The sequence below is a fragment of the Jaculus jaculus genome, chromosome 2, assembly GCF_020740685.1.
Source record: "Jaculus jaculus isolate mJacJac1 chromosome 2, mJacJac1.mat.Y.cur, whole genome shotgun sequence".
NCBI lineage: Eukaryota > Metazoa > Chordata > Mammalia > Rodentia > Dipodidae > Jaculus > Jaculus jaculus.
This window is the reverse complement of record NC_059103.1, coordinates 164,278,404-164,350,492: the sequence shown is the minus strand read 5'-3', so window position 1 is coordinate 164,350,492 and position 72,089 is coordinate 164,278,404. Positions and strand designations below refer to the sequence as shown.

Below are 72,089 nucleotides of genomic sequence, written 5' to 3'. Positions count from 1 at the left end.
AAAATCTCTTTCTCTCCTAGGAAACATGGAGGTACACTTCTTTTTCTCTTTTCTTTCTTTTTTCTTTTTTTTCAGTACTGGGGATTGAACCCAGGTCTCTGCACAAGTTAGGCAAACACTCTACCACTAAGCTATGTTCCAATCTTCTTATATATTTTGTCTTATTTTTAGACCTAGTCTCAATAAGTTGTCCATGTAGACCTTGAATTTGTAATCTTCCCCAGTTTCCAAAGAACTGGGATAACAGAACTGTACTACCTGGTAGGTCCAGCACACGGAGGATGTTTCTATCCTTTTCTGCCAACTACTGGAGGTAGCTGGCTGATAAGCTCTTAAGAAAGGATGCTCCTCAGAGGGGACTAAACCCAGGTGTCTGTTTACTCAAATGCACCCTGGGCCTGGAAAGAAGAGGGGAGCTTCAGCAGACCAGAGTTAGGAGATAGGAAATCAGCCAGTCTGGCAAAGGGAAACAGAGAACTGTCTCTTGGAACAGCAATTGTCTGGGCTCATGGAAAAGAGCAATCTCTGATATCAGTAAGAGACTGTGGGCCAAAATGAGAATGAGTGGAAGAGAGATGGAGATAGACTGTCAATGTTCGTCTCTTGCCACAACAGGTGAGCATTTACTGCTGCAGGTGAAAGCATGAGGAACTGTAAGGGTGCATGTATGTGCACATGCACATATACACACACACATGCACATGCATGCACACAAATATGCGTGTGTGCAAATAGCCATTGCAGTGGGATGAATGAAATTGACACATTTATCCCTGAAGCCTGTGTGGGGGAGTGACACCCTATATCAGGACTATGGGATGTAGGTCACATAGAATACCTCCAGCTATAGGCTTCTTCCTCTGGACCATTTTCATGTTCTCAGGAAGCCCCCAATCTCTCCTGTCAGAGAATAACGAGAGAAGCTGGGAAGATGAGGAGTGCAAACCAGCCTCAAGACTAGAGATTTTTAAACCCAGCCAGGCAAAGTCTATAGTATTTTGAAAGACAGTCTCCTTTATTATCTACAAAAACAAAAATGGGGGCTGGGGAGAAGTGGTTAAGGCACTGCCTGCAAAACCTAACAACACAAGTTTGATTTCCCAGTACCCACGTAAAGCCAGATGCACAAAGTGATGCATGCATCTGGAGTTCGTTGGCAGTAGCTAGAGGCCCTGGAATGTCTATTCTCTCTCGTTCTCTTTCCCAGCTTGCAAATAAAAAAAAATATTCAAAAGTGAAAAGTGCCAGTTTCCTTTCCCTGCTAATAACAAGGATAAGACCGTAGTATATAGCGCATGGGCTAGGGACCTCCTACTCCCACCTGACACTTGCAAGCTGTGTCACATTGAGCAAGCACTGAACCTTTCTGAAATTTGGCTTGCTCACATATTACTGCTCATCAGAGGGTTGCTTTGAGAATATGAAAGTACCATGTATACCTGAGTATAAGTTTTTCCCCTAAAGAAATACCTCATATTTGAGTTCTTGCAAACTCTCCACTACACAGAACATCATACACCTTCTAAGAGCCAGTTTATGATCTCTCAGCCATACTTCATTCCAAGCTAATTTACTGCAGTTGTCACTATAGCCACAGCTGGCTTCACACTGGCTTAACTTTACAGCATCCACTTTCATTTGCAACTGACTCTTGCCCCATCCCAGGACCTCCCTATACTTGTTGTGATGGGAGAGATGGACTCACTCAGTACTGCCACTGAGCATTCCAGAATATGGGGCCACAATAATTATGGAGTAAATACTGGAGGCCTAGTGAAGACAGATAAAGTCTTCCTCCTTCCCCAGCTTATCCCCAAAGCAGTTACTTAGGAAGCCTCTTAAAGAATGACTCAGTATAATGACCTCTTCTGTGCCATTGGTACTGTGTGAGGTTGCTGGCATAGAATGCCAGAGTAGATGGCTTAAATACCACAATGCTATAGTTACAAGTTGAAGATAAAGATGGCAATGAGGTTGGTTTCTTCTGAGGCTTCTCTCCTTGGCTTGTAGATGGCTGTCATTTCCTTCCTGTGTCTTCATGCAAGCATTCCTCTCAATATGTGTGTCCTGTCTCCTATCCGTATAGGGACACCTGTCATGGTGGACTAGGGACCCCTTCACAGACCCTGTCTCCAAATTAAGTCACCTTCTGAGGTCCTGGAAGTTCGTTCAATAGGAATTTGAAGTGGATGCAGTTCTATTGATGGCAGATGACGACAGGTGGACAGCTCAGTAATGCCCCTCTCTGTGGGTGTTCCTTCTTGCTCACCTTATTTCATGTTCCTTTGCTCTGTCCCTGCAGTGACAACCTCTGTTATGGTGGTGGCACAAAAGCCTTCATGTAGTAGAGAGTCTAGATTGAGAAATTCTTCCCATTATTTTATTTGAGTAGAGTATTATTTGTGAAAGATAAAATGCATTTAAACAATGTTCAGTTGGTAGAGTTTGGGGTTTTCAGAGGGGTCAGCTTAGAGGTGGAGTTTTAAAGGAGGCAAATTTAATACAGGTTTAGTCACAATTCCTAGAGATATATCTTCACAGTAGCAGCCCTTGAAATGCATCCTTAAAAATGGAATTTATAAGGGTCACTTCAAAAAGCAATCATAATGAGATTTTTGTTGTATTTTATTTTTTTCCTGGTATGTGCAATGTGGTGTGTGTGGTACATGCACGCGCATGTGCCCTTGGGGCACCCCATATGCTTGCCTCCATTGGCGGTCGCTCCTCTGCCGTGGCCGGAGTAGAATGCAGGGTGTCCTGTTCCATCACTCTTCTGCCTGGTCTTTTTGTGAGCCAGTGTCTCTTTTCACTGTCTCAAGGGCTTGTGGGGCTCTCAGGTTTCTCAGTGTCTGCTTTCCTGAGGAAGTTGGGTTATAGGTATGAATGGGTATCCCTAGCCATTTTACATGGGATCTGGAGATTTGAACTTGGTTAGTCTCAGCCCCTCTTAGGGCCTCATGATTGTGCAGAAAGTGAACTTAACCTCTGAGTCATCTCCTTAGCCTGAGATGATTTTTTAGATCCCACAAAGATACACTTAGAAGAGACTCTTAAGATTCTACTAAGCCATGCATGGTGGTGAATGCATTTAGTTCCAGCACTCAGGAGGCAGAGGTAGGAGGATCACTGAGAGTTCAAGGCCAGCCTGAGACTACATAGTGAATTCCAGGTTATCCTGGGATAGAGTAAGACCGTACCTCAAAAAGGGGAGGGAGAGATGGCTTAACAGTTAAGGTGCTTGCCTGCAAAGCCAAAGGACCCAGGTTTGATTCCCCAGGACCTACGTAAGCCAGATGCATGCGTCTGGAGTTCTGAAGGCCCTGGTGTGCCCTCCCTCTCCCTCTCCCTCTTGTTCTTTATTTCTCTCTTATTCAAATGAGTAAAATTAATTACCTAATTAATTTTAAAATTCTAAATCATGCTAGTGATTATCTGGGGTCTTGGATACATTTTCTTTTTTAAAATATTTATTTATTTATTTGAGAGAAAGAGGGAGAGAGAGAGAGAGAGAGAGAAAGAAAGAAAGAATGGGCGCCAGGGCCTCCAGTCACTGCAAACAAACTCCAGATGCTTGTGTCTTATGTGGGTCCTGGAGAGTGGAACTGGGATCCTTTGGCTTTGCAGGCAAACGCCTTAACTGCTAAGCCATCTCTCCAGCCCCTTGGATACATTTTCATTATCAAAATATGTGTGCATGTGTCTGAAAATAACTTTGCTGAAAACGAAGTCTGTGTGCTTTTAGAAACTGTCTTGTGTGACCAGAAAGGGATATCAGTCCTGCCAAAGGCTATGATGACCAGGGGACATGGGAGTCTATGAGAGATTGAAGAGGCCACAAAATATTTCCATAGCCCTGGATCTTGGAACCAGATCACTAAAGAAAAGCTAGGCACTTGTCTGTCTGATGTGTAGCTCTAAATGTCATGTTGTTGTTTCAGTCAAAACCTTTTGTTGGTTTTCTTGTGCTGCATATCCAGGAGCTAGTGGTACCTGAAGGGTGTGGCCAGCAGGAGTGTCAGCACCTGCCAGCCCCTTTGTCTTTTCCCTTCTGAAATGTTGGCTCACTCCTCTCTGCTCTTCACTGTTAAGAAGCTACCGTAAGTATTTTGCGTGTTTGTCTTGCTTTTCTGTCAGAGTGGCCAGCACACTGGGCACAGGTTACGCCTTGCTCTGTTCCCCAGTGATGTCCTTGCTCTCTGTCGCCGCCACTGTCACACGGAAGCCATGTGCTGGTGGCTCTGCAGCATGGGCGGATAAAGTAGTTAAATTAGGATCGCACAGTTAGAGCTGGCGATTCCTTTTGCCCAAGAGATGGCGTTCTACAGGAGACTGTGCTCTTCTTCCAGGCAGCGGCAGACTGTTTACAAGGCTCATGTCTGAGCCACGCGGTGAAAGGACCTGACGACCTGCAGTGGTGGAGGAAGCGGTGTTACTCTATGTTGGTCAAAACAATCTGGAGCTTATATGGCCACTTTGAACAAGTAGAATCACTTGTCTCTGCTCTTCTTGATGAGAGAATTATGTATTTATTTATTCATCTCATTGACTGATTGTGGTACTGGGAGTGAAGCCCAGGGCCTTGCACATGCCAGGCAATTGCTCTACCACTAAGCACGTCCCTCACCCTGAGGGCTGGATCTTAATCAGGCAACTGGTTATTTCATTATTATTATCATAAATCTAACTTTCACCTGTGGTCTTTGGTACCTAGCCCCTCAGCAAGCTGGTCAGGAGAGACGGGATGCATTCCTTGACTACAGGACTCCTAAGAGCACTGAGGGCAGAGAGGTTACCATTTGGATAACTCTTCCAACTGGGGAAGGAAAGCTTCTGACCGATGCACTGTGACCAAGTCTATGTGTCATGTCTGGGTCTCTGATTAACCAGCAGGTGAGTCTAGAGCTAATGGGAGATACACAAAACAGCAAGAAAAAAAAAAAAAGACTTCTTTTTATAACTAACCAGGTGGCTGGAAAACAAGTGGTCTGGTTAACAAATTTGAATTCTGATTGCTATTACAAACAACAATGCAACTAAAAACTATATACCCATCAAATTCACTAGCTATGCAATCCTAGATATAGTCATGAACTCTTTTGGTTTCTATTTCTTTGGATCAAAATAGAGATGATAGTACTTCCCCAACCTCACCAGATATTTGTGAGGGTTAAAAATAATTTTAAGACAAACATGAAAGATGGTTAGAGCACGTTGTCTGGCATGTGATAAGTACTCTGGGGGTATATATTATTGTATATATTACAGCATCTCTTTAAATAGCATTTGGCCATGGGTATTTTAAGCCTTTCTTTATAGAAAAACAGATTCTTCTGCTTAGAACACTGGGCACATCATAGCATATCTCTGACAAGTTCCTAGAGCTTCTTCTCTCACTACTGTCTATGAACAAGAAAAATAAACAGTAAGTCAGAAGGAGCTTAGGGAATGAATCAATCAACTGAAGTAGGCTGATAAGTTATTAAGTAAGTTCTGGGAATAAAGCTCAGTGTCAAAGTACTGGCCTTATATGTTAAGACCCTCATTTATTCTCTTACAACAAAGAAAGAAAGGGAATAAAGGAATAATATAATAAAGGAAGAAAGGGGGAGGAGGGGAGGAAGAAGAGAGAAAGGAAAGTAGAAAGGGAAGGAGGAAAGGAATAAGAGAGAAAGGCAAGTAGAGAGGGAAGAAGGAAAGGAAGAAGGGAGGAAGGCAGGTAGAGAAGAAAGGGAGAGAGGGAAGAAGGGAGAAAAGGAGAAAAGGATGGAGAGAGAAGGAAAAAACCAAAGGATTCTGCAAAAAATAGGCAGAATTATTATTGTGGTGTTGCTCTCTTATGACCTTGGTGATAACTATTCAGAGAGGCCAGGAAAAAGCATCTCACACTTTAGGTAAGCAGAACTCTTGTCTCCATTACCCTCAGCAAACACGTATCATTGCTGAGATGGAAGCTATAAAGAACTGCTCTAGAGTTTCTCAGTAAGACCTAAACAATACCCTGAAGGGCAGCAAGACAGTGACACTTTCTTCCTTCAGACCCTCAGACCTCTGTCCTGAGCCACCTCACTTCTCTCCCTAGAAGGAGGTTATGAATTTCTTGAGAATCTTTTCACATACATTCTGTATGTAATTGAGAAAAGGCCATTTTCCCTCTTTTATACAAGTGATAGCACAACAAATAGGTTGTTCTACACAATTATTGCACTCAGCAATGGATCTTGATAATCATTTTAATAATGCATAATCTGGCCCTGGTGTGCATATCTTTAATTCCAGCACTCATAAGGCAGAGGTAGGAGGATCGCTGTAATTTGGAGGCCAACCTAAGACTACATAGTGAATTATAGGTCAGCCTGGGCTAGAGCAAGACCCTACCTCAAAAAAGAACAAATAATAATAATACATGAGGGCTAGAGAGATGGCTTGGCCGTTAAGCGCTTGCCTGTCAAGCCTAAGGACCCCGGTTCGAGGCTCGATTCCCCAGGACCCACGCACATGTCTGGAGTTCCTTTGCAATGGCTGGAAGCCCTGGTGCGCCCATTCTCACTCTCTCTCTCTCTCTCTGCCTCTTTCTCTCTCTGTCACTCTCAAATAAATAAATAAAAATAAACAAAAAAAATTAAAAAAAATAATACATGAGTATGTCCTCATTCTTCCATATACATAATACCACAATGGGTTTTATAAATCCCTCTATTGATGGATCTCTAGGTTGTTCCCAGTCTTTTGCTATTACAAATAATGATGCAATAAGTAACTATATGCCCATCACATATCTTATCTGTAGAGATAGAATTTAAAATTTGTTTCAGTGTTTTAGAATCTTTTGCAGATGGGACTCACAGGTAGAAGTGCTATGCCTAAGGCACCAGGCAAAGGTCTTCACCACCTCCTTGCTGTCTGGGTGGCTAATGGCTCACAGTGTACTGTCTTCTAGAGTCCCACCTTACCTAGAAGATTGGTCTACATGGCCCCCAGTGATCCTGACTGTCCCAGAAGTACAAACTAGGACCAACACTGTAGTGTGCACTCCAGATTCCCCAGTGGGATCACCTGATACCACATCCTCTCTTGCCTTGTTCCCCTGCTTCTGCCTTACATAATCTCGTTTATGATAGGACTCCCTCATTCCTGCAACCTCTGTTTTAGCCTCTGCTTGGAGTGTCTTACCTAAGATAGTTTCCAGATTAATAGATAGATAGATAGAGAGAGAGAGAGACAAAGAGACCCAAGAAAAATTATAAAGAAATTCAGAGAATTGAATGACCTTCTGAGTTTTGGATAGTAAAGCTTTATGTGGTATAACACATATTTCTCAAAGCATCTCTGGTCTTCACAAACAAATGCCACTTCACATAAGAAATAATGGTAGATTCAACTATTTCTTCTATACTTCAAATTTCTGTCACTGTTTCAGTAGAAGATGTCAACTCAGTTAATTTTCTTTCATGCTTCAAGTACCATAAATCAATAGTTGGATTCTTCATAATCTGTGGAGAAGAAGTGGAAATTTTTATTCCTAAACCAACTCCATAATCAAATGCAGTTGCCCAGGACAAGGAGTTTTTAGTTCTGGGAAAATGGTAGAAATGATGGTTCTTTCTAAGTTGTTTCCCAGTCTTGATATCCTTCAAGGAGAAATGTGGGTAAATGTTTTCTCAGGTTTTTTGGTGGGGACAGGAGAGGACTGGATGCCTCAATTCCTTAGCAATTCATAGAATTTTAGCATGCGCAGTCTGCTGGAATTTATCAGTTTCTCTTTCCTAGGTCTCAAAAGTTGAAGGAAAAATACCCCCCATTTTTTTTTGAGGTGCTGAGGACTCAATCTGAGCATGTTAGGCAAGCAGACTATCACTGAGCTACATCCCCAGCCCTCCCCACCTTGAAACAGGCTGATAAGCTTGATTAGCTGTCCAGACTGGCCTTGAACTTTGAATCCTCATGCCTCTGCCTCACAACTAGCTGGAATTACAGGCGTGTGCAGCACCCTTGGCTGACAATCTCTTCCTTAATAGCTGGTAAATTTACATGCTGGATTCTGCTGATTGAGTGGAATGAGTCAGATAAACAGGTTATAAGAATGATTTTACTTTCCTAACTGTGCTGTTTACAAAGTATGTTTGGCCTTTGTCTACAGCTGTTGTCACAGAGGTCCTCAAACCTGCCAGATTTCTTGAGTGGTAGGAGAGTCTTTTGTTGAAAGTAGTTGATCAGCTGGGTGTTATTAAAATATATCAAAATCTTCTGCCAAAATTCCTGTCAAGAGACTGAGAAGACAAATGGCGGTCTGGAAGAAAATATTTGAAAAAATTGCATCCGATAAAAGACTGTTATCCAAAATATGTGAAGAACTCTTGAAACACAACAATAAGTAAGCAAGCAACCCAATTAAAATAGCAGACAAGCACTTCACCATAGAAGGTAAGCAGATGGCAAATGAGCACATGAAAAGATTTCCAGCATCATGTGTCCTTAGAGAAACATGAAGTGAAACAGTGATGAAGTGCTGCTACATGCCAATTAGAAAGGCTTACAAGGCTGTGTGATGGGAACGTGAAGCAAAGGGAATGCTCCATGCATTTTTTTATAAGAATGCAAAATAGTATGGCCATTTCAGGTAACAGTTTGGAATTTTCACTCAACATCAAACGTACTCTTATTATCATTTGATGTACCAATTGTGCTCTTGGTATCTTCTCAAATACATAGAAATTCAACATCTGGATGAAAACCTATACGCACATATTTATGGCAGCGTTATTCATAACTGCCCAAGCCTCAAGGCAATCAAGATGTCCTTCTGTAGGTGGATGATGTGGAAATAAGAGGAAATCAACCAAATGGGAAAAGCAAGTACTATTCATTCTGGACTTGCTGTGGCAAAGGGGTTAACTCCATCATTTGTATTTTGTCAGATATCTGGAAGCAGGAGAGGGTGAGACGTTTTCTAGTAAGGCAGAGGAATGGCTTCCAGTGTGTCCTGATGAGATGCTGTGCTGTGAAGCAGTTGCAACTGGACTAACTAGACGGGAGGTATCCTATGTGATTGGTTGATTAGTACCAAATTAGAAACAGGAACAGAGAAGCTATCAGTTATTGATCAAGACCTGAGCTGGGCATGGTGGTGCATGCCTTTAATACCAGCATTCAGGAGGCAGAGGTAGAAGGATCACTGAGTTTGAGACCAGCCTGAAACTACATAGTAAGTTCCTGGGCTAGAGCAAGACTCTACCTTGAAAAATAAATATTGGCAACTCAAGTCCTGGACATTGAGATAAATTGTTATAGAAGTTACTGTCTAGCTCTTGGATTGTCAGTAGGGAGCAATCTCACTTTCTGACCTATGCCAAGCTGGCTGTCTGGAGTGTTTATTATCATAAATACAAGAGTTGGTTTCCAGAGCAGGATCAAACTTTATTAGTTATATTGGTATTGTTTGACTAGGTGGCACAGACATAGTCTCAATCTTGGAAGGCTGAGGGAGGAGGATTGCCATGATTTCGAGATCAGCCTGGGCTACAGAGTTGAGTTCCATGTCAGCTTGGGCTACAGTGACATCCTGCATTAAAAAAAAAATTAAAAATTAATTAATTAAAATGGAAAATATTTTAGAATTAGACAGTGGTGACAGGTGCACAGCATTGTGAATATACCAAATGCTACTGAATTGTAGATCCTAAAATGGCTAATTTTAGGCAAGTGCCATTAGCTGCTGAGCCATCTCTCTACCCTAATTCTATATTATGTGAATTCAGTCTCAACTTTTAAAGAGTGGACATGCACTAAAACCACAATGTGAGCTGGGCGTGGTGGTGCATGCCTTTAATCCCAGCACTCGGGCTGCAGGGGTAGGAGGATCGCCATGAGTTCAAGGCCACCCCGAGACTACATAGTTGGTTATAGGTCAGCCTGGACCAGAGTGAGACCCTACGTTGAAAAACAAAACAAAAAAAAAAAAAACAAAAACAAAATTGTGGTGTTCATCTCTTTTGTACCTCAACTGGTCACTGCCAGAACCCAGGCTTATCCAGGCTGATGGACTGGATCCTCCCTGGGGAGGAAGGCAGGCAGTCTAGCTCGTAATAGGAAGGGTAATGGAATTTCCACTCTGACATTTCCTTGGCATAACTGCTTGTCTTTGTCCTCCAGGCCTCTAGGTCAATGTGCTTTAACAGCAGGTCACTGTAGGCTCCCAGACGCTCTGGCAAACCCCGGGGCAAGGCTGCTCCCATGTCTGGTGGGGACCTCTCACTGCTCACACTGGCTCTTTCTTGGGCCCTCTCCATGTCACTCCAGTTTCTTCTCAAAACTGTGATCACAGAGCATTGCTGAAAGCTAGGGGAGGATAGGTTTGCCATCTGACAAGGAGTATAGCTATGTGTCAGGCCTCACTGTCCTACGTGCTGGCTCTGTCCCCTTGAGCCAATTTCCAGGCAGAGGGCTTCCACGAACCTAGTTCATTGCCATGCTGCTGGGCTCATCCCTCAGAACAGACATCTGATTCCAAGTTTCTCTTTCCCAAAGTTTAGAAACATAACCACCTCTTTTCCTTTCCCTTTCTCTTCCACTCATCCAGAAAACAAAGCAAGCAAACAAACAAACAAAAAAACTAAAAGTCAGTGAATCAGCAAAGCCAGGATGGGCTGATAATATAAATGTGACATTGTTTTATGAAGAAGGAAACATTAAAACACCAAATCAAGGGCTGGAGAATGGCTCAGCAGTTAAGGCGCTTGCCTGCAAAACCTATGGATCAGGTTTGATTGCCCAGTACCCACCTAAAGCCAGATGCACAAAGTGGCACATGTGTCTGGAGTTCATTTGCAGTAGGGACTGGCCATGGTGTGCCCATTCTCTCTCTCTGCCTCTTTCTCTGCCTTAAATAAATAAATAATATATATATATATATATATGCATATATATATATATATATATATAATAAATAATAAATATTCTAAAGAGAGTTCAACCTCTCAGGGATGGGAAGATAGATTAGTCAGCAAAGTGCCTTCTTCACAAGCAAGAGGACCTGACTTTGATCCTCAGAACCTACACAAAATAAGCAGGGCATGGTGGTACTCATTTGTGATTCTGGTGCTTGGGAGGTGGTGATAGGTGGATCCCTGGGGATAGCCCACCTACTTGGTGAGTTCCAGGCCTCACACCTTGACACCATACCTCAGATGCCTGGGATGGTTTGCAGGTGACACTCAGGGCTGCATCCTTGGGGGCACCATAGCAAGAGCCATGCTTCCTGCAGGTGATGGGCATCATGGGCTGATGAGGACATCCCCATGCATTCTAGGAGGACCAGGAAAAAACCCTGACTACAACAGAGTGAAAATAAATTCCAGAACCTTTTTTTTATTTTTTAAAAATTATTTATTTATTTGCAAGCAGACAGAGAGAGAGAGAGAGAGAGAGAGAGAGAGAGAGAAGGGAGAGAGAGAGAGAGAGAGAGAGAGAGAGAGAGAGAGAGAGAGAGAGGGAGGAGAGGAAGGGAAGGGAAGGGAAGGGAAGGGAAGGGAAGGGAAGGGAAGGGAAGGGAAGGGAAGGGAAGGGAAGGGAAGGGAAGGGAAGGGAAGGGAAGAGAAGAGAAGAGAAGAGAAGAGAAGAGAAGAGAAGAGAAGAGAAGAGAAGAGAAGAGAAGAGAAGAGAAGAGAAGAGAAGAGAAGAGAAGAGAAGAGAAGAGAAGAGAAGAGGAGAGATAGGAAGAGCAAATGGGCACCCCAGGCCCTTCAACCACTGCAAACTCCAGACTCATGTGCCACTTTGTGCAGCTGGCTTTATGTGGGTCCTAGAGAAATGAACCCCAACCATTAGGCTTTTCAGGCAAGCATCTTAACCACTGAGCCATCTCTCCAACCCCTGGAACCTTTTGATTATATACACACATGTATGTCCCAGTTTTAGACCCCAGGTGGCATGGCATAGGGAATCACCCACAAAATGCCAAGATGCTGGGTTCTCTTCTTATTTGTTTGAGTCTAGCTATGCAGTATTCACACAGCAGTGCTTCTCGGGGGGTGGGGGAGTTATAAGTCTTTAGCTCTGTTTGAAAGTTTCTTTAAACAGATGCTCACATCCTCCCCTAGGTCTACTGAATTAGAATTTCCCATGAAGGCACATTTGAAGTGACATTTTAATGAATTCCTAAAAAACCGTATGTCTCCCACCACGAGGGGATACAGGGGACCCAGATGACATGGGGATCCATGTTGGTTGTCACCTGCTCTCTCCTCTGCATCCTTCTCACTGCTGAGCTGACGACAGCCCCAAGCATCAAAGGGTTCCAGGATTGTTACTCTGTCATTATGAAAGCTCCTTGTGTCAAACTACCTTTTTAAAACACTTTCCTTTGGCAGGGCATGGTGGTGCACGCCTTTAATCCCAGTACTCAGGAGGCAGAGGTAGGAGGATCGCAAGGAGTTTGAGATCACCCTGAGGTTACATAGTGAATTCCAGGTCCGTCTGAGATAGAGCAAGACCCTACCTTGAAAAACAAAAACAAACAAACAAACAACAACAAACTGCTTTGCTTTAAGTTGACTATAAAGTAGATTGAGCAAAGAAGATAGCATCTTCAACAAATGGTGATGGACAAATTGGATAACCATATGTAGAAAAATGAAACGAGACCCATTCAGCTCACCACACACAAAAATCAAGTCCAAATTGATAAAAGACTTCATTCAATATAAGACCTGAAACTGTTCTCCAACTGGATGAAATAGGAGGCACTCTCCATGATAAGGAGTGGGGAAAGACTTCCTGAACACAAGCCCAGTAGCCCAGAATATTAAACAATCACTCAACCAATGGGATCTCATGAAGCTAAAAAGCTTTTGCACAGACAAACATACAATAAGTAGAGCCAATAGATTACCCACTGAATGGGAGAAAATCTTTGCCCACTATACAACTGACAGAAACCTAATGTCTAGAACCTACAAAGAACTAAAAAAAAAAAACAAAACTAAACAATAAAAAAAAAAATCAAAAAACCTACTTCAACAATGGGGCAGAGAACTGAATAGGGACTTCTCAGAGGAAGAATTACAAATGGCTAACACACACTTAAGAAAAAGTCCATCATCAATAATGATTAGGAAAATGCAAATTAAAACAACGATGAGATTCCAACTTACTCCAGTAAAGAGGACAATCATTAAAAAATCCAACAAATGTTGGGGATGATACTTTATCCACTGTTAGTGGGAATGTAAACCTTTACAACCACTATGGAAATCAATATGGAGATTCCTGAAAAAGATTAACATGCAGCTACAAACAGACCCAGGTATTCCCTTACCGGGAATTTATCCTAAATGCTCCATGCTTCACTACAGAGATACTTGCTCAACCATGTTTATTGCTGCTCAATTCATTATGACTATGAACTGGAATCAGTCCAGGTGTGCATCAGTGGATGGATGGATTACACAGCAGTAGAAAAAAATGATACAATGAAATTTATAGAAAAATTGACAGACTTGGAACAATCACAGAAAGACAAATGCTACATGGTCTCACTTACCTGAGGTTCCTAACCTGGACCAGCCTGAGTTGCTGACATACCTGATAGGTAACTCAAGGCCCAGACAACAGGGATGGAAGGGGTTGAGGGTAGAGGAAGGGGAAAGTGAGAGTGGGGAAAGACAAACTCAAGACTAAAGTCAAAATGAACTGGTATTGTGGAAACCTTTATCCTTGGAGATAGACTAAAAGATATAACCCTCAAAAGGAGAAAGGGGGAAGTACCTGAAAAGAAGGGCCCTGGAGAGGGTGGATGATGCCTAACTTAAAAATTGTTTTTTTGTCTCTGTCCTGTAACTCTCAGTACCAGAAATCGGTTGCTACCCACAATGAGCTATTGATTAGAGAGACCTGCAAGGCCCCCAAAATAAGACAGGTTTCTGTCAAAGAACTTGATTTCCCACTTGAGACATAAGATATGACACTATTGCTGAAGATACCATATGCTGCTGACAGAGCATGGAGAGAACTTGCCGGAAACCAGAAGTGAGCCAGTCCCCAGACAGTGAGCCTGTCTAGTGCTGGGAAGAACTTCATGAGCTACTGGGGGAAAATGGCCAACAATAGTCCGAGCTCCAGAGGTCTAAGCTGCTCAGAAGCAAACACCCTGATAGGATATACATGCCAGGGCAATAGTGGCACACAGCCTTGGTGGGTAACCAACAGCTTTCTGATTGACTAAAAGATCTGCTCAGTGTAAAGGAACTCATATCGGGAATTGGGAACCAGATCAGAATCCTATGAAGACAAAGATATTACTCTCCCATGCCAAGCTCTCACTAGTCCTTGGTCACAAGAGGGGTTACCTACATCAAATTTTCCCTAAATTAATAATGTTTATCTTATTTAAACGATGCTGACTTCACTCTCCATTGGAGAATCTGTTCTTTTCCAGAAAGTAGCAAGACCTGAGGAGATAAACTACCCCTCATACTTCAGCCAAGCCACAGCTGAATCCACAGAGGAATTGAGGAGATGAGCAAGAGTGCTGCTTCCACGCTGAACCTGATAGTCAGTCCCAGGGTGAAGGAGTCAGACCCTGAGGATTCTCAACACCCACCAAAGTAAAGATCCAGAGGCTCCTAAGAGCCTATCATTGAAGTAAACTTAAAAGTCACCTACCACGGCTCAGGGAATTTTGTGGAAACGGGGGCTGAAATATTGTAAGAGCCACAGGTTGAGACATCATGCCCAGAGGTATTCCCTCCCTGCAAAATAACTGACTTCTCTTCCCACTGGGGAGGGTCCTCAGCGGAATGGGGGCAGGGACAGGGAATAAAGGGTACTAGCACATGATGTATCCTCACAAAATATGTTGTTTATAATAATAATAAAAAAGAGAGCATAAAGAAAAACAAGCAAACAAAAACCACTTTGCTTTGTACAAGATCACTGAGACATCCTTCAAGGAACATGTTCCTAAAAGAGCTGTTGGTGTCATCACCACTTCTTTCTTTATTGCTTTGTGATTTTGTGAGCCATGTTATTTTGGATGCATCTTTTAAAAAATTATTTATGGACTGAAGGAATTGCTTAGTGGTTAAGGTGTTTGCCTGCAAAGCCAAAGGACCCAGGTTCAATTCCCCAGGACCCGTGCAAGGGGGCGCATGTGTCTGGAGTTGGTTTGCAGTGGCTGGAGGCCCTGGCACATCCATTCTCTCTCTCAATCTCTCTGTCTTTCTCTGTCAAATAAATATATAAATAAAACTAAAATATTTTTTTAAATATTTATTTATTTGAAAGAGAGAGAATAGACACGCCAGGGGTTGTTGCCACTGCAAAAGTATTCCAGATGCATGTGCCATTTTGTGCATCTAGCTTTACATGGGTACTGGAGAATTAAACCTAGGTTGTCAGGCTTTGCAAGCAAGTACCTTTAACCCCTGAGTGTCTACTCAGCCCTTGGATGCATCTTAATATAGTATATAGTCCATCCCAGGTAATTTGACCCCTTATAAATATGTACTGCAGTTGGAAAGGAAGAAGCAGAGAAGTATGTGGGGGAAGCTGCCAGGGCCCCGTTGCTCTATCACACAGATACAGCTCTCCTGGAGGTGGGCTCAAGTCACCTTGGCCCTGAGGGTTGATGATGTTTCCTGAGCTTTTATAAGGCCCTCTATGTTTTCTCCTTCCCCATGTTCCTCCTCCAGCTCCTCTATAGTCCAAATGATGTAAAAAAGAGACCCAAAAACAGAATTTTACACTTTGGCTCAGATCTCTTGTTACCCCCAGTTTGGGATTGTTACCTAGTTACCAGAAGAGCCTGGCTGGGGCTTCAAGAAAGTTAGTTTGACACCGAAAACTTAAAAATGCCAGATGTACTCCAATGTTTAGACAGGCCTGAAAGATGAAACATCCCAGAGTTGGAAAATGGTGCAAGTACAAAATCCACTGGAAACCCACAAATCTCTGTACTTATGCTTTCCCCCAATCCTACAGTTTTCTTTTCCACGTCATTTAGTTGCCCATGGGTGGGCCATGAAAATTTGCGTTCTGCCAAATACGTCTTCACCTATCATTAATGACTGATCATGTCTTTGCAAGTGGCACTTGTACATTCTATCAAACTTAAAAAATAAACAAATAAACTGTGGGCTCTGTTCCATGAAAGGAGGAAGGGGGGAAAGAGAGATCAAATCTTGTTTTCCTCTTTGCAGGAAAACCTGGCACACTTCAGGTCGGGAATACGTATTGATTTGTATGCCTTCCTGCTAAACCTGCCTTACAATGGCTCAGATGGAAGTCGGAGTCGCTGCGCCTGGAGTGGAGCCCCAGGACAGCCCCTGCGCACCAGCTCCCAGGGGATGCCCGAGAACCACCAGGAAAGGCACTGCTCTCAGCCTGGGGCTGCACAGTTAGAAGCACTGTGGTACTGCGGGGAGCAGGGAGGAGGGAGACGATGGTACCAACACATGATGTGTTCATACAAAGTTTCTACTTCATAAAAAGAGAAGCAAAAGAACGTTTTAAAAATGCGATGCCAGGGCTGCCTAAGAAGAACAAATAACTACTGAAGGTCGAATCATTCTAGGCCTGTGGCCTTCAGACTTGCCTGTATGGCGGGGGAAGGGGAATGTGTCAAAATCCCAATGGCTAGGTTTCTTCTCATTGGCTCAGACATTTCTCAGAATGCATAGGTTTCAAAACTCTCCAGGTGATTCAAATATAGTCTGCCCTTTGTAGTGCCACCACTGCAAGATTAACTGACTGGCTTGTGGGCATTTGAAAGCAAAATTGTGCCTGTACTAAAATGTACAGGCCTTAATATTTATTATTCCCTAATCAATGCGAGAGAGCAAGTACTTACAAAGCAATTATGTTGTATTAGGTATCATAAGCAATCTAGAAATGATCTGATGTACATGGTGGGGTGTGTAGGTTCTATAACAATTATTATTCTACTTTCTACAAGGGACTTGATTGTCCATGGAATCTGATATCTATGGGAGCCCTAGAGCCAATCTCTAGAGAATGCTAAGGAATGCAGCTGGTAGCATTGAGAGCTACTGGGTTTAGGAGCCTTCATCACTAAGCCAACCCCTTGGGCTCTGTGAGGGGTGTGTGGACTTCCGAGTCAGCCCCAGAAGCCCAAGGACCCATAGTTTTCTGCTATTAGTTGTGTTTTGAAATGGAACCCTAAATTTGCTTATGTTCACAGTGGAAAGTGTAGTATCATTATTACTTTCTTGGAAGCGGAACTTCACTATGAGTTCCTTGTACTCAGGGGAGGTGAGTAGCATGAAGGAAAGCCTGCAGCTGGTCTCATCACCTTCAGCTGAGGGTGGGAGCCGAGGCTGCATTTTGAATTGGAAGGAGTTTATTGTGACATTTGAGGGACAAATGGTGTGGCGGTTTGAATCACATGTCCCCCATAAACTCATGTGCTCTGAATGCCTTGTCCCCCAGCTGATGACAATTTGGGAGGTGGAGCCTTGCTGGAGGACGTGTGTTGTTGGAGACAGGCTTTGGGGATTGTTATTGTCCATTTATTGTGGCAGAGGTGAAGTCCAGCCTCTGCCCATGCCATGCTTTCCCCTGTCATCATGAAGTTCCCTCCCCAGACTGTAAGCCAAAATAAAAACTTTCTTTCCATCAGCTGCTTTTGGCTGGTGTTTTGTCCCAGCAATGAGGAGGTAGCTACAATACATGCCAAGGTATGATGAAGCCTGTTGGCGGTAATACGAGGTTTATATGGGCTCACCCCATGCAGCTTCAGACTGGGAGAGCAAGTCAAGGCCTTTGAACATCAGCAAGAATGGAACTAGAAAGGTCTGGGGTGCCTGCCTGGGTGCTTACGACAACTGGGGCATTGGAAGGGAATCCAGGGAAGCTTTGAAAGCACCATTGTTTTAGGTCTGTTTGATGGATTTGTTTTTTTCTTGTTTTGGAGAGGGTCTCACATAGCCCAGGCTGGCCTCAAATTTGCTATATAGCCAAATATTTGAGTTCTGGGATTATGTGATCCCGGGGAATTGACCCAGGATATTTTGCATTCTAGGCAAGCCCTGTATGAACTGAGTTACAGCTTCAGCTCATATGTGGCTTTTGTTGATGGAGAATCCAAAAGACACACTTCCCCATTATAGTGGGGAGTTTAGATTAAATTGCTTTGTGGATGAATTCTTGACCACATGGACCCCTAGACTAGGAAACGGACCATCTAGTGTAGCTGCTCCTCCCTCCCACCTGCCACAAACCATAGTTCAAGGATCTCTGGAAGTTTTGGGACTGGGGGCCTAGTGGGAGACATAGAGAGAGGGAAGAACTTTAGTGAAAACCAAGTAGTGGCTTGATGGATATTTAGCACACCACCATACCCCACCAGATAGAAAACTGTGGTTACTGGGGCACTTGCTTTACAGCATCAAGAAGTTCATTTTATTTGTGTGTGTGTGTGCGTGTGTTCACATGCACATGCATGCAAGCATCCACAAGCTACAGTGTGAGTGTAGTGACCAGAGGACAACTTTCAGGTTGGTCTCTGCCTTTCCACATCATTTGAGGCAGGATTTCTTGCTATGGACCCTGGCTCTGCTACTGTTCCTTGCTTCACTCCCAGTGAGCTTCTGGAAAGTTCTCTTCTCTCCACCAACCGTGTCCCTGTCAGCATCAGGGTGCTGGAATGACAGAAGCCCACCATAGTCTTTTTCATGGGGTTTGGGGATCATATTGAACTCAGGTACTCCAGTTTGAGCAGCAAGCACTTTATCCACTGAGCCATCCTCCCACCCCAAGACAGATACTTTTAAAAGAGCCCTGCTTGAACTCACTGAATTTTCATCAGCTCTGTGACATAGCTCTCCTTCCCTCTTAGTAATGATGAAAGGAGTTCCCAGGGCCAAGAAGCTTGTCCAAGGTCACTGAGCCATAAGTGGTAGGACTAAGACTCACGTTCTGGCAGCCCGAGTCAGGAGTCCATGCTTCAGTTGCTGCCTTTGTACTTTATGCTGTGCTGGCTGTCTTCCTACAGGTCACTGCCAGCGAGCATCCCAGAGCTCCACAGCCACCCAAGAGAGGCAACTGCGGGTCCTACAAGTGCTCCAGAGGGGAAAAGCGCCTCCTGTTGATATCCTGTCTACTGCTTTCCTTGCTGCTACAGCTGGGCAGCAAGGGCTTAAGATCTCCTGTGGTGGGGAGGGCAGATCTGAGTCCACATAGCACCCGCTCCTTTGGGGGACTTCCCATAAACAATGCAGACACTGTGTGTGCCTTCCCTGGACAGCCAGCCTTCCTGGCTCCCTCCAAACCAAATGTGCAGCATCACAGCACTGCAGTGCCACTGAAAGTCCAAAGGGCTAGGTAGGCCACGCTGTGGGCTTGGGACAAGACAAAGGCTGGCCCTTTCTCCAGCTCTCATGTACGTTATTAAAGAAGCCCCTTCCTTCTACAAAGAGAGGCCCCCAGCTCACTCTCTCCAGAAGAAAGCAGTCTGCTAGTCTTGCTGGGCTTTGCTGCCCCACTCCCACCCTACTTCTATAGATAAGGAGGGTCAATTCTGGTAACTTACCTTCAAATTGCTTTGGGCTGTTCAGCATTCATCTCTGAGCTTTCAGCTGAGGGCAAGGAGGGCACTGAGCCTACCCAGGTACACAGGGTAGCGTGCAGCTCAGCCTCCAGGTAGAAAGAGCAGTTTGGAAGCAGCCTTTCAAAGGAGAGCACCAGTTTCTGCTTCCTCTTGGAAATATTCAGCCTCCTGTCAAAAGAGGCCATTGAGGGCTGGAGAGATGGCTTAGCAGTTAAGCGCTTGCCTGTGAAGCCTAAGGACCCCGGTTCGAGGCTCGGTTCCCCAGGTCCCACGTTAGCCAGATGCACAAGGGGGCGCACGCATCTGGAGTTTGTTTGCAGAGGCTGGAAGCCCTGGCGTGCCCATTCCCTCTCTCTCCCTCTATCTGTCTTTCTTTCTGTGTCTGTCGCTCTCAAATAAATTTAAAAAAAAAAATTAAAAGAGGCCATTGTGCCCCTATGCAGACCCGCTTCCTTCTGAGCCTGGTCTCACCACTTGGGATTCACAGAGTCCCACCATTATGGCTCTCAGAAGCACGTGCCCTTCCCTGCTGACCTGCGGCTGCCAGCCTTGCGTGGAGATTGCACTCCTTGCAAAAGACCCTTCATGTCTGTACGTGGAGAACAGCACTGGGTTTTATACATAAACATGTAAAAACTTCCAAGGCTCCCAATTGTGGTTTTGGGGGTAGAAAGAACATGCTCCTCATATGCACATAAATTTATTAGTGTTTCATGTAGATTTTGGCTTCAAAAAAAAGGAGAAAATGCTTAGAAATAAAATGTCTTTGCAGCTCATTTTGCATTTGAGACAATTCAGCCCAAGGAGACGAGACTTCTCTGAGATGGTCATTGTGAAGAATAAACCTTATGTTTCCATGAAACAGTTTATAAAGAGGAAAAAAAAAAAAAAAAAAACGGGGCTGCAATTCCTTTTAGAACGGCATGCAATGTTTGGGCTCCTGGCCCACACCTTGTGCCCACTGAGCATTTCTCTAACAGGCTGTCTTTCTTGTGAGATGGCTTAGATGACAGTGTGACAGTTGTAAGATTTAATGCTATGATTTCAAGGCTATATATAACACACAACACTCCTGTCTCAATTATTTTCCCTGCCTGGCTATTGCAAAGTGCTCTCCTGCGGTGCCTATATTCTACAGGCAAAATCTGAGCTTTGGAATGTAGCTGTTATTCCTTTAAGGCTCCAGGGTAGTTTGTCCAAGATAAGGATGTTAAAAAATAGGATGAATTTTGGAGTTACTAAAGGAAAGATTGAAAAAGCCGTCGCAGTCTATACCTGTGCCGGCTTGGATGACATCACCTCTGTGGAGGCGTGTGGGGGTGAGACTGCCTCCAGACAGCCTGTAACTGCCGTTCTGAAGAGAAATGGCCTTGTCCTTTGTTTTCTTTCTTCCTCTAGCAATGTCCCTATATGGATAATCCTTTCCCCAGGCAGTTGTGGGATTAGAGAGTGGAGTGAGTGGTTGGTTAAGTGCCGAAATTCTGAGTCAAAAGCCACCTCCAGCCTTTACAGACCCAGTGGTCTTAAAGCCTCCATTTTCCTAATTTTCCAGCTGGGTGAGAACAACACCTCCCTCACATTATAATTATGACAAGTTAAAATGAAAGATGTGACATTTTGGGAAGAGTTGCCTAGAGTCCCCGTGTCTCTAGACCCATGTGCCGCTGACTCTTGGTTTTCAGTCCAGACCTTCCCTAGCTGCTTTGCCTTTGTCTAGATGAGCAGTGTTTGGTACCCAGTAGCTTTGGTGATATTGCTTGCACATTTGTGGTGCTCACCATGGCTCTTTCTCCCTCCTTCAGGAACCCTTCTGAGCCGCCCGCTCCATGTCTCTTCCTTGGCCTGTTCCTCCCTGAGTGCTTTGTAGTCTCCCTCCTGGAAGCTGATGTCACCAGCCTTAACTTTCTCCAGGAATTCCACACCAAAGACTTAGCTTCCCATTAGACATCACTAATGGTCAAAACAAGACTCTTGCTTCCTGCTCCGTCTCCCCAAACAGCCTGTTCCCCAGCCTTGCTTCTGTGAGTTCTCTGTAATGGAGCTTGCTTCTGCAGTCCCCTTCCTCTCACCCCCATCACCACCGTCCAGTCCATCAGCCAGAATTGTCAGCTGCATCTCAAAAACTTACCTCAAATCCATTCCCTACCACTCTCCTACCAGCCCTATCCAAGCCCCTTCGTCTTGTTCCTGAGCTACTTTTATCCCCTATTCACTGCTCCTTTCACCCCTTGCTTTTGTTTCTGCCCTGTCTGCATTTCTTCATCTGGGCTGTTTGGGAGCTGGATTAATCACAGACACTCAGTCAAACACCTTTCCTGTTATTAGCTGATGTGATCAAAGTGGAGGTATTCTAAGAGGCTATATGGCCATGACTCACAATGACTCACTCCAGACCCTGCGTTGGGCACAGATCTCTTCCTGTTGCCGGGGGAGATTTCCCTAGATAATTCAATCAATCAGGCCGTTTTACCACGTGGCGATCTCATCACTTCTTGCTAAGTCCCAGCACAGGCTCTTAAATCTCACCTGTCAAATTCTCAGCAAACAGCATCTTTAATACAGACATTGCAAAGAAAAGAACGTGAAGCTCACAAAGGCAGGATTCACTTCTCTTCTCTTCTCTGAAATGATAGGGCTGGAGAGATGGTTTAGCAGCTAAGGCACTTACCTCTGCAGCCTACGGTCCCAGTTTAGATTCCCCAGTACCCATGTAAATCAGTGCAGAAGGTAGTGCATGTGTTTGGAGTTCATTTGCATTGGCTAGAGGCCCTGGCATCCCCATTCTCATTCTCTCTCTCAAATTAATAAAATTAAATAAATGTTACTAATCTTCTCTGAAATGAGACAGGAAATGCTATGGAGGATCCAGTTTTCTCAGTCAAATTACCTCAGTCCACATACTTTCCAGCAGGGATAGGAGAAGCCAGGAGCTACAAATGTGGGTTTGAAGCCCCCTTTCCTCAGTCGTAGAGTACAAGGCTGAGTTGCTGTCAGTTAGAATCATGCTTGCCAAGTAGGGCATTTTCAAATATCTGCCTAAAAATAAGTGATGGTTGCTATCCACTCGTGGCAGGCTACAGGGCACATTCTTCAACCCAGGGATGGTCTGAAACCAGCAAAGAATGTGGAGAGATCACTTAAGTGGAGGGCATGTGATCCCTGGTTCACTAAGATGTTCTGAAGATGCTCATCCCTCTAATAGTTGAGCCATTTTTCCTTTGCTACTCTGCATTACCTCTGATTTGCTTTGCTGACCAAAGGGTCAGAAGCAAAGCTTTTGCGTTGGTGGTAAACAATGGGATCTTCCAAGAAAAAGTTCAAGTTCTAGAATAGCTCCAAGAATAGCTTTAATTGAGCAGAACATACAGTTCATGCCATGGGTACAAATATGGATCATATCCACTGTGGGAAACCCCAAATAAGAACTTTTAATTTTTTTTCTAAAGAATCAAAACAATATAGGAAAAAGATAAGAGTAAAAAGAGACTAATTCCCACAAGATTTTAAAGCTCTAACTTTGGTGTTGTGTTCTTGACTCCATCAAGACTTAATATGTGATGGCAAGTTAGACCCAGGAAGTGAGGGTCTGAAGGAAATCCACTCAAGTCCATCAGCTTCCCCAAAATCCCACCAGTCCTGCCACTGGTCCTGCCCTTTTCAATGGAAAACTCATTCCCTATCTGTTCTTCAGTTCTTCAGCTGGCTCTGGAGACCCTTCCCTGCATCCCAAGGCTCCCATCATTTTCCCTGCCAATAGTGAGTTACCTGTGGCATACTGTAGTCCAGTGCTAAACATTTTGCAGGTGCTTCTTGGCTCAGGGTGGAGGTGACATCTTGTAAACTCACAGAAAGTCTAAAACTCATTTCATACTCATAACCTACTGAACATAACAGTTCCGCCTTGGTTACCTTACTTAAATGTTTTCTGAAAACTTACACTATGTAGCTATACAAAATCCTCTAATCTCAACTGTATCTTATAATGAAGTGTTGAATGTTTTGTGTAAGTCACTGAATCTTATACTGAAAGTGGAAAAACGATGATGCTTTTGCACCATCAAAAAGTTAAAAAAAATCCTTGCTTGTTTCACCAACTGTTCTTAGTTTCAGCAGGGGCCCTTTTGAGGTATTATGGGGTGGCTCTTTCCTTAGGATCTACATCTATTTGAAAAAGAGAAGCAGATTCTCCAATGGAGAGTAAGTTAGCACCAGACAAATGAGATAACCCTTACTTTTTTATAGAGAATTTAATAGGTGTAGGCCCTCTTGTAGCCCACAATTGGTGGGAGCTTGATAATGGAGAGCAGGCTTATGTCTGGATATGGTTCTGACTTGTTTCCCAGCTCCAGCTATGGGTCTCGTACCACTGAGGGGATCAGTTAGCCAATCAAGAGCAGTTGGTTCCCCACCATGGCTGGTGCCACTATTGCACTTGTGTGGGCATCACAACAGGTTCTTTGCTGCTAAGTAGGTTAGACCATGAGTTGCTTGGGCAGATATTGGTCATTTTCCCCCAGTCACCCATGTAGCACCTTCTGGCACTAGATGCTCTGACTGTCTGGTGAACTGGGTACCAGCACAAGGGTGAAGGAGATCAACACAGAGAAAAATCAACTCCTACCAAATCAGATATCAAGAGACCCAGAGGCCCCCAACAGTTCATCACTGAAGCAGACCAAAAACCAACCCAACATGGCTCAGGGAAATTTTGCGGAAGAGGGGACAAAAAGAATGTCAGAGCCACATGTTGGGTCATGATATGCAGACATTTATCCTACCCATAACTGGACTAACTCCAGAATGCATGACCCATATATCTCAACAAGGAGGGGCCAAGGGGAGGGTAGGTAATGGATGAGCCTACTAATGGTACCAAATTGACTGTATTTGCTGAGTACAAAACTAATTAATAAAAAAAAGAAAGAAAGAAAGAATTCAGAGGTCTGCTATGAGTTATGACCAGTCCACTCTCATACCAAGATTCTCTTATCTTTACTCTTTAACTGCCTAATTAATAAAGAGATCTGAACAAAAAAAAAAGTTAAAAAAAGTCCTAAATTGAGCTATCATAAACTGGGACCATCTGTTACACACATGCATATATTCTCTCATCTAACACTAATGGTCAAACTGTCCTAATGAGAGGTGCTCTTGCCCCTGTTCAAGTGTTACAAGCATAGGCTCGTGATGATGAAATCATTGTGTGTAGTCATTTCAAACACTACATGGAAGGGCATTTCCCAACACCCAGTGCTTCTCTTTGTACTTATCCTCACATTCCCTGGGGTCAGTTAGTCCCATCTGGGGATTTACAGTAGAGATGCACCTGGTGGACATATGTTGGCCAGTGTGCTAGTCTGATGACACCAACCTGAGTCCATATGCCCTGGCCTCCACCTAATGGGTTGTGAGAGCTATGTGAGCTCATCATGACGGCTTCAGGCTCCTCTGGAGTCTGTTCCTATGTCACCCACCTCACTGCCTAGCCGCCCCTTGTATACCAACCAACCTCACATTCTCCTTTGTATTCCATTCACATTGCTCTGTAATGTTCCAGTCTAACTTTCTCATACATATTAATTTATTCACCTTCTGGGCTTTGGTACTTAAAATTCTTTGTAACAACAGAACAAAACATAGAGTGGAAAATCGCAGTGTCCAGCTTAATTGAACTTCAATGTCCTTTTCTATAAAGTGGGGTATTAATATGATGGTGACATTGGTGACTTTTTAGTCCAATGTCCAATAGATGCTGTGTCATTGTCACATTGTCCAAGATGGGCAGCATGAAGAAGCACTCCCTTTACACGCTGGGCTCAAGGAAAAAGGTGATGGCCCTGAATTCAAATGGATTAGCTGTGACAGACTGCTAAAACTTTACTCCTATTTACTAAGAAACACTTCAGAGAAATTCTGCATCACCACTATTTGTTCCTCTGCAGGTTGAAGCTATAGAGTCCCTCCTCTACCCTTGGCCCCAGCTCTGGCCCCTTGAGCCAACTTCTTGTCTTTTCATGGCCAGGCAGGCTGGTGAGCTCTCACCTTGGGAGGTGGGGAGTTGGCCAGTTCAGTGGGGAGAACATGGGCCAAAGGAGAGCATCTGCTGCTTGAGAGAGCTAAGCCCTGGCCAGAGGGAGACTTGTCTCTCTGCTGCTTGAACGTGTAATGGGCAAGATAAGGGCTTGTGAATTTTCCTGGAGGTGGCTATGGTGTGGTGGTCCCCATCTCTGCCTTCTGAATGGCAGGCCCCATCAAGCTGAGTGGCACAGCCATAAGCCACAGCAGAGCAGTAATGAGTGTGTGCCTGAGCCCAGAGTCTCAAGGTGCATGAGAACGCTATTAGGTCTTTGTGAACTCATTTACATTGGCTCTGCCACAAGTGAAAGATAAGAATTTGTCTTTGGATGAGTTGGATTTTGAGGCATAAGTTTATTTCCCTAACCAAAAGCCTGTATTTTATCTAAATCTTGAAGAGTTTGGTCCTACTCTTAAAACTTTGCCAACATCATGATGATTAGAATATCAGGGTTGTAGAAATTGAAGCATGAAGAAGTTAAGAAAAATCCAACTCCTCTGACTGAGGCCTTCATGACCCCACAATAAAGCCCATAGCCCCACAGAGGAGGGATCCAGGGAAGTGGAAACAGGGGAGAGGGAATGAAAGAGTATAATCTGTTAAAAGTAAGTAAATAAATAAATACTCCAGCTCTTGGACACAGGAAAAAGACATTGTCATATTGCTAGGAATCAGACAAATTTCAACAACGTTTGTCCTCCCTATACTGATGGGTGAAGCCAAAGCTGTATTGTTGAGCACCACTGGAAATATTTTTGAGGAGTTTTCTATTTTTGAAAACTGTGTAAAGCAAAGTAATACAAACATGTTTCAATTAACGAATGACAAGAGTATCCTTGAGAAATGAGAAAGTGAGCACCATGCTCACTGGAGACCCTGTCTCAAAAGGAGGTAGATGGTGTACCTAAGGGTGAATCTGAGCTTGTCCTCTGGCCTCCACATGCACGTGTACACATGTGTATGCACACCCATACCCTCACTCCTGACCAACCCACAGGTCCACCGAGTCCTTTGGCAAAATACCAGGCTGGCATGATTAAGCAAGGACGCTATCTGAGCCAAAGCAGAAACGGAAGGCCAAGGTCTGAGCTTTAGTTCTGTCTCGGTCAACTCCTTACAGAACTCTATGCATTAGCTCTTCGAAAAACTCTGAAAACTTTAACTGAGATTATTGCAAAGGGGTTTTAAATAAAATGATAGTAAGAATGGAGAGATGATATTCACATATATTTACACATAAAAAGATATTTTAAAGATGAATTTTTAGCATTAAAAGGAAGTTTGGTCCAATTCTGTTGTTTAACGGATGAAGGAACAGGGCAGAGAAAGGTTAAACAATTTGCCCAGTGTCATCCAACAAATTAGGGCAGGATTGGGAGGTTAGGAATTAGGCCACCTGATGTTATTCTGGGATGTTTCCATTCTAAGATAGGGGTTGTCATGTGCATAGCAAAGATGAGTCAGTAATTGAGGCTGAAGTGGAAAATCAATTTATGTAGGTAAAAATAATGATAGTAAATTCGTATGAAAAGTAGGTACCGATTTTGTTCTTTGATAAGAATTGAAGACACTGAAATTAGTAGAGATTTGAAAGGCTAGTTGATAGTAAAGACAATGATCAACATAGAATAGCATGCTATAATGGTTGTGAAGATGCAATGCTATATGCCAGACACTGTGCTTCTCACCTCACATTATCCCCATCCTGCAAGATTCATGCTTTTTAAAAAAATTTTAAATCACATAACAAAGGGACAGAGTTTTATGAAAATTTTGCAATGAAATGTCATAGAGGTGTGGATGGTTGGATGAGTTGTATTTTGTAGTCTTACTATCAGGGACATTAGCAGAAGGACTGAGCTCCAAGGACAGAAGCCAAAGGACCCAAAACTTGTCATGGGAAAGAGAGTGATGGGATTTCTTTATAATATTTTTTGATAAGCTAAACATACACATGAATTCAATCCCTCAGCAACTATAAAACACAGTTACTATAGTTATGTTAGTTCCATGTTATGGAGGTGGAGGCTAAACTAGGAAATCAAGTACCTTCAAGGGATGAAGCCAGAATTCACTGCAGAGGACTGCTGGTCACCTTCCCCATTTCTTCCTGATCCTAAATTTGTCATCTGTGAAACAGGGGTCATAACAGCAATCACAAGGTTTGAGACAGGATTACGCTGCCTGTTGCTGGATGAATGATAGCATTTTATGAACCATTAGGCATTGAAGGACCACTGTTGTGTTCCTTCAGGGAAAATGAGAGGGAAAATAAAAGAGGAGAGGAGAGGAGGGGAGAGCAGAAAAGGGAGGTAGGGAGAAAGGAATGAGATGAAAGGAGTTGAGAAGCTTTGTTTATAATTAAAGAATTAAAAACTTGGAATTTTCCTAAGAAGGCTTGTTATTTTAAAAAATAAACTAAAACTCTAGGTTCTTCCCTGCAGTTTTTCTTCTGTGTGTATTGCTAAAATATTCATGAACCATCAAGATGCTAATTCAGCTCCCTTTTCAAAAACCTTCACCAGTTAAACCACATAAGACTGATGAAGAGGAAAGTTAAAAATCAAAATAGTAAGGTAGCTCCCCAAGGATCTTCCTATTGACCTTGGAATTCTGAAAGAAAATAATTAAAGCATGATCTGGGTAAGGTTCTCACCAGGATTTATGAACAGAAACTTCAATCTCTCAGCCTTTCCACCTCTGTTTAATTGCTTCATTGCCACTGACCTCCACAATGGAAAATCTGAGTCGAAGCAGCTGGGGTGGGCTGTAAGTGTTCACAGCAGCTGGGAGACAAAGTAAAGGAAGTGGGAAACATTGCTCTTGTAGAGGCACTTGGACACCCTGCACTGCCTCAGTAGTAATACTCAGGGGTTGAACTACAAGGTAAAGGGCAAAGAGGAAACCTCAGTGCCCATGACTATTTTTAATACATTGTGCGCGTATGTGCATGTGCACACACACACACACACACACACACACACACACACACGCACACACACCACATGCTTAACTTTCTAAAAATAGAACAGCACTGAAAGAGACCTTTGGAACATTTGTTTAAAATGGCATGCATTTCTTAGAATGAGCACTAATCAAAGCCAGCAGTGACTTAATGTCTTAAAACCACCAATGACAAGTTTCCAAATCCAGTCCGGTGGAAAACAGAAAGCCTTCACCTTCAACCCACACCATCACAGTACAGATAATATGCTTTCACTCAGAGACTTTACCTTAAACTTGGTCAGTGTTGTCTTCTTTTCCTGTTTTCTATTTTTTAAAAATTGTTCCTGATAACACTTACATGGTAACTAATATAAACAAACCAATTGTGCTTTGGAAAGACTTCTTGCAAGGAAATCCAAAAATAAGGGCAAGTGACACTATTTGCCTGCCTTCTTTTTTTTTAATTTTTTTTAAAATTTATTTATTTGAGAGCGACAGACACAGAGAGAAAGACAGATAGAGGGAGAGAGAGAGAATGGGCGCGCCAGAGCTTCCAACCTCTGCAAACGAACTCCAGATGCGTGCACCCCCTTGTGCATCTGGCTAATGTGGGACCTGGGGAACCAAGCCTCGAACCAGGGTCCTTAGGCTTCACAGGCAAGCGCTTAACCACTAAGCCATCTCTCCAGCCCTTGACTGCCTTCTTAAAAAGTATTCTCTTATAAATATTTTTAATTCTTAGAGAGAAAGACAGAGAGTGAGTATGGGCACAGCAGGGCCTCTTGCCACTGCAAATGAACTCCAGACATGTGTGCCACTTTGTGCATCTGACTTTACATAGGTACTAGGAATGAAATCCAGGCTGTTATTTTTAAGAAATAACCTTTAACCATTGAGCAATCTCTCCAGCCCTTAATTGCCTTTTGAAACAGTCTCATAGACATACTAAAATCTATGGATCCCTTGGTTCTCATGGGGAGTTGGCTCTGGAACACCCAACAAGCCTCCAAGTCCCCAGATGTTCCAGTCCCTTGTATAAAATGGCATTGCCTTACTATTTATATTGTACATATTCTTCTACATACTTTAAGCCATCTCTAGATCATTTGCAGTACCTAACACAATGTGAGTACTACATAAATCATTATAATATTTTATTCTTTGGAGATAATGACAAGAAAGAAGTCTGTATGTGTTTAGTATTTAGGCAGTTTTGTCTCCTAACAGCTCTGATTGAATGATCAATGGGTGTATTTGAATTGGCAGCTGCAGAACCTGCAGATAAACAGCCAACCATATCTGTGCTCATCCAGGCATATAGGTGGTACTTACTCACAGCTGAACCCATCCACGGCTGGGGTTCTTACTGGGCAGAACAGGAGATAAGGGCAGTTCAGTGGTCAGCTTCTTACACATCTCCTTCAGCTTGTCCATGTGGTCTTAGCCTCTGTCATGTATTCAGCATACAAGAGGTCATGGAATTCCTCTGTGAGCCCATTGGCAGTCACTGGGGCTTGAACAGAAACATTTGGTAAAAGTAGTACATATAGCAAATAGTCAGCAACTCTACTTCAAATAGAGAGCCAAAAGTACTGAAATGAACTCACTCATACTTCTCCACTCATGTTTATAACAGCACTTCACACATTAGCCAAGATGTAGTAAAAAGAAAATGTCCATTCATTGGTGAATAGTTAAACCAAACATGGTATATCTAAACAAATGAGATATTATACCACCTTCAAAAGAAAACATCCTGATACATGCTACAACACAGATGGATCTCAGAAGCATGCCTAGTGAACAAGCCATACACAAAAGGTCACATATTACATATGGTTCTACTTATATGAAATATGCAGGACAGATAAGTGTGTAGACACAGAACAGAGTAGTGATTGCCAGGGCCGATGAAAGCACTGAGGAGTTGAAAGCAACTGCTCAATGGGCCCAAGATTTCATTTTAGGGTGATGAAAGGTTTTGGAGCTGGATAGTGATTACCCAAGTATGAATATACTAAATGTTACTCAGTTGTACACTCTTAAAAAGTTAATCTTGGGCTGGAGAGATGGCTTAGTGGTTAAGCACTTGCCTGTGAAGCCTAAGGACCCCGGTTCAAGACTCGGTTCCCCAGGTCCCACGTTAGCCAGATGCACAAGGGGGCGCAAGTGTCTGGAGTTCGTTCGCAGAGGCTGGAAGCCCTGGCGTGCCCATTCTCCCTCTCTCTCCCTCTATCTTTCTCTCTGTGTCTGTCGCTCTCAAATAAATAAATAAATAATTAAAATATTTTAAAAAATTTAAAAAAGTTAATCTTGAGCTGGAGAGATGGATAGCCAGCTAAGGCATGTGTCTGAAAATCTTAAGGACCCAGGTTCAATTCCCCAGGACCCATGTAAGTAATACAAAGTGGCTGCAATTATCTGGAGTTCATTTGTAGTGCCTGGAAGCCCTGGAACACCCATTCTCTCTCTCTCTTTCCCCCACACCTCTCATCTATCTGCCTCTTTCTCTAAAATAAATAAATAATAAAAAATATTTTTCAAAAAATGTTTTTAAAGATTTAAAGGTGGCTCAAGACTTTGATACAGACCCTAACAGGAAGGAAAAAGCTTTACTGGGTACTAGCTGCCCTGTGTCTCTAGACCTGATGTTTTCTCTGTCTCCCCTCACCAAAAATTTTACTCATTTGGGTTCTATGGAAGTCGAGAACCCCCACATCACCCATTTGTCTGCCCAGCTTTTACAGTTCCTCATCACATATCTTTCCAGGAAGATGTAGCCTTAAACTGCACTCAGTCCCCAGGCATTAACTGAGAACCTTCTAGAGTCACAGTCTTCCAGGAGCCAGGGTACAGAGCAGTGAATAAGCCTTCAGCACACTTGCTTTCAGGATGCTTGTGTTCTAGTGGGCAGAGACCGACATTATGAAAGAAGAATCCAGAAAGAAACAGGATATGGGTAAGGACAGGGAAGTACAAGTAAGGGAGGACTGAGCAGTGACAGCCGATCTGGTTACCTTGAAGGTGGGTGGTGGCACTTCAGTTCCTGTGTTGGTGACTCAGTCATATTTCATTTAAAATCCACTTTAAAATCCAATTTCTTAGCCAGATGCAATTGAATTTTAAGGTGGAGCATTTTTAAAACCTTATCATGATTCATATGACACATGCTAGGCAAAATAGGAGAGCCATTTCTAACTCATTACTGTCTTTTGTGTCTCTCTCACAAGTGCACGTCCACGTCATTCCTGCTTCCCGCAGACTCTCAGATCCGCTCCCCCTGCCAGCGGCCCTCTCCGCCTTTGCAACATCGGTGGGCCAGGCCCTCTCCACAGCCTGTCCAGTCTGCTGTGCTGCACAGCCTCATCTTCTGGAGCCATTCTCACCTCCTAGTCCTAGTTCTGCCCCCGGAGACTCAGAAAATACACCTAAGCATCCTGTGCCACTGCTGTCCCACTAACGAACAGAACAGCACTCCTCTTTGTGCCCCTCCAGCCTGCTCCTCTCTGGTTCCTTAGCTGTCCCTGCATCCTGGGCTCCCTCTTTTATCCTGCTAACCCTGACCAAAACATGCCTAAATCTGCTGTTGCTCTAAAAATGATTAAATGTGAGCATACTTGTCATCTGAGAAAAGCACAGTGGTTCTATTTATTTCTTAGAATGAATTAACTTAAAACACACACACACACACACACACACACACACACACATGTATAAACTGTGTAACTACTAACCAAATTAAGATCCATCACTGTAGAAAGGTTCCTCATTCCAGTCCAAACTCACACCAATCACAGCCACTAATTTGGATTTCTATGTCCTCAGCTCAGTTTTCTCAGTTCCAGTTTTTTATTTAGTGTCATGGTGTATGCATCCTTTCAGGTTGGATTATTTTGTTCAACATGAGATTTGCCTATATCATGACATGTTCCAGTGGTTTTTACTTAGATAATATTCTATTGCACATACACTGTAATTTGTTCCTTTATCATCCTGCTGATGATATATGCTTAGGGTTAGTTTGGACCTAGTGTAATTAAAGCTGCTATATGCAGGTAGTTTTGGAAGCTTGCGGCCACTTATCCTTAATAAATACCTACACATGGAATTTCTGTGTCATAGGAAAATGTTTAACTTCATAAGAAATTGACAGAAAATTTTCCAAACTGGTTGTGCCAATGTGTAGGAGAGTTCCATATCATGTGCCAGTAGGAGAGTTATTCCATATCTTTGCTAAACTATAGTTTGATCTGCTTATTAATTCTTGCTATCCCACACAGGCAGGAAGTGGTATTTCATTGGAGTTTTAACTCTAACTTGCAGCTTAACTTTGAATATCGAATGGGAACTTAATGTAGTTTAACATCTCTCAGGTGCTAATTAGCTTTTTACATATACCATTCAAATCTGCCATTTTTTTATTAGGGTATCTTTTTATTCCTAAATTATAATACTTCTCTGTATTCTCTAGATGAAAGTCATTATAAATATTTGAACTAGATGTAATTTACCTCTGCACTTTCTTTATAAAAGTGTTTTTAACTATTTATGTGTGAGAGAGACAGAGAGAGAGAGAATGGGCATGCCAGGGCCACTCACCACTACAAATGAATGTGCTACTTTATGTATCTGATTTTACTTGGGTACTGGAGAGCTGAATCTAGGTCAGGCTTTGCAAGAAAGTGCCTTTAGCAACTGAGTCATCATTCTAGCTGCCCCCCCATTACTTTTTTAAAGATGTCTTTGTAAAATGTTTTTACTTCCTTATTAGTGGGAAGAGAGAGTGTGTGTATATGACACACCAGGGCCTCTTGCCACTTTAAATGAACTCCAGAGCAGAGGCTGCTCTCCACACCTTTGAGCTGGAACTCCTAGTAGGCCCCACTGACATGACCCCCTCAAGCAGGCTGCTGGAGACTTAAGCAGAAAGGTTAACCTTAATTTAAAAAAACCCAGGGATGGGATACCTTCCAGTGAGTTGTTGGCCAGGGAGGTCCTTGATACCCCCAAAACATTACAGGCCATTGCTGAGGCCCTTGGTTTCCCACCAGGAATAGATGGTAAGACCCTAATGCTGAAGACTCCACATACTTGGGCTGCAAGGTCACTGAGAAATCTTGTTGAAGCTGAGCTGAAAACCTCCTCCATGTAGACCAGCTGACAGAAAGGTAGAAAAAGCCACACTGCATGCAATTCAATGAGAGAAAGAAATCACCAGTCAAGATACTCAACAATGGACACTGCAAGCCTTATATTTGGCCAGCCAGGCCAAATGAGCCAATGGGTACAATAGAGGCACATCTGTTATGGAGAAACCAATTGCCCTATAATTTGGCTGTAGGCCTGCTCCATGGGAGGGAATGCATCCCTGATATTGAAAACCTACAACATGGGTTGTCATAAGCCCTAGGGGTGTAACATCTGCTGATGTCTGGCTAAAGTATATACTATGCTCACCAAACTGCATGGTAAGCACTTCTCTTAATGTTCATACCCATATATTAATGCTACTCTCACTTTTGGTTAGAGAAGCTTCTCTTTTCAGATAGCAGTGACCTCTGGGATGACTCAGAAGGCACTATTGTGCTGACAAGAAGTGACAGAGGAGTGCTCAGCACTGAAATCTCTATAACATCTTCCAAGGCTCAGGGTCCATTGTGGAAGTGGTGGCAGAAAGAATTTAAGAGCCAAAGGAAGGGTAGGACTACTTACAAAGTACTCCTCCAGACACAAAATGGCCTAGGTATCCATGACCTCACAGTGCCTGACACTACCTACCCAAGACCATTATAATAGGAGGAAAAGATCATGACATCAAAATAAAAGAGAGATTGATTGAGTGGGGGAGGGAGGGGATATGATGGAGAGTGGAGTTTCAAAGGGGAAAGTGAGGGGAGGGAGGGAATTACCATGGGATATGTGGAAGTTGTTGATAATTGGGGATCTACTGTCTCTTATGACAGCTGACAACTTTTTAATTGTATTATTTTCATGGAAATAAACTATTACTATATTCCAAATTCAAAAAAAGTAAAAAGAAAGAAAGAAAGAAGCCTGAAAAAAATTTAAAAAATTAAAAACATACCTCAGGCTATGTGGGACATACATTTAAACTACCACAATGCCTTTTTTATATGCTCTTTTTTTAAAAATTTTTTATTTATTTATTTGAGAGCGACAGACACAGAGAGAAAGACAGATAGAGGGAGAGAGAGAGAATGGGCGCACCAGGGCTTCCAGCCTCTGCAAATGAACTCCAGACGCATGCGCCCCCTTGTGCATCTGGCTAACGTGGGACCTGGGGCTGGGGAACCAAGCCTTGAACCAGGGTCCTTAGGCTTCACAGGCAAGCGCTCAACCGCTAAGCCATCTCTGCAGCCCCCACAATGCCTTTTTTGAAAAGCATTTTTATTTACAAACAAAGAGAGGGAGAGAGGGAGAGTATGGGCCTTCCAGGGCTTCCTATCACAGCAAATGCACTCCAGATGCATGTGCCACTTTGAGCATCCTCCTAGATTTCCGTGGGCATTGGTGAATTGAACCTGGGCCATCAAGCTTTGCAAGCAAGTGACTTTGACTGCTGATCTATCTCTCCAGCCCTCTTAAAGATATCTTTTGGTGTATACAAATGCTTAATTTTTATTAGACCCAATTTTATTTTCTTTTTTTCCTAACTTTGTGCTTTTTATTTCCTTTGTCAGCATCTAGGCAATATTGGCCTAAAATTAGTCACAAGTGGTCTTTAGGCCTAGATTTCCTTGTAGAAGTTTAATGTTTGCAGCTTTTCTGTTTAGGTAGGTCTGTTGTGATGGTTAATATTCATTGTCAATTGACTGCATTTAGAGCCATCTAAAAGATTGATGCATACACCTCTGGGTGTGTCTGTGAGGGTCTTTCAGAGGACTAATGTTGGCTGCACCACAAGGGCTAGGCACCCAAATGGTGAAAAAGAGAAAGAGGAGGCAATTGGGGAGCCACGATATCGCCCATACTTCCTTACTACCAGGATGGGAACAGTGTCCTCTACCACACAGTCCTACCATAATGATGTCCTGCTCCAGCGCCTGGTGTCACACAACAATGAACCAGCCTCCTTGAGACTAAAAGCCAAAATAAATCTTTACTTCCTCCTCTTCAGTTTTTGTCATAGTGATGAATAAGTAACTAACATAGTTGCGATTGTTCTCAAATTAACTTTTATATGACATGATAGAGGTTGAGAATTTTTGTTTTTGGGTTTGCCTACAAATTTTTATAGCCCCATTTATTGAAAAGACTATTTTCCCCATTAAGCTACTTGGCATATTTTTTTTTAATTCCATACTCTTCTCCAGACCCACATCTCCACTATTACCATTCAAAATTAAGTCTCATATACAATGGTGCAGTTTATATGCCCTGTAGCCTTTACTGACATAATACCTGTATGAACCAAGAGCTAGGTATAGATAATTCCTGTCCTAGATGAGTCTCCATCAGTTAGAAGAAGCCAGCAAAGCTGGGGGAGGTGGCGCATGCCTTTAATCCCAGCACTTGAGAGGCAGAGGTAGGAGGATCACCGTGAGTTCGAGGCCAGCCTGAGACTACATAGTGAATTCCAGGAAAGCCTGGGCTAGCATGAGACCCTACCTTGAAAAACCAATCAAATCAAATAAAAGAATAAAAGAAGAAACCAACAATAAGCTGATGATTTCCTTGTGATATCTCAGATGATCAAAGTGACTTCAAATGGACTTGTGGGAACACTGAAAACACATGACATGAAGACAGAATACCATAGATATTAGAAACCATGAGTTTTGATTAAGATCTCACTTAAAATCCAAACTCAAGCATAGCTTAGTTTCGAACGTAGACCTTGAACAAATCATTCAACCTTTTATTTTATTTTATTTTTTATTAGTTTTCTATTCAGCAAATACAGGCAGTTTGGTACCATTATTAGGCTCATCCATGACCTACCCCCTCCCCAATGGCCCCTCCTTGTTCATGTATATGGGTCGTGCATTGTGGAGTTAGCCCACAGTTATTGGTACGATAAATGTGTCTGCATATCATGACCAAATACGTGGCTCTGACATTCTTTCCGCCCCCTCTTCTGCAAAATTTCCCTGAGCTATGTTGGGTTCATATTTTGGTCTGCTTCAGTGATGAGGTGTTGGGGGCCTCTGAGGCTCTGGCTCTCTGATTTGGTAGGAGTTGGTTTTTCTCTGTGTTGGTCTCCTTCCCCCTTGTGCTGGTATCTGGCTCATCAGGAAAACAGCACCCTTGCTTGTTTCACCAATTTTCCTTAGTTTCAGTTGGGGCCTTTTTGAGGTATGATGGGGTGGCTCTCTCCTTAGGATCTGCATCTATCTGAAAAAGAGAAGCAGATTCTCCAACTGAGAGTGAGTTAGCACCAGGACAAATGAGATAACCCTTACTTTTTTAATAGAGAGTTTAATAGGAACAAATCATTCAACCTTTTAAAAGCTCACTTCCTTAGAGTTCTTCCAGGAAACAAAGTATGGAATGCTGATTTTGTTTGCCTAGTATTCAGCTAAACACTCAATATATGGTTGCTATTTTTATCCCACGGAACTCAGTGAAGCTCTCCTGAAGGAGCCGATTCCTCAGCTAATCCTTGAAGAGTGCTGAAAATCGCTGAAAGATGGCCCGATGAAGAAGGAGGACTGGATCAATATTGGAGAAGCACAAACATGTGGAGGCATAAATTATGATGGCATAGGCGGTGTCTTGCTAAGTGTGAAGAGGTGATGGGCAAGGAGATAAGGAGAGTCTGATAGAAGCACAGGTAATCCACCTGTGGGCACCTAGGGTGGCGTCAACCGTTTCTGATTTCTGCAAGGCTGTAAGTGGTCCCTTGAATTCTGCCTTCAACAGTAACCCTGCCTATATATAAAGCTCACCCTAAAAGCCAGACTAACATGGGATGCCATAGTCCATTGCAAAGCCATCAGCATTTGTTTTTTCTTCTTTCATTCTTTCTTTTTCGAGGTAGGGTCCCACTGTAGCTCAGGCTGACCTGGAATTCACTCTGTAGTCTCAGACTGGCCTTGAACTCACAGTGATCCTCCTACCTCTGCCTCCGGAGTGCTGGGATTAAAGGCGTGGTCCACCATGCCTAGCTCAAGCATTTCTTTTGTTAAATATTTATTTGAAAGAGAGAGAAGGGAGAGGGAGGGAAAGAGTGAGAGAGATAATGGTCATGCTAGGGACTTCAGCCACTGTAAACAAACTCCAGATGTATGTACCACCTTGTGCATCTGGCTTATGTGGGTCCTGGGGAATTGAACCTGGGTCCTTTGGCTTAGCAGATAAACACCTTAACCACTAAGCCATCACTCCAGCCCATCACTACAGCTGTCCTTTAGAATGAGAGCTAAGGGTCTCTCAGAATGTCCAGATGAAGCCTGGTACCCTCTCCCAATTCTTTTAAACAGCATAGATACCTGAAGAGCAGAGCCCCACTTTACATGCCCTGACACTTGTGGGTAGCTGTCACAAGTGCCTTTCTCAGATGGATAGTCTTCTCCCTCTCTATGTGTTTTTTTTTGTTTTGTTTTTTTTTTTTTTTTTTTGGTTTTTTGAAGTAGGGTCTCACTCTAGTCCAGACTGATCTGGAATTCACTATGGAGTCTCAGGATGGCCTTGAACTCATGGCAATCCTCCTACCTCTGCCTCCCGAATGCTGGGATTAAAGGTGTGTGCCACCACGCCTGGCGTTCTTTTTTAAAAATATATTTATTTATTTGTAAGCAGAGAGAGGGGGTGGGGGACAAAGACTGAATGGGTGTGCCAGGGCCTACAGCACTGCAAATGAACTCCAGATGCATGCATCACTGTGTATCTGGCTTTACATGAGTACTGGGGAATCAAACCTGGGTCGTTAAGCTTTGCAGGCCAGTGCCTTAACCACTGAGCCATCTCTCCAGCCCCTCCATCTGTCCTTTTCTGAAGAAGCCTATGGATTTAGATCTCTCTGAAAGACACTTGCCTTTTAGCTATTTGTTTCCTCTGAGCTTTCATGTTAAGCACTTGCTATATGTTAATCCTCGTCATTAATCCAATCATTGACATCATTGACCCCTCACTGCTCCAGGTATGTCAGTAATTTCATTAGATTTTATGGTTTCAATTCACAGATGAGGAAACTGAAGCTCAAAAATATTAGCAGGTCTTTATCCACACAGACAGGTAAATGGCAGGTCTAAAGTTTAAGCTGTCATCTTAATGCCTGTGCATTATAGTTTCTGGTTTCTTATGTAGCTGCTGAGGAAGGGAAATACCATGCTCTCCTGCCCCCTGTCCTGATCAATAGCTTAGTCCTGGCTATTTCTGCATTGTTCAGCTTCATTTGAGGCTGCCCTCCTAAACCTCTCTTCTTAGCCCAGTCTCTTCAGGAGCGAGTGGCCCCATGCCCCTCTTGTACCTTGTTTCTTTCTCATTCTGTGGCACCGCTGTCACAGCCGCTGAGGTTTGGAATAATGATGGATGTGTCTCCCAGGGGTTCATGTGATGCAAGCTTGTGTCCCAGGGCAGTGGGACCTTTAAGGAGTTGGAACAGCTTGGAGGTTGTTAGGTTACTGGGGGTACTGCCCTTGGGGACTCTGGTTTGTTCTTGAAAAAGGATTGTTATAAAATTTGATCAAGCCTGACCTATCCCCATTCTCTCCAATTTCCTATCTTACTGTATAGTTGCTCTTTCCCACACATCTTCCATTGTGATGTCCATCCATCCATCATAAGACCCTTACCACAGACTAGGTCAATCTTGGACTTTCAGCTAAAACAAAACAAAACAAAACAAAAAACCCACTTTTTGATAGAGAACTCAGCCTCAGACATCCTGTTATAAATTCAGGCTACCTTCAGCCTGAATTGAATACTTCTTGACCTCATTTCACAAGCTAGGTAGCCAAGGTTCAGAAAAGAAACACGAGTGTACAATAGTAAGTCACAGCACTGAGATGGTAATCCAGATCTCCTTCGTCCAAAGCCAGCAACATCTCCCATCGTGTGTTGTCTTCAGGAGCATAAATCCGCCATCCAGGAAAATGATTCTAACAGAGATGGGAAGACAGTTTGGATAGAAAAAATGTATACGTCCTCTCAAGCTCCATGCATTCATAATTCCGTTTAATATCTGAAGACATAAGAAAAACGTTGTGGCTGGAGAGATGGCTCAGCAGTTAAGGTGCTTGCCTACAAAACCTAGTGACCTCGGTTTGATTCCCCAGTACCCATGTAAAGTCAGATGTTACAAAGTGGCTCACGCATCTGGAGTTTGCTTGCAGTGGCTAGGGCCCTAGCATGCACTCTCTCTCTCTCTATCAGTCACTCTTCTCTCTGCCTCTCTCCATTTGTCTCTGCTTTCAAGTAGAACAAAATAAATAAAAGAAAAACTATGAAAGAGAAAATAATGTAGAAATCCCCCTATCAGTTATCTCACAACTCTGTCTTATCACAAAAAAAGTAGTTTAATAGATGAATGAGTGACTAAAGCATGGGTTTTTGCATTAAGGAACCCAAAACACAGGTTTTCCTTAAAAATCAGAATCCTGATTTTTATCCTAACAATGAAGATGCTCATTGCTGAGTCAGCATTTACCCCCTCTATCTGGTCAGAAGAAAAGCCCTTTTATATAATGGGATTCCTATGGACAAGAAGTAAAACTCTGGCTTGTCAGGACTGAATCAGAATTTTGTTGTTAGCTCATTCTGCTGAATTCTGAAGCAACCCCCCAAATCAAGCCATTCTTGGTCCATTTCTGTGAGCCTATCTGCACATGCAGAACATCTGCATGGTTGCGGGCCACGTTCTGTCGTTTTGCAGCTTCTCAGCAGTGCCCCGTGCTGGAGAGCTGTGTGCGGAGGGTTGCTGATAAAATATTCTTAATGGGATGAAATACTAACAGGCTGGAAGAGCTGCTTCCAGGAATGATGTGTGTGACGCAGAGTTCACAAGAGGCGTTTTCTAGATTGTAGCTGCTCCTGCCTTTGGTTGAAGTCATCAGAGTTCTTATGAGTTTAACCGTGACGTGAACCATGAGCCTCAGACCATTTCACAGCCAAACTGGGAAGTTCACCTAAATTGATAACTTCTTTAAAGTCCTTTCCAGCCAAATTTCAGAGGTAGTTTTGTAAGAAGACGTTTTGCAAAAGTCATTAACACTGATCTGGCAGAAGAGACACACCCCTAGTTCTTCCTGCCATTATAAATAGTTAAAAATAGCAAACAGATGAGAAAATAATTACAGACATAGAAATAGAGGTGATGAGATAAAAGGCTTTTTTTTGTTTGTTTGTTTTTTTGATTTTTTGAGGTAGGGTCTCACTCTATCCCAGGCTGGCTTGGAATTCACTATGGAGTCTCAGGGTGGCCTCGAACTCATGGCAATCCTCCTACCTCTGCCTCCCGAGTGCTGGGATTAAAGATGTGTGCTACCATGCCCAGCAAAGCTTTTAACCTCTGTTCATTCACTCCTCAACCATGTTTTAATATCTGCCATGTGTCAAGTACTCATTGAAGATAGAGAAACTATAGTGCCCTCTCTTCTTCCAAAGGGGCTCATACTTAACAGGAGAAATAGTCATGTGCAAGTAATTGTAACGTCATTGTGATTATGCACAGTGTACTGTGGAGCACAGAGGAAGAATGGATTGGCAGGAAGGCTCAAGCTGGATATCATAGGTGAGACTGCATTTGAACTAGGCCTTGAAGTGCATATGAGAGCTTGTCAGACAGAAATGTTAGGGCTGGATTCCAGACAAAAGAATTACATGACCAGAAAAAAACTAAGGAGAGGAATGAGGAACTTGGGAAGTAACAAGTCATTTAACATACTTCAGTACTTAAATTTTAAAACACCTCAGTGAGAACAACTAAAAAACCCCTCTGCAAAAGAAACATACCTGTATTCTGATGCCAGAGCCATCCATATATCTAGCTGGAGCAGTACCCAGCAAAGAAATGGTGGCAGAGAAAGCCTAAGCCAAAAACAATGAGACAATCTAAGCTCTAGTAGCACATCATTCCACTTACTTTGGACTAAGGGTTTCCCACAAATCCTGGTGGAACACAATTGGATTTTGATATAGAAGCACACTGTGTGCCATGTATAAATAAACACATTGCAATTATTGATATTTAATCAAGGATTCAGTTATTCTAAGTAAATCCTTATGCTTATAATGACATGAAATAAATAATGCATTTTAAGTATTAGTAAGTTTCAAGAAATGGGTGGAACCCTCTGATATTTGCCCAATATGGAGAATAAAGAGGTCTTTATGGAACGGTACCTGCAAAAGACTTGATAAGTGCCTGATAAATGGTAGCTCAATGGTGACAAGTGAAAATTCCCAGATGGCCAGGGAAGTAGGCTTGATCTTGTTGTTTATGTGAGGTTTTTACCAAGTCCAGTTAAGAAACACTGAAAATTCAGGTGCATATATGCTATATAAAAATATATCTGTATATATGTATTATATACATGTGCAGGTTTAGACTATATGTCTAGTACCAGAACCCCAACAAGGAAAGCAAGTAAATATAGTATAGGGCTGTTGAAATCTCTGATCTTGGACCATGCGAATTTCAATCCACTTTAGAGAAAATCACCAGGGTCCCTGAACCTCCTTTGGAAGAAAACATTTTTCAAAAGTGAGACCATATCTAAGACATCAGACTCTATGAAGAGAGAATTATAAAAATAATGAAGATTTGAAGATGACACAAATACTTCTATAACTTTCATAATATTAGAAATTCAATTGAAAACTTAAGAATTGTCTCTTTTAAAGCTTATTCTACAAATTCAGGTGTGTGTGTGTGTTGCTAGGGGTTACGCCATTGCCTTGTGCACACTAGGCAAGTGTTCTCTACCACTGGTACATCCCATCCCAGATCTGCATATTCTCAATACGGTTTTTGATGCTTCAAACTTGACTTATGAATTGATCTACATAAAACAGTTGTGGTATAATTGAATATCAGTGTGGCCAATAATCTAGCAAATCTGGTTAGAAATAGTCTATTTAAATAAACTTTGGAAGCGGCAGAGAGATGGAAAATGTTAAGGCAGTTGGGTTAAAACAGAGATCTCATTTTGTCCACTTGATTCAACCATCTGGGAAATTGTCATAAACACTTGTGTCTCTCCATGGTGCTTTCTTTTTCTTTTTCTTTTTTTTATAGGAGTAAATGTTTATTTCAGTTTTACAATTCCAGGGGGAATTCCATCACAGTGGAAGAAGTTGGCTCAGTGTCATAGATCAGTAGTCGAGAGACACCACTAACATGCCAGCATGCTGAACATATGGACAGTCAGAGCTCAGACTGGCTCTGAACATACTTTAGGGCTCGACTTAAGATCCACCACCAGTGATACCCCCTCCAGCAGGTTTCTGGAAACTCAAGTTGCAAGTTTAATAAAAAAGCACCTCAGTGTGTGGGGGACATACATTCATATTCAAACTATCCATGGTGCTTTCTTTTTGCTTAAGGAGAGACTTCTTATCCATATGCTTTGTTAGTAAGAGATCTAGTTACATCTGTTTTGTTAAAGCAATGTTAAGAAAGGCTATTCATGGTTTGCTTTTACCAGACAGTAGTGGGTTAAAGGACCATGCATATAGAACGCTCTTAGAGGAGTAATTGCTAAATTTGAGGGTTTGTGGATGAATAAAACTTGAAAAAAGTGTTGTGAGGATTGCATGGAGTTTCTCTCTTATTATCTGCTGGATGCAGAGATTCACAGCAAACATCTACACTGATATGATTGTATTTTATAAGAACATTTCAACACAAAAAGGGTAATGAAGAGCATATTCCAGAAAGAAAATTGTCCTTAAATTTGTATGCAAGTATTTTATGAATAAATACTTTATAGCACCCTTGTTTTGCTATGAACTGATTGAATATTGAGCATACATTCTGATTCAGTGGTGACCTCCAGCCTGGAGATGTAGGCTGCATGCTGATTTTGAAACAGGAGCTGCAGGATTCTAGAGCTCATATTCACCTAGGCACATGCTCAGCTTTAACAAGGGCAGCATCTTTATCCCCAAACTGACATTATAATTGCATCAGCTATAAGATGGTTGAAATTTCGAGAGCTATTACTGAGGTTCGTAGCACTTACAGATACATTCTCTAGTTCATTTAGAAATCAAAGCAAAAAAAAAAAAAAGAACAAACAAAAAAGACTAATTCTACTGTCATAGAGGACGTTGTATTTACCCCTACCTTACAGATACAGAAACTGAAATTCAGAGTAGTCATTCATATATTCAGCAAACTTCCATTCAGTGTTTCTGGGGTCTACAGCACTGTGCTAGCTCCCAGTAGAGTCAAGGTGAATAAAAACCACCCACATTCTTGACCTTCTCAACATTATGTGGGTGGTTAATGGCAGAATAGGGATTGGAGCCCAGGCATTTTGACAACAAATTCTATGCTTTTCTCTCATTAAAACTAACATCCTTAGATGTTTGTTCAACATGCATTTAGGATGACTGAATCCTGGAATGGTGCTAAAAGTGTGGATGGAAAAGGAGGCAGAGGACCCCTAGAGACAGTGTCTGTGGTAGTTTAAATAGATCCCCCCCAATATACATTCAAGAGTTTATTTAAAATGACTTAAATTTCTAGCCACCTGGCTGGAGAAGGTGTCACTGGGCAGATCTTAGGGTGTAAGCCTAAAGTATGGTGGTAAATTAAAATGAAAGTTGAATTTATATTGTTTCATCCCATGTACAAAAACATTTCTTTCCTACAAATAGGGTTGTTTTGTTTTTTTTTTTTCCTTTGGGGGTTGTAAAAGAATGCTTTATCATGATTTTTTGCTTCAGTGGCTTTAGGACAAATTAAAAGTCCTAAACTCTGGTGCCAAAAAATAAAAAAATAAAAATAAAAATATGCAAAGTGCCTATAATTACTAAAGTGTTCTTGTTTGTGTTAAGTTTTTTTTGGGTTCTTTTTGGTTTGGGACCTCTCTCTTTTTCTCTCTCTGCTTGACTTCTGAAAGTGGGCCAGCTTCTTCTGCCTTGATGGAACTTCCCCTGTCTCTGTGAGCCTCAATAAAAATCCTTTCCTCCATAACTGTGTCTGGTCTGGAAGTTCATCTCAGTGACCTAAAGCTGTCCATTACAGTGCCCCAGCCAGTAAAATGAATGTCCTGCAGTGAAGCAGGAAGTTCAAGGAATTAAGCATGGGTGTATGAAAGTTAGCATGCTGACAAGCCCTTAATTACATCCTTCCCATCATCCCAAGAAACTTGTCAAAATAGTCTTTCAAGCATTTGCAGTTCTTCCCTGAGAGGAGATCTGATAAATATAATTTTCTCCAGTCTCTTATATTCCAGTAATGCTTTGTTTAACAATTTGTTTAACAAATTCTCCATTCCCTTCATCTTCCTTTGCATTCACTTCTTGGAAGCCATCTTTGTTCACAAGCTTTGTCAAATCTTTGTCTCATTATGTGCCCTCTTCCCAATTCAAAGCCCATCTTCTCAGGTCTCAGCATCTTGTGTTTATATGCTCGAGTTACACTTAGCCTGCACCTACCAGCATGTGATTGGAGTGATGGGAGTCCCAGTTGCATGACTATTATCATTTTGATTATCATATATATTACATATTTCTATGTACACATGTATATATTGCTGTGCAGTCATTTACACTGATAAACTTTGTAGAAGGGGAAAAGCTAGTCTTAATCTTTCCCTTAACTCCCCTGTGCTCTCTGTTTAATGATCTGATTAAATCCTTCTATTTTTTTTTCTGAGAAGAGAACATAAATTGTGTCATATAGCAACATACATTTATAAGTTCTGCATGATGCCAAGACATACTATCATGGTAATGGAATCCATGTGAATCTAGGCAATGTTCCCATGTAAGTTCCTAGATTTTATCTGAATGGACGTTGAATACTTACATCCTCAAATAGATCTAACTCTTCATGGTGGTTTGAATGTACGACCCCATAGACTCAGCTGTTTTGTTAAGGTTGAGCTTGAAACTTGAGTCTTCAGCGGGCAGAGTCCTGCTGGGGAAGAAAGGTTTGTCACTGGGGGCGGATCTTTAGTCCAGCCCTACAAAGTATGCATAGAGCAGTTTTGAAGCTCTGGTTGTTAGAGTTTTCTGGCTATATGGTAGTGTCTCTCTGCCCTGATCTATGCAAGTGATCCAGCGTCTTCTACCATTAATGGTGCTTCCCTTGGATTGTGTAAGCCTGAAATAAACCCTTTCTTTCATAGGCTGCTTCTGATTGGGTGTTCACCCAGCAATGTGAAGGTAACTGCAACACTTAGGTAGAACTTGCCATTGCCATCATCACAAATGCTTTGCACAGGGCCGAGGCGGTAGCTCTGTGGATAAAGTGCTTGTCACTTAGATTTGAGTCTGGATCCCTAGACTCTGGAAAAATCTAGAAGCTGTGTGGGCTCTAGTAATCCTGATGCACCTGTGGTGAGAAGAGAGACAGGGACAGGAGAAATTCCTAGAACTCACAAAAGAAGTGATGAACAACAACAGAGACCCTGCTTCAAATAAGGTGGAAGGTAAGAACGGACCCACAAACTGTTCTCAGACCTCCACGGGGTGATGTTACTTGTGCCCCCACACTCACACACAAAAATATGTGCACGCGCACACACACCCCCCAAATAATAAATAATAAATAAATAAAAATATTTTAAGTGTTTTGCACAAATTAGACAATCAACAAATGCTTGTTGAATAAAAGTGGAAAATGAATAGAACTAGACTATTTGCTGTCATGGGGTTATGAGCTTCTTGTATATTTATTAAGTCTAAAGACAGATGAATGAGGACTGCACTGTCTAATCCTGGCACTGGCAGGGAGAGGGAACCATGGCATAGGCCTGGGTGTTGTCGATGGCCAGGAACCAATGCTTTTCTAAGCTTTTCCACTTGGCTTGTTTCAAAAGAGAATAAAAGCCTATCAATATGAAAATTACAGAAGATTAATTTGGAGAAAAATTTTCTTCGAAACAGCTATTCTGAAAAGACCATCCATTCAGACTCTTGGGTGAGAGCCATTAGTGATTGCTTATTCAATCACTCCATCCTCTACTAGTTATTGTTCATTTTCTGAGTTGAATAATAGTAAGAAGAAGGTATCAAATCCCACCCCCAAAATAATCAGAACCCTGACCTGTAGCCTCCCAAGACCCCACACTCATAAGCTGGCTCCTTTCCTACCTCCCAAAAAAGAAAGTAGGTATCTGCTATAGGTAGAGTGGCTAGAAATGGTAAAGCATCCTGAAAGAAACCTCTGGAATCTTCCAGGCTCCCTTGAAACTGCACAGAGGCATACCCCACTTTGGGAACATTCCTTTTTATAGCTGGGGGTGGGGGGGTAGGAAAAATACCAGATGTGTAAGGAGAGAACGAAGAGTGGGTGCCAGGGCACTGCCACCAAGGCTGACCTTCCCCGCTCTGGAGGGTAAGGCAGCTCTAATGCTTCAGGGATTTATTTGCACTAACAAGCTCTTCTTTCAAAATGCAATTACCCATGGGATGATTAAGCCTACAGTACTGCAGATTGCATTAAACTTAATTAAGTCTTCTGTAATCCCAGTCATTATTTTGGGGAAAAGCAGAATTAAAAAGAAAAGAAAAGATGCACACTGCAGTTAAAGAGAGGTGGAAAGTAAAATGATCTTGGACAGTGCTTCCAATTCTGCTAATCACCAGAGGACATTGTGAAAAGCAGATTCTCAGTGCTTTCCTGACTCCATCCCCCACTCTGACTGAGAGGCTAGAGCAGGGTGGGGTGAGGGGGACAGAAATCCACATTTATAAAATAACAACCAATGTGGTCACTGAGTGCTGTCAGTCAGCCCAGGGATAAGCTTTGAGGCAGCACAGGCCTTTAAAGCCTGTTGGCCTTGACCTGATCATCATAGTCTGATCCCCAGCTTAACAAACACTGACCTTGATCTTGCATCAGTGATGATCAGGGCTGATCTGCTTACAACGTTTAAAGGAAAGTTATCTATGAACCAGAATGCCAACTCACTAATTACAAGAAGGGGTAGCTCTGCTCAGAGATCAAATCAAAATGCTCATGCCAACCAAAAACTATTTTTTTTTTAAATTTTGAAGCTGGTGTGGTAGCACACATCATAAATCCCAGCACTCAGAGGTAGGAGGATTGCCATGAGTTCAAGGCCACCCTGAGACTGCATAGTGAATTCCAGGTCAGTCTAGGCTAGAATGAGACCCTACCTCAAAAAACAAACAAAATCAAAATGCTCATGTCTGCTATGCAAAACACCTGGATAACCAAAGTTTCAATCAGGTGGTTACCTGCTGTTGTGTGAAATCAGATTGAAAGAATGCTCCCCAAAGTGGTCTCATTCAGGCTGCAAGAAATGCAGTGAATAATCTTTGCACTGTTTGCTCTAGACCAGATCTCTTTAACCTTGGGCAGAGCTGGAGAAATATTGCCAAATTCTTGCCCTCAGATTTTTTTCTAGATTTTGGAACAATCACTATTTTCTTCTTTGATGTTTATTCTCCTTTCAAAGATCAATTGATATCCCTACCCCCCCCCTCAGAATTACATTCATTCATGAATCTCTGGCCACCTGTACTCAATGTGTCCACAGTCAAAACAATATCCGGGGCGACTCCGTAGGTAATGAACATTTTCTGTCCTCCTGTTCTGGGTTGATGCTTGTGGAACTTGCAATAAGTGCTTGCTAGTCCAGGGATGGCAGAGGAGATAGGTAATCAATAAATCTTAAGAATTAAAAGAAAAACCAGAAAATGTTAATTTTTTTAAGGAAAAACTAGACCATGACCTCACAGTGCCTGGCAGTACCTACACAAGACTAGTATAATAGGAGAAAAAGATGATAACTTCAAAATAAAAGAGAGACTGATAGAGACGGGGAGGGGATATGATAGAGAGTGGAGGGTGAAAGTGAAGGGGAAAGTGTGGAGGTGAGGGAATTATCATGGTTCATTGTCTATAATTATTGAAGTTGCCAATAAAAATTTTTAACAAAAACAAATTTAAAAAAAGAAAAAGAGAAAAGAACAAAAAAAGAAAAAACTAGAACGAGAAGCAAAAGTGACTTGATCTGAGAACTATTCTCATAACCATATTCTTAAAGCATACTTATTTGCAAGGTCATGCAGGGCCTTGGGTATTTATCTCATATATGGATACTGCCCAACTACAAGAATCAATATGTGGTTTTATAATAAACTTTTGTTATGAGTAATAATTGGGCAAAAGGCTCATCTACATAATTTGAAAAAATCTTCTACTTAAACCCAAAGAATATTGAATAAAAAATGAAAAATATTTATAAATTTATATTTTTAATAAGATGTATGTAGTTTTGGTGGTTTTTCTTTTTACTTATTTATTTATTTGGTTTTTCAAGTTAGGGTCTCACTCTGGCTCAGGCTGACCTGGAATGAGCTATGTAGTCTCAGGGTGGCCTCGAACTTATGGTGATCCTCCTACCTCTGCCTCCCGAGTGCTGGCATCAAAGGCATGCACCACCACATCTGGCCAGTTTTTTTTTAAATTATGTATTAAATTGTTTATTTGGCAGCAGAGAGGAAGACAGAAGAGATACAGACAGAGAGAATGGGCGCCTAAGGCCTCCAGAGCTGCAAATGAACTCCAGATGTATGTGCCTTTTTGGGCATCTGGCTTTATGTGGGTACTAGGGAATCAAACCCTGGTTGTTAGGCTTTTCAGGCAAGGCACTTTAACTGCTGAGCATCCCTCCAGCCCCCTTTTTAGGTTTTTCTGAGATACAGTTTTTTCTCTGGCCCAGGCTGACCTGAACTTCACCACGTAGTCTCAGGGTGGCCTGAAACTCACAGTGATTCTCCTATCTCTCCCTCCCGAGTCCTGGAATTAAATAAAAAAGTGAGTTCAAAATAAAGCAAGAAAACTCCTCAGGTAGCAAGAATAATGAGGAAAAGAAAGTCCAGAGACTGGAAGAAAGCTGACTGTGCTTCGGGTAAGGCTCGGCTACTAAGTTCCACCTGGGTGGGAGCAGGAGGTCAGTCAAGCCCAAGTGATAGTAAAGAGCAATAATATCACAACAAGAGGCCCAATGAAGCCTGCAAAATTGAGAACAAATAAATAAACAAAAACAGCCGGACTGGAGAGATGGCTTTGCAGTTAAGAGCTTGCCTGCAAAGCCTGAGGACACATATTCAACTCTCTAGGTCCCACATAAGCCAGACATATAAAGTGACACAAGTGTTCAGGGTTATACATGTGCACAAGGTGGTGCATGGGTCTGAAGTTCAAATGCAGTGGCTGGAGGTCCTGCCATGCCAATTCTCTCTCTCTGTGTATCATAAAAAAAAAATTACCAAACAAAATACCCATCAGCTTCCGGGAAGGGTTTAAAAGTATCCTGTGAATGTTTATAGCCATGGAAATCTTAAGTCAATGTGAAAGCAAAAAATGTGATGTTCCCTGCTGGTGCTCCTGGGGTAGCTCCGAAAAGCAAATGCAAATGTCCAGTTGAAGAGCGCCCGCTCAGTGTGGGCTCACATCCCAACCAAGGCAAGTTGGTCACCTAAGATTGCAAAACAGCTGAGGAGACCAACCATGAAAGAGAATCAGCAGACAGCACAGAAAGCAGAATCAGAACTTTAAATACTCTGATTCTCGAAATAGAATTAACATCTTTTATTTTTATTTGTTTATGAGGGATATAAAGAGGGAGGGAGAGAGAAAGAGAGAATGAACACACCAGGGCTGCCAGCCATTGCAAACAAATTCCAGGCACATGTGACACCATATGCATCTGCCTGATGTGGGTACTGGGGAATTGAACCTGGGTCCTTAGGCTTTGCACCCAAACACCTTAACCACTAAACCATCTATCCAGCCTCAAAACTAATATTTTAGAAGGGATTTAATATATTAAAGAAGGACTGAAGGGAAAAACAAAAGTCTCTGGGAGAAGATCTGAATGACTTTGAGAATACAATGAAGTAGAGCTTCTAGAAATAAAAACTAAAGAAAGAGAAAATATTTACATAGCATATATCTTGGCAAGGGTTTTGTATCTAGACTATAGAAAGAATGCTCTAGTGCTAGAGAGATGGCTCAGCAGTTAAGGCACTTGTCTGTAAAGCCTAACAACCTGAGTTTGATTCCTCAGTACCCACATAAAACCAGATGCACAAAGTGATGCATGCATCTAGAGTTTGTTTGCAGCAGCTGGAGGCCCTGGTTCATCCATTCTCCCTTTCTCTCTCTCTGCTTACAAACAAATAAGTAAAATATTTTTTTTAAAAAAGAACTCTCTAAACCAAACAGTAAGTAAACAACCTGATTAGCAAATAGCAAAATACTTAAGCTAATACAAAGAAGGTAAGAAATAGAGAAAAAAAACACACTTGAAAAGAATGAATATCACTAGCAATTAGAAAAAAGTAAATGAAAACTACTATGAGAGAGCTGGGCAGTGGTGGCGCACGCCTTTAATCCCAGCACTCTGGAGGAAGAGGTAGGAGGATCGCCGAGAGTTTGAGGCCACCATAAGACTACATAGTGAATTCCAGGTCAGCCTGGGCTAGAGTGAGACCCTACTAACCTCAAAAAACAAAAAAAAAAACTACTATAAGAAGTCACCACATTCTCATTAGAATGACTAAACTGAAATAACTACATCATGTTTCGAGGGATGCAAAGATACTAGATCTCTTGTATATTCAGGTGAGAATGTAAAGTGGTACAGACACTCTGTACATTGGTTTGGCAGTTTGTTTTAAAAACTGAACACACAATTGCTTACTTTTGTTCATACACAAACCTAACAGGGATGTTTATGAATATTCATGGAATAACCAAATCTACAAGCAACCTAAAAGTCCCTCAGTGGGTGAGTGATTAAGCAACCTCTGGCTCATTGAAACAGGGGAATACTGCTTAACAATTAATAGAAACAAACTGTTGATACACACAACTCAGATGGATCTTAGCATCATGCCTTGTGAGAGGGTAAGCCTCAAAGGGTTATATGAGCTATACAAGATCCATTTACATGGAAATCTCAAAATTACAATCTAGAGATGGTTAACAGATCAGTGGTTTATCCAGTGGTGGCTGGGGAGATGGTGCAGCAATTATTAGAGAATTTCTGGGGCTTGCTGGCTGAAATAAGGGCAACAGACAGAGAGAGATACTCCATCTCAAAGAACCTATAGATGAGTGAAGAGGACAACTGGTGTTTTCCTCTAGCCTTCACAAATATGTATAGAAGCCTGTACATGTACATACATGGGTGCATGCACTGCACATACATATCACATCACACACATATGTGCATGCACACACACACACACAAGGAAAAAGAGAGAGAGAAGAAAGAAGGAAGGAGACAGAAAGAAAGGGCAAGAAGTAGTCATGGTCATGAGGGGGCAACACGAGAAAGATCTTTTAAGGTGATGGGACTATCCTGTATGTTAACTTTGGGGTAGTAAGGCAGTTTCACTGTGATGCCCCATAGCCTCAAGTATTTTTTGATTAAGATTAAGCTCCCTACTTAGTTTTTGGCAGGTGGATCCCTGATGGAGGAGGTATGTCCCTAGGCGTGTAGAGAGCCAGCTTGAGCTCTGGCTGTTTGCTATTCTTTCTCTCTGCTATAGGTATGTGATGAGGTGATTCAATTTCCTTCACCATAATGACACTTCCCTGTAATCTGTCAGTCTGACATCAAACCCTTCCTTCCATGAACAGTTTCTCGGTGGGTGTTTGTCCCAACAACAAAAAAGTAACTGTAACAGGTGGTTGTATGAACCTATGATTATAATAAATGTCATTACAAATATATACTGAACACAAGAGCACATGCAATAGGTGAGATCTGTACTGTAGCAAATTGTATTCTACCTACCGATCTCTTGGCTTCTATAATTCATTATTGTTAGGCCACCACTGGAGAAACTAAATTATTAGTATATTGGAACTTTACTGTTTTGCAACTTATTATAATTCTATCACTATTTTTAAATGAAGATTTCTTCAAAATTTAAAATATATAAATATATTCATTCAAACATATTTGAAATTCAATGGACAGGTCAAGAGGTAGTAAGTTACAGAAAAGGAAAAGAGAACTCATGAACTGAAAAATGAATCAGAAAATTATGGAATTCAACCAAGGAAAATGAAAAGATGAAAAACATAAAAATTAAGGGAATAGAGGACAACATGAGATATATCACATAAATCTAACAGACTTGGGCTGGAGAGATGGCTTAGCGGTTAAGTGCTTGCCTGTGAAGCCTAAGGACCCTGGTTCGAGGCTCGGTTCCCCAGGTCCCACGTTAGCCAGATGCACAAGGGGGCGCACGCGTCTGGAGTTCGTTTGTAGAGGCTGGAAGCCCTGGCGCACCCATTCTCTCTCTCTCCCTCTATCTGTCTTTCTCTCTATGTCTGTCGCTCTCAAATAAATAAATAAAAAATTTTAAAAAAATCTAACAGACTTTTCAGAATAAAAAAATAGAGAAAATGGTGGAAAGATAATATTTTTAATATATTATTTATTTGTTTGAGAGAGAGAAAGAGGGAGGGAAAGAGAGAATGGGCAGTGCTAGGGCCTCTAGCCACTGCAAACAAACTGCAGATGCATGGGCCTCCTTGTGCATATGGGTTACGTGGGTCCTGGGGAATTGATCCAGGGTCCTTTGGCTTTGCAGGTGAGTACCTTAACCACTAAGCCATCTTCTCCAGCCCAATATTTTGATAGTGACTGAGAATCTCAAACTGTTTAAGTATATGAACCTAAAAATTTAATTTAATTGAATTTGCAAACAGGATAAATAAAAATTAACTCACTCATAAGTGCAATAACTAAAGAATATTACAAATAACTAGTGTGTTTAATTTTGTCTATTGCTAATCACAGTTCATCATTTTCTGTGAAAAAAATACATTGCCTAGTGCTTCTCCTGTATTTACTTGTGAACTCTGCCATCTAAATGCATTGAAACATAGAATGTCTACAGTTGATTGTGGAAAAAATGTTAGTGCCCTGTACTGTCAAAATTTTGGTGTGATGTTAATGATAAGAGCTGAGTAATTATGACAAGCCACAGCATTCTCACTAGGAAGGAATTCAAGAAACACACTATGAGCCTGCTATAATTTTACTCAACTTGTTTCTGCTGTCATAAACAAAGGAGTATAGTAAACTCACTAATCCTAGGAACTTAACTTGTGGTACCAGTTCAGTAAATCTGCTGGGCTACGGGTTTGGTCCATGACTGCCGTCTACTTGGGCTACCAACACAAGGTTGAGCTCAGGAAACTAACCACACTCAGCAAAGGGTCATGGATCTCCTGCATATCCTTTCTCACTTGATGTTGGACACGCAGTGAGTATAGCTTTTCAGTGTATAAGTCAAATTTGGTCAAAATGTCAACCTAGAGTGATTTATAAGATAGAGTAAAGGGTTGAGGGTGGGATGCTCTATTCTGGCTCTTATAAATCTTTGAAATATCTCCGTTTGGGCTTTACTCATTTATAAACTGGAATAAAAGTGGAAGCATAGCATAGTGATTATTTCAAAAGAACTAGAGTCATTCTTCTACAGTTCAAAAATCTTTATGCTGTTCCACACCCATATTACCTGCCACGTAAGCTGTAGGCAGAGTGAAAACTGTTCACTCATGTCTTCCCTATAAGCATTCACTGGGAGCTATCATTTGTCAAATTAAAAAATAAAAAGTTGGGTGGGAGAAATGACTTAATGGTTAAGGCACAAGCCTGTGAAGCTTAAGGACCCCATTTTGATTCTCCAGGTCCCATGTAAACCAGATGCACATGGTGGCGCATGAGTCTGGAGTTTGTTTGCAGTGGCAAGAGGCCCTGATGTGCTCATTCTCACTCACTCTCTCTTTCTCTCTCCTCTCTCTGTCTCAAATAAATTTCTTCAAAATTTAAAATATATAAATATATTCATTCAAACATATTTGAAATTCAATGGACAGGTCAAGAAGTAGTAAGTTACAGAAAAGGAAAAGAGAACTCATAAACTGAAAAATGAATCAGAAAATTATGGAATTCAACCAAGGAAAATGAAAAGATGAAAAACATAAAAATTAAGGGAATAGAGGACAACATGAGATATATCACATAAATCTAACAGACTTTTCAGAATAAAAAAATAGAGAAAATAAAATCTAAAAAAAAAAAAGTCCTTAGACTTTCGAGGTCCCCCAAACAGGACAGGTTTCTGTCAAAGCACTTAGTTACTCACCTGAGGCAAACGGTTAAGACCCTATTGCTAAAGACAACCCAGAGCATCATGCCCAGAGGCATTCCTTCCTCTAAAAACAATAAAAGTAAAAAATAAAATAAGAAGTCCTTGAGGAGATGATGTAGAAAGATCATCCAACCCTGAAATTTTCAGGGTGTATGTAATATGTGTACATGTATGTGAATGTTCATGTGTGTGAGTGTGAGTGCGTATGTGCCACGGCACACATATGGAGGTCAGTCCTCCCTTTCCATCTTGTTTGAGGTAGGGTCTCTCATTATTTTTTTAGGTTTTTTTGTTGATTTTTATTTATTTGAAAGTGACAGACAGAGAGAGAAAGAGGCAGAAAGAGAGAGAGAAAGAGAATGAGCGTGCCAGGGCTTCCAGCCACTGCAAACGAACTCCAGACACGTGCGCCCCCTTGTGCATCTGGGTCCTGGGGAATTGAGCCTTGAACTGGGGTCCTTAGGCTTCATAGGCAAGTGCTTAACCACTAAGCAATCGCTCCAGCCCAGGTCTCTCATTTTAATGTATGCTGCTGCATTGCCAGGCAAAGTGACTTCAAGCTAGGAAGTGATTTGTTTTCTCTCCTTCCCTTCTCTCCCTAAATGACTCTCATTACAGATGCTAAAATTTAAAAAAGCTCTTCTATTTTTATTTATTTATGTGTGTATGTTTGTGTATGTGTGAATGATATGTGTGTATGGGCACATGCATGTCACAGTGCATATGTGCAGGTCAGAGGATGATCTTGGGGTGGTTCTCCTCTCCTTCCACCTTCTTTTTAAGATGGGTCTCTGTTGCTGCTTGCAAGCTTCAGGATTCTCCTCCTCCCACTGCTTTAGGTGCACTAGGATTACAGGTGCATGTGCAGACCACTTGGCTTCCAGCCTTACTTTAGTACTGAGGAGGACTGAACCAGTCAGCAGGCTTGCAAACAAGTGCCCTTAACTGCTAGCCCATCCCCTCAGCCCCCACAGTGTCCATCCTTTTATGTGGGTGCTGGAGATTCCAACTCAGCTCAAGCCCTTCATCCACTAAGCTATCACCCTGGAACCCTGTCTGAATTCTGTATGAATGAGTACATCAGGTAAAAGGCTATTTCCTTCAGAGTTGTACAAAAGTACACACACACACACACACACACACACACACACAGCACATACTTAAAGAAAGACAGCGTGCATCAAATCTGCTCTGATGCATGTGTCCTCACACTAGGAGTTTCAGAAACCCTCTCCATACTGCACACTGATAGTGTCTCTGGCTCACTGGCAAACATATGACTATAAGCAGCACTTAGAAAGGGCAGATTATGAACACCTTAGACCCAGAATGAACTATACAGGGAGGAAGGGTGCCATTGCTTTCCACATCAAAGGTAGGTGTGTGCTCAGGGATGAACTAGGCTCCCAGGCTCCAGCATTGGATCTGGAGGGTTGTGCTGTAAGGCCTGAGGTCATACTGATGTCATGCAAAAATAACAATCTCTAGTTAGAAGTCATATTCTTTTTGCTTTTCTCTTTTTCCTTCTTTCTTTCCTTCTCTTAACTTTCTTTCCTTTCCTTTCCTTTTTGTTGGTGCTGGAGGTAGAACTTAGGGCCTTGTGTCTTAGAGTAAGGCATGTACTGAGCTATATCTCTAGCCCAAACAAGAGGTGGGTGAATTTTTTTGTTGTTTCTTTTTTGTTGTTTTAGTAGCATTATAGTAAATTATAATCATATATTAATTATATTATAATTATAATTATAATTATACTAAATAATGTGTTTCATTTCATTTTCATTTCCATACCTGCATTATAATATACTTTGATCATATTCAGCTTCCCCATTGCCCTCTGTTGTATCCCTTCTCCCTGGCCTCCTTTCTTTCTCCAAATAATTTGGGTGATATTTTAATAAGATCTGGTCTAAAATTCACAATAAAGACAAATGCAAAGCACTTACTTCATCTTTACACTAACTGGTTCTCAACTGTAACAGTTAATGTTCTCTCATCTTTTTTTGCTTTTAGTTTTTTCAAGGTAAGGTTTCATTATAGCCCAGGCTATCCTCGAACTCAGAGCAATCCTCCTACCTCTGCCTCCCGTGTGCTGGGATTAAAGGTGTGCATGCACCACCACACCTGGCATGTTCTCTCACCCCTTACCCTTTCATGTAATCTTCCCCTCTTTTCTCTCCCTCCCGACTCACTTGTTTTCTCTCTCTTACCATTTACTCAAGAATGTACTAAAGTACTTTCGATACCTACTGTGAAGTAAACATAATGAGAAATGGAAAATAACTATCAAACTTAAACTAGGAAATGACTAGGAATTCTGATTACCAGATAAGTACACATATATGTCTACCATCACTGTACATCACACCAATAAACTATAGTTGGCTGACATCTACCTCCTTTTGGAAAGTAAATGTTGTGGCAATAAATGCCCTCAAAATGATAAAAAGATTCTTATTCCCCAAATTTCCTATACAAACAATACTCTTAGGGTTGACATTGCACTTGCCCCAGATAATAAATGACTCTGCCAGGTTACATCCTCCTTTACACAGTCCTCCAGGCTCTGTTTGTTTCAACACTCCCTGCAGCTGTTGGTTAGGTTTTTGCTGCATAATTGCTGTTTATAACAAACCTCTCACTTGTTAGGGGATTTGCTCACAACGTTCACATATTCAGCTTGCAAAACATGATGACTCTTGTGTTTTGTTCTTTGTGTTGAATGTTAAGAGGCAGCTTCTATCCTGACCAAAATATTTTCAGGATGCTAATTACATTTCGTGGACCATCAAAATAAAGTCTGTAGAAGAATAAATGAAAACTATGCATCAAACTTCATCACTGCAATTTCAAATCATTCAGTACAAAGGATCCTGAGATTGGAAGTACAAATATACCCCTCCTGCTTAAGAACCATCATAGAGAAAAGCGGCAGGCACCACAGGCCTGCTCTCAGAGCATTCTTCATTTATCTTCCAATAACTCATGATAGAGATAGTACCAACAGCCTGGTAGCAGTACTAGGGAAGAAAACCAAGGAAAAAATGGGGGTAAATCAGTTGTCTGAGGCCTCATGGCTAGATGCAATGTAGTGCCAATTTCAAGCCAGGCATTCTGGCTCCAGAACCTGTACTTGAAACAGTCCCCTCATCCTCAGGAAAGCTCTTCCTTCACACTGGTAGTCTGCAGAAGCTCACCACCCTATGCACTATGAGAAGGAAGAAATAAGAAATGCAGAAGCCCCCGTCTCCTTCTTTAATCCTAGCCCCCTTCAGCTCACTGACCCCTAGTTTCCCCTTCATGATCACACTAACTGGGAGTGCTGGCAGTACCCAGCCCCATAACGGCTGTTTTTTTCCTACTCATGGTCATTTTAAAGTTTCTGTTTTCTAAAAGTTATGAAACACATAAAACAACGCGAAGAGACATATAAAAATAACACATAGGCATGAGGGAAAGCAAATAGACAAAGTTTGTATCAAGTATGGCAATCAATGAGATTTATGCTATGCAACTGCTAAACTGTCGGCAAAGACAAGTTCAAAGCCAGGTTTTATTGGGGTTTTACCTTCTTGAAGTGGCCCCTGTGAAATGGCAGGCCATATTTAGGATGTTTGCATAAAAGCAAGTGACTCAAAACTCATCAAAGCAGAAAATCAGAGGCTGCCAAGAGCTCAACACTAAAGGAGACTTATACCTGCTAAGGCTCAGGGAACACTGAAGAAGAGGGGATGGAAAGAATGTAAGAGCCATGAAGGGGAAAGGTGTCCTGAGGCATTGCCCCCCCCCCCCGCAACACACACCCAAACTGACAGGTGTATCCCTGGCTCCACAGTAGTTACCAATGACCTTGCTGAGAAGGACCCTCAGTAGAATGGGGTTGGGAAAAAGAAGACATAAGCATATGATCTGGTGGAGATCTCCTTTGTGTCTACTTTCACCATTTTGGTTCAGGCATTCACTGACCAGCTCCTTGTGGAACACTTGTCTTAGAAGAGACCTTGTTCCAGTCACTCTGAGGTCTACCAAGGATGACAAGCATTGACTTCTGGCCTCCACACACGTGTATATGCATGTGCACATGTACCTGCACACAGTACACCCACACACATATGAACATACATGCATGCATATGTGCATGCCTACCCCACATATGTATGTATACACACCCACAAAAGGGCCAAAATGTACTGCGTGGGCTCCTTAAAGCCTTGTGTGCTCTCCTTCTCCCTGCCTCCTCTCTTCTCAATCTCATGCACATTCCCTCTGTACTTGTCTCTTCAACCTTTTGTTCGTTCTTGGTGCCTCAGCATTCTGTTCTGATAGAATCCTCTTTGGAGTGGATAATGAAGATGTGGCACACTTATACAATGAAGTTCTACTCAGCGGTAAAGAAAAATGAAGTTATGAAATTTGCAGAGAAATGGATGGATCTGGAAAGGATTATACTAAGTGAGGTAACCCAGGCCCAGAAAGCCAAGCGTCACATGTTCTCTCTCATATGTGGATCCTAGCTACAGATGACTGGGCTTCTGTGTGAGAATAAAAATACTTAGTAGCAGAGGCCAGTAAGTTAAAAAGGAGACATAAAGGGAAGAGAAAGGAAGGGAGGAGGGTACTTAATAGGTTGGTATTGTATATATGTAAGTACAATAATTGAGATGGGGAGGTAATATGATGGGGAATGGAATTTCAAAGGGGAAAGTGTGGCGGGGGGAGAGTATTACCATGGGATACTTTTTATAACCATGGAAAATATTAATAAAAATTAAATAAATAAAAAGAAAAAAAAAGAATCCACTTTGGCTATTGTCATAACCCTTATCATAATTGCCAGGGCATATTCATGTGGTGATTATTGGTGTTGCTGTCTCCCCACCGCCCCCTGACTGCAAATTGTGAGTGTGAGGAGGTGTTTAGAGGGCTCCTCAGAGATAAGATAGGAATGGCCACTGAAGTCAGTTGTGCAGAGTTGTTTTGGGGGTCGTGGATGGTTGTTGAGCAGGGAAGCAAGGTGATCAGAACTGTGCTTCAGGAACCTAGCTGATTCCATTGGTGATAAATCAGATGGAATGATACCGCCAGGCCTGGGCTTCATTTTTAACTGTAATTGTCCAGATACTTTCTTCACAAAACTGTGGTGAAACATGACTAAAAAGGCATGAAGTACCTAGCTCATGGAAGGTGCTCAGTAAATACCTCTAGGACCTACCCTACTAATTAAGTCAAATCCAGAAGCACAGGACAGTGGAATCCCCAGTGACCTCTGTGAAGCACAGAGCAGGTGCCCACTGAGGAGGCCATTGCTGTAGGCTGACTAAGAGGTTGGTACAAGGAGGGTGAGACAGAGAAGAAGATAAACTTGAGAAATAAAATATATTTGCCAAATTATCAATATTTCTTAACTTTTGAATACAGAAATGGGGGACAAGGAAGAGTCCCAAGTGACCATGTTTTCTAATCAGAGTGTCTGATGTATTGAATAGAACTACATAAGGAAGACAAGGAGGAATCTGAAGGAAAAGTGGGCTCTTTTTTGGAACTTTTCAGCAGGGTAAATAAAGGGATATAGTGAGATGGCAGCCTGTGGGTTGGACTTATGGGAGTGGAAGGCAGAAGAAAGGTCTAGGCTGGTACAGAAGACGCAAGAGGCATGCGTGCTGATGTGGCTCTCGTGAAGAGAATGAGAAGGGAGAGAAAGAGCAGCAAAGGCAGCTAGAAAGCAGGAATGGCCAGGCGGTCGATGATGGAAGGCAGTAGAGCAAGGTTCTCCCACTCGGTGAAGGCTGTGGTTGGTACAGCATGATCTTTCAACAGCCAGGAGAAGGTGCCTGAGAAAAGCCTCCTGAGGTCACCATCAGGGGAGGTCTACAAAGCAGATTCAGTGAGCAGGGCTTTGAAGGGAAAGCCTAAATGTGGGCTACCACAGAGGTCACTGGGGATGTCACTGTCCTGTGCTTCTGGATTTGACTTAATTAGTAGAATAGGTCCTAGAGGTATTTGCTGAGCACCTTCCACGAGCTAGGTACTTCATGCCTTTTTAGTCATGTTTGACCACAGTTTTGTGAAGAAAGTATCTGGACAATTACAGTTAAAAATGAAGCCCAGGCCTGGTGGTATAGGCCCGTGATTGCAGCTACTTGGAAGGCTAAGGAAAGATGGCTACATGTTCAAGGTCAGCTCAAGCAACTTAGTCAAATCTTTTTTCTTAAGGTGAAAAGGGTTGTTGACGCAGCTTAGCAGTAGAACACTTGCCAAACATACATGAGACCCTAGCTTCAATCCCCAGTACCAGAAAAATATTGAAACCCAGGACTGAGCATGATAGAAATGTGCCTGTAATTCTGACTCTCAAAAGGAAGCAGAAAAAAAAAAAAGGAAGCAGAGGCAGGACAATCATAAATTTGAGGGTAGGCTCCATAGCTATATCCTGTCTCAAAACAAAAGATAAACAAGCAAAAAGTCCAGGGAAATACTGTCAGTAAAGTCACTAATCTCACAAGTGAGTCACCATCACCTTCTGCCTACATCACAATGCATGGCCCTAAAATGATGTTCTGGATGAATGAAGAAATAGATTGGTGGAGTCTAGTCTGGGAATCTGGTCTGTGTGATCCAAAGTGCATAAGCTTTGCTGCTGCTTGCATAGGCTTATCTCACTAGAAGGGACTGGCCTATTACCAACTGCTTTAAGAGTCTTCAAAAACAAGACTCAAAACTGAAGAAGTTGACTTTGTGAGCAGTGTTATTTTTGAAAAAAAAAACTTCATTTTGCAAATTACCTAGTTGATAAGTAATGAAACAATTAAGTCAATCAAAGCTGAATTCATCTTTAAGACAGTTTTGCTTTCTAGATCATGTGTCTTTCAAAGCTCACATGCCATTAAATATGTATGAAATTTAAGAACCATATTTTAGGAAGGAGGTACCCCTCCCTCACCCATTCCCAAAATCAATCATGGCTAAATTGTTTCAAATTATAGGAAACAACTTTTGATATATTTTTTTCTGGAGAAAATTATCTTCCTATGATGACATCCCTACATATATATTTCAGCAAACAACCTCATGAAAGAGTGCCACATATTTGAGGGCAATTATTAAAGTTTGAGAGGAAAGGGAATCACATTTAACTTCCACAGGATACAGGTTTTGAATCTTTTTAATGGAAACATCTGGAAGAGGCATTTTCCTAATATGGAAAATCTGAGCCTTATTTTGTTTTTTTTTTTTTCTTTCTATTTATTTCTACTATGGGACTCACATTATATTGCTTGTCAGCTTCTTTCATTTAGTGCACATTCAGCTGTGAGCTGGGAGGCTGGGTGGTCCTCTAAAAGCAGATGGAAACACATTTCAGGTCTGCCTCCAAGTAAATACCAGTTTGGATAATAAACTAGACCTTCCAAATACCAGTTTTCCCATCTGTAAAATAAGCCTATTTATCTAATTTTCAGATTAACTTAAAAGAAAAAAAAGAGCAGACAACATAAATACTAAATTGCTTAATAAGAATTATAAATGTAGCCTGGCCTGGTGGCACACTCCTTTAATCCCAGCACTCAGGAGGCAGAGGTATGAGGATCACCATGAGTTCAAGGCCACCCTGAGACTACACAGTGAATTCCAAGTCAGCCTGGAGTAGAGTGAGATCCTACCTCAGAACCGCCCCCCCCGCAAAAAAAAAAAAACCAAAGAATTATAAATGTGCCAAAGAAATTCAAAACTGCAAAATACCATTATTGTCCTCTTAATCACAGCAAGTGCAACTATGGATGGATAATGCTGGAGGGGGATACTATTTTCACTTCTTATGTGCTAAGAACTTTAAGTACATTACCTCATTTATTCTTCTGGACAGTTAATCCTTCCCTCTAGGTACATCTTTTACAAGGCATAGAGTCTCATGTATACAAAGCATTTACCTGTTAGTTTTTAAGATGGTGGGAATGTAGTGATAAATGTGAGTCATTGTTGAAGAACTTAGGGCCAACTAACTTTGTCACTGACTGAATTTAAGAGTGATAATCTGGGCTAGAGAGATGGCTTAGCAGTTCAGGCACTTGCCTGGAAGTCTAAGGACCCAGGTTCAGTTACCCAGTACACACATAAGCCAGATGCACAAGGCAGTGCATGTTTGCAGTGGCTAGAGGCCCTGGTGTGCACATTCTCTCCCTCTCTCTCTCTCTCTCTCTCTCTCTCTCTCTCTCTCTCTGTCCCTCTTTGTTCCTCTCAAATAAATAAATAACCTATTTTTTTTAAGTGGGATTTTAAGGATAGATCTGTTTAGCTTGAAGTCTTGGCCTTCATTCATTCAGTTACTCACAAGCTACGTACTGACCACTCATGCGGGCTGGGCACTTTTCTGCGGAGGGAGGGGGTCAGGTTATCAGTCCCGTTCTCATGAGATTTTAACCCTTCCAGTATGTGGACAAGAGAGAGAGAGAGAGAGAGAGAGAGAGAGAGAGAGAGAGAGGGAGGGAGGGAGGGAGAGAGGGAGGGAGAGAGGGAGAGACAGAAAGAAAAAAAACCCCTTTCTTACAGAAAATGACAGTGCTGGAAAGATGAGATCATTTATAAAAGGGACGAATTTCCTACCCCTCAAGGTCTGGCCCCTGGTTCTCCATGACACACACCTGCGTGGAGGGAGGTTGGAGGGACTGCTTGTGCCCTGGGCTGCGTCAGCGCCTCCGCAGGGATCCATCCACATCACGGTGCGTCAGCTACCCACGCCTTACTCAGCCTGAGGACGCTCTTCTCTGACCTCGCTCACCCGGCTGTGCGTGGCGTGTGCACTGATTTGATGCGCGTGTTAGAGAGGGCATTTAATCGGAGCTGCCGGAAGCCAAGCGCTCTGCGCAGACGCTTTGCTGCCTTTGGGGGTGCGGTGGGGTGGAGGGTGAGCAGCCCCTCAGCTCCATCTGTTGACTGTTTCAGGCAACTGTCACTGTCTCTCCAAGAGAGACAGGGATCAGCTCTTTAACATCAACCAGAATTTCAGGACCAAGTCATGTGTGACTAACTCTGGCATTAAAGGAAATGTATTTGTTCATTTTTGTCCTTAGTATTCAGAAAGGAAAATATTGATGACTATTTCCGATAGGAAAACTACCACTCTGTTACCTCCTCTTCTGGACACAAATACTTCGTTTACAGCCTGTGGCTGTCCTCCATCCTTGTTCTATTCCTTCTTCCTGGTGCCGCATCCCAAGCTCATCCATCTCCTGCCTCCTGTGGTGACTGGATAGCCTCTCATTTTCTGGGCACATCTCACCATAGCACTGAAATCTTTGCTTTGCTGTTTCTTCAGCTCTTCTCTGCAATTCTCTTTTCTTCACATCACATCTCAAACCAACGAAATGTTTTGATGCCTGAGTGAATGGATACTTACCTACCTCAACCACTGCTATTCTACAACAAAGAAGTTCCAGTGATAAAGATGTCTTTCTTCTTCTTCTTAAATTGCTTTCAGGTTAAATTTAACCTTGATAGACTGGGTTGCCAGATATAAACTGGATTACATAAGGACAAATTCATATTATTTCCTATCACATAACAGGATGTAGTGAGTGCTATTTCCTTCCTTCTTTGGAAGTCATTTAGCCTGAGCTGTCTTAGAAAACATCCGTTCTTGGGGCTGGAGAGATAGCTTAGCGGTTAAGGCACTTGCCTGCAAAGCCAAAGAACCTCAGCTCGATTCCCCAGGACCCACATAAGCCAGATGCACAAGTGGCATGTGCATCTGGGATTCGTTTGCAGTGGATAAAGGTCCTGGCATGCCCCTTCTCTCTCCCTCCCTCCCTCCCTCCCTCCCACCCTCCCTCCCTCTCTCTCTCTCTCTCTCTCTGTGTGTGTGTGTGTGTGTGTGTGTGTGTGTGTGTGCATCTTTCCCTTTTTCACTCTCTCAAATAAATAAATAAAAATTAAAAAGAAAACATCCATTCTCAAGGAGGAGTGAGCCTGTATCCAAGATCAGAGCAATCAGTGCTCAACTCTTATTTCCACCTTTCCAAAACACAGCACAGACAATCCACCATGGCAGAATTTGTGAGATTATAATTGAACTTCTTTCTTCTTTTTTTGTAGATTTGGTTTACAGACTCGTGAGGACACTCCATAATGGCAGGAGAAATGATAGCAGCATTTCTTAGAGATTTTCTTTTTTAACACTTAGGCAATTTGACAGGCTTCAAGCAAGTGCCTGTAACCACTGAGCCATCTTCCCAGCTCTTCAGATACACAAATTACTTTAAAAATAAGCAGCTGAAGGCTCATGGTAGCTGATGCACCATCTCTGTTTTGATTTATTCATTGCTTTAAAAGCATCAGTACTGCTTTGACATCTAAATGTGCATATACTTGAAAGAAAGTGGCTTGGCCTAGAGAAAAGAGGACAGGTTTGAGGGTCAGGCATACATGGATTTGAATTATGAGACATTTTCTGGTGTGGGAACCAGTGTCAGGGGGTCAGTAACTTTTTCAATCCCTTGTTCATCTTCAAAACGGAAAAATTAATGCAAATCAATGGGGATTGAAGAGAAAATTAAGGGCCTTGTATATTTTAAGTTCCCAGTATCAGTGATTTATGTTTCATGTTGTACATGTGACCACACTATATCAATCATATCATGCTATTGAAAATGAGCAATGGTTCAAGAGAACCTTGCTAACCACACGTCAATTCTGTCTTATTTTCAGAATAGTCCACATCCACTGCAGAAATAAGTTTCCAAATAAATATAACAAAATGGCAAAAAGTTGTGTTTTTGTTTTCTGAAATGGTTATCATTTATGCCATGTAATTAGATGTGTCTCACCTTGCTATGTACTATATCTATAAAATATTCTCTTCTTAAACTTGCTGTCATTTACTGAGTACTTACTAAGATCATCATTATATAATACACATAGATTTTTCTCATTTAAGACTGTCAATAACTCTATGCTGGGAGCATCACTTTTCTAATGTTACAGACAAAGCAGAGTAAAATTAAATGAATTTCCAAGTCTACACAAATTTTCTGACTCTAAGACCCCTCCTGATTTTAGTGGGTGTATGCATGCATATAAGGTGATCTTAACGGGAATATTTTTATGTACCTTCCACTGCTTCAGGATCAATGAGACATGCACTGTGAGTGCTTTTTTCCAGGTGCTCAACAAATATCTTTTTGATGTATGAATCTCCTCTCCTCAGACTACTTGTAGCCAGCAATATGTCTTTGTGCTAGTAGCTAGCAAGACCAGCAAAATGAAATGTCTCCCCTTATGTGAGAAAATTATTTTACTCTCCTTTTTTTTTTTCTGATAAAACCAACCATGTTTGAGGATGTCTGGAGAACCATTCAATACTCAATAGGCATGGTGCATGCTCTTATTGTATTTACTAGCCTTTTCTAGTCTGGCCCATCCTCCCAACTCATTTATCCCTGGTTCCATGAATACTGGTCTGTTTCTAGGTCTTTGAGGGAACCTTGCTCCTCCAGTCTGAGGATCTTCACATACTGTTCCATCTGCCTGCTATACAAGTTAGCATCTGCTGACTCTCCAAGCCTTCAGCTTTACATAGAAATTCCTCCATAAAACCGCCAACTTGTTTCACTTATCCACTACAGTGTAACAACCCTCCTTAATACTTTATGGCTTAGAGTGATGACCATTTAGTCATTCATGAACTACAATGGAGTTGGGTTCATTTCTACTTCACATGGCATTAGGCCAGCTTAGCCAAGGCTGGAGAGCTCTATTCATATGTCTGACATTTCAGCTAAAATCACAGGCTGGATCCCACTCTTTGTAACATCACTGTTTTCTTTTAATTTTTCTGAGAGAGAGAAAGAGAGAGAGAGAGAGAGAGAACCGGTATGCTGGAGCCTCAGCCACTGAAATTGAACTCCAAATGCTTGTGTCACCTAGTGGGCATGTATGACCTTGTGCTTGCCTCACCTTTGTGCATCTGGCTAATGTGGGATCTGTAGAGCAGAACATAGGTCCTTAGGCTTCGCAAGCAAGCACCTTAAGTGCTAAGCCATCTCTCCCACCCTCTGTTTTCTTTAGATAATGGCTGGCCTCCAAGAGGGGGAAAATAGAAGCTATAGGACATCTTTAATGACGATGCTTGGATGCCACATGGGGTCCTTTCTTTCATATTCCACTGATTAAAGCAAATCCTGGGATTTTCTCAGACATAAAAGGAGTGAAATAGTTCCCATCTTTTGAAGTGAGAAGTGCTCACAGCATTAAGTGGATGCTGGTGGCCCATCTTTGCATCAATCTTTCATAATGTCAGTTCTATTACACAGAGTATCAACCTCTTTTCTATAATTTGGTATTCAGTGCCTGACACTCTCCAGTCCAACTGATAAGAAGTACTAGAATAAGTATCCTGTTTATGTCCACTAGTTATTATGCATAATGAGTGAATGAATGAACAGATGAAAGAATAGTGGATGAGCACACTATAGTCAAGGCATCCAATACAACAAAGTTAGCATATAGCTATCTTTTCTTCATGATCATAAGTTTGGACATTTAAAGTCATTGGTGTTTCATCTTTTCTGGAAAAATTTACAAACATCTCATGAGGACTAAAATTTAATCATCAGCAGGGGCAAAGAAGAGCTTAAGAATCTTTAGAGTGCTTGGAAAATTCTGAGTCCTCAGGAAGAAAAGACAATGATCATGTTGTCAGCAATATGTCTTAAAGCTATTGCAACATGCCTTGTTTCTTGGTGCCTGGAAAGTCTTTACTGTAATATTAGAATAACTTGTCTTGCTGATGTTTGTGTATAAGTGGTTGTTTTGGGAAAATGTTGGAAAATCCCTTCCCCTGTCCCCCATATGTCTTTTTTTTTTAATATTAACAAAAACCAGAAATGAATTTTTGAAGAACTCTAAAACCAAATATGGCTAAAGAGGCATTCATGGGAGTATGTTTTAGAAGCTCACATTTCAAGTACTAAGTCAACTACAGACTTATAAAAATAACAGAAAATTATTAGATCAGGAATAAAAAAGAGTAAGTCAGAGAAATCAATCAATGTCCATTCCTTTTGATGTTCTTTTCCATGAAACAGAACAGAAGGCAAAGCCCAGGGAAATTGCTTTTTTTTTTCAGCCAAAGCAAGGCTTAAAAACTGTGGTTCATTAGCCTCACAGAGGCCAAGTGAGCAGTGGTGCTGGGTGCTGCCTGTCCCTTTGGCCTTCATCTTAGCTGACCAGCTGAGCTGGGCCAATGGCAATGACATGCAAAAACTGGATTATCAGCCTGCATTGGGTCTCCTATGTTCCTTTTTATATTAACCATGCTTAGGTGTCGAGAGTATCTGCAAACATTCCTAAAATTGAAAAAATTGGCTAATTGTGATTTTTTTAAAAAGTAGTTTAGTAAGGAAGAAAAATGAGTTGGTTTAACTCACCTGTAAAATACACACACACACACACACACACACACATGCACACACAAATTTTGGTCAATATGTATGTATACGTGTATGTGTAAAACTATCTTTTTCAAAAGGTTGAAAAGACAGTGTTGAGTTAAAGAAAGCAGGCAAGTATAGCCTCTATGCCTCATAGAGCAAACATGCAGCACCCCAGGGATGAGAGTGGTATGTTTTCCATTTGGATTTCTAGACCTGAGTTCAGCATTTATTTCTTCACAAATACATACAAATAATGTCTCCAGGCAACCATCATTAACCAAAAGCAGCACATTCTGAAAAGCAGAATAATGACTTTCATTTTAGTTCTTACTTCTTAGAAAACCTCTCCCCCACTCTGCTATGCACATTCCCAATAAAAGCAAGAGCAGTTTAGTGTTTTTCCCTACCAAAGAGGAAAAAAAAAATTATTGAGCCTCAACATATTAAATATTAGAGGTAAATGACTTCATGAACTTCCAACAGATAGCACTGTAAATTGGGTGATCTTTCTAACTAAAATCCAAATTTAAAAAGAAATGTAGGAGTTTTCATTGGCTCCTAGCACATCTGTTCCAGGACAGGTTGCCTAGCAACCTGCTACCATAAGACCCATTCCTTTCTGATCACTTCCTTACACTGATCCCCAAAGCTATTTTTTTTTCCTGCTTGTTTACCTTGCAGAATGAGGATTTGGACACCTAGCATCTGCAAGGATGCTTTAGATAAAATCTCAATGGCCCCTGAAATGCCAGTATGATTTGAAGCAGGGTGGCAACAAGAACCAAGCTGGCTCCTGCTTAGGAGGTGGTGAGGCAACAGCCGAGTGACGAGCATAGCGATGGGACAGAAGGCAGAGGGCAGAGCATGGTGGCAATGAGCATTATCAGGCTGCGAGGGTCCTGGGAACACCCAAGATACCAGCATAGTGAGGGGTAGGGTGCGGCATTAAAAGAACTGTGTCAGGTGGATGTGCTCAGTCTGAAGAGATAGATGAACCAAAAGACAAGAGGTATACCTCCTCTGCAAGGGTCCTCCAGGAGAACTGTCCCCAGAGACAGGTGTGTTACCATGTGACATGTCTTCTTCTGAATCACAAAAATCCTGTAAGAAAACAGAAACATGGGACAGCTCCTGATGATTCCCGCAATGCCCACTCTGCCACCATAAGCTCACAGAGCCGCTTTACAACCCAGGCTGAGCCGAATGTCACAGGCCTTTGACTAGTTTAAGTTGGCAATAGTCCTTGGCTGAGCAATCAAAATCATACCCTGGGACATGTCTACAAACAGGTTCCTTGTCATTGGGTGCAGCCAATCTTCACTGAGAGAGAATGACACTACTTTTCAGAAGTAAACAGAGTTAAGAGCGTGGCCTAATGGTGCTCCAGCCAACTCTGTCTGGGTTATATGAGCTGACAGAGGCACCTTTTATAGCCCATCACTTTGATTACTCAACCATCTCATCCCACTAGAGGACTCTTTTGAAATTAGATGAGAGAGAGACAGAGACAGAGAGACAGAGACAGAGAGAGAACTGGCTGCCAGGGCCTCCAGCTACTGCAAACAAGCTCCAGATGCATGCGCCCCCTTGGCTGCATATGCAATCTTACGCACTGTGTCTGGCTTACCTGGGACCTGGACAGTCAAACATGAGTCTTGAGGCTTCACAGGCAAGTGTCTTAAGCACTAAGCCATCTCAGTAATTTTTCATGATCAGTAATTTTTTATTTATAATATTTTGCCTCCCAATGAGTACCACAATTGTCACTTTCAAGGGAAGAAGCAAATAGACATGTTTCCTTCTCTTTAGTGAAGCCATCTGTGAAATTGTCGAATGCCTAGTGCCATGAAAACCTGGAAATCTGTTAATTTTCCAGCTTATCCAGATGGTCACTCTTCTGCTTGCTCTGCTTTAACCAGCCAGGCACCATCTTTCAGCTCGGGAGGAGATAGTATAGGTAACTTGCAACCTGCCACTTAAAGGGAAGTTGAGGGATGCTGGGTTTCAGGACACAAATCCTTAAGGACCAGAGGTTGAAATGCTGAGGGTGTGGCAAGTAATCTGTTCTCTAAGAAATGCAAGCTGACTCAGACATTGAAACAAATATGATTGTATGTGGCTGTCACATAGGCTCACAAAACTTCCTTCTAGAATGGTCCAGGAAACATGACTTAGCTCCAGCAACAGGCACTCTTTCAGTCCATATGTTAAGTGTCAGATTGATCAAGGAACCAATACTTCTTGAAATAGCTCAAAGGCCATTCTAAATTTACCTACTAAGAGAAACCGGGCGACATAGATCAACCTGGATCATGAAGGCCAAGGGAATCTAGCAGTTATCCGAAATTATGCCCACTGTTTCATAAAGACAAGCCCTATGAAGGCCATGACAGGTACTGTGTACTCTGTGGGAAGGACCGCAGAGATAATGATTTTGAGAGCTCATGGCAAATGCTTCTCATTTATGAGCAAGTGTGAGAAACACCCTGAGGAAGGGGCTGAGGGATAAGAAACACTTATAGTCAGCTCCTCAGCTTGCAGGGCCATAGCCCTGGCCCAAGAGCTTACCTTCTCTCACTCACTCACTGAGTCCTACCTTCCTTCCAGAGCAGGCACCATTATACCCCACAAGTGAGAAAAGCAGCTTGCCCAATGTTATATAGGGGGGAGAGCTGAGTCTCAGCTTTGAACCCAGATACTATGACTTGTGGGGGTGGCTTGCCAGTATTTTACTCAGCAACTTGAGTGGAGAAACGAGTTATAGCCCTTAGTGTGGTCCCCTCTGCAGCCACATATGACAGCCAGGCCTACTGGACCCCTTTTGTGTTATTCCTGTTCTTGGTTCACATCAGCCTTACGACTCACTTGGCAGAACACTCTGGAGTAGTTTAAACAAAATGACTTAGGAATCTTTCCTTGCTAAACTCCACCAAACATCCTTATTATGAAACTGCCTACATTCTAAAGACCTTTCTCTCCTATACTCCCATTTGAAGCATGTCCCATCATATGCAAATAATCTTTCTATTTATGGATTCCCAACTGCGTCAGTGGGTGTAAGGTTTATCCAAAGGGCACGTAGCCTGGGCATGTATAGTCATATCACCACCATGTCCTTTCTAGAGGGTGGCAGGTGCACGTCTGCTGGGGTCCTGTGGTCATTCAGACATTGCTGCTGCTGTTGCTTTGTGTTGTCTCCAGCATTCTTCTTACCAGGGCAGATGGCTTTTACCTTTGACTAAGACCTTCAGCCAGGCCCATAGACATCTGTCAGGGGTATTTCTAAGCCAACAAGTATGCATCCAGAATTCAAATGGGGTGGATGTGGTGAAGTAACAGCTTGGACAAAACAACAAAACAACCACTAGAGTGAGTTGTAGAGGAATACATCCAGGGACCAGAGTAAAAACCTCGCTTTTTGTTTTTTGGTTTTTTAATCCTTCACGTCAATAAGTGAGCCCCTTTTCTCTTTTTAATTAATTGTTTAAGTTAGTACACAAAATAATGGGCTTTGTTACGGCATTTTCATACATCTATGTCATTAATAAATAAGATCTTTACCCAAGAAAGAATGTGGTCTGGGGTTACATTTATGTCATGAAAAATGATTTGTCATGTACTTCCTGTATGGTTGGCCAATTCTATTTTCTCAGCTCCCCTTAATTATACAGACCAGATGCCTTCTGACTAGAAATAAACATAGGAGAAGAAAGAGTATCAAGGACAAATTGTCTATGGCAAAGAGTCATAAAATGAAAAAAAAAATTAAGCAGTCTAGTCACTGTCACACAAC

General features: G+C 42.1%; 1 long non-coding RNA gene across 1 annotated transcript; it reads right to left on the bottom strand.

Moving 5' to 3' along the window:
* Positions 1-36,882: 36,882 nt before the first annotated feature.
* On the bottom strand, positions 36,883-63,706 carry LOC123458635. Its single transcript, XR_006635752.1, has 4 exons — positions 63,509-63,706; positions 45,526-45,633; positions 41,499-41,573; positions 36,883-36,938 (listed from the first exon to the last, which is right to left on the bottom strand). It is a non-coding gene; the product is annotated as an uncharacterized LOC123458635 (long non-coding RNA).
* Positions 63,707-72,089: the final 8,383 nt, after the last annotated feature.